Raw genomic sequence first — 72089 nt, 5'->3', positions numbered from 1 at the left:
TGCTACAACACTATGGAACTCCCTACCTCCACCCATTAGAGCAGCCCCCTCCTTCAACATCTTCAAGAAAGCCCTGAAAACTCACCTTTTCACTCTGGCCTACTACCCCTCACAAGTGCTCTAAACCCACAGCTGAACTCTGGTCCCCTACCTCTCATGTCCCTACCTCTCCCTCTAGATTGTAAGCCATTGGGCAGGGTCCTCCTCCTTTTGTGTCCTACCTGCTCATGCACCTCCATTACTGTGCACCCATGCTATGCATCTGAGTGAACCTAACTTGCCTAATCTCCATGCTCCCATCCAGTGACTAAGCATTATCTTGTACTCATACTGTGCTGCATGATCTGGTCTTTCTTGTATTCAGGTATTGTCATTTTGCTGTATGCCACCCCTAAATATTAAAGAAAGAGTGGCCCGCACATGTCCACTTATCTGGTGACTTTATTTAGGACGTATCCAGCAACATATAGCCGACATGTTTCGGACCCAACGGTCCTTACTCATGGCCCATGTAAGGACATGTGCAGACCACTCTTTCTTTAACCACCTTAGCGGTATGGACGAGCTCAGCTCGTCCATCACCGCCGGTGGCTGCCGCTCAAGCCCTGCTGGGCCGATTTGCTAGCTGTAAAAAGCAGCACACGCAGCCGGCACTTTGCCAGCCGCGTGTGCTGCCCGATCGCCGCTGCAGCGCGGCGATCCGCCGCGTGCAGCGGCGAAAGAGGGTCCCCCCAGCCGCCCGAGCCCTGCGCAGCCGGAACAAACAGTTCCGGCCAGCGCTGAGGGCTGGATCGGAGGCGGCTGATGTCAGGACGTCGGCTGACGTCCATGACGTCAATCCGCTCGTCGCCATGGCGACGAGCAAAACGAAACAAGGAAGGCCGCTCATTGCGGCCTTCCTTGTTACTGCGGATCGCCGGAGGCGATCAGAAATATGGATTAGGAGCGCCCTCTAGTGGGCTTTCATGCAGCCAACTTTCAGTTGGCTGCATGAAATCGGTTTTTTTTTATTAAAAAAAACCCCTCCCGCAGCTGCCCTGGCGATCTTAATAGAACGCCAGGGTGGTTAATTTGTCTTGTGGATTCAGGCTTCCAGGTCCTAGCACTGCCCAGCATTGGGGGTTGAGCGGTATCTACTTCTACCCCTAAATATTGTCTGTAACCTTAACTAATGTCCAGCGCTGTGTAATATGTTGGCACTTTATATATAAAATAAATAAGGGCCCTTGTCTGGAGGTAGACTTCTCATGTGGAGGTTGAATTGTCTCTTAGGGCTGGTGCACACCAAGCTTCTGAGCACTTTTAAAAATGCCAGCGCTTTAAAAAAAAATGCTTGGCTAATGTATTTGGGAGAAAATCACATCACTCTGGTGTGATCCATCTCATGCAAATGCGGGTCCTGCAGCATTTCTGCTGATTTCTGAGGCGATTCAGCCTCAATGTTAAGTATAGGAAAGTGGAAAATCTCTCTGAAAAGCGCTAGATCAGAGCGATTTTCTAATCGTTTTTGTGACAGAAGCTGTCCAGATACACCAAAATGCTCCAAAAATCACTAGGCATGATTAGAAAATCACTAGGCATGTGCCTAGAAAAATCACTTCAAAAAGCACTGAGCGTTTGCGATTAAGCTAGCACTTTTTGGTGTGCACTGGCCCTTACATAGAACATTTATGGTGCCTGGTAGATCTCACAGATTGGACAAGACAAACTCCCCACCTTGCTTTAGGAGCTGTTCCTCTTCTGGTATCCTAATCCATATATGGTGGTCATGCACATTTTAGTTTGAAGTATGTTCTTTAATTTGATAATTACTCATGACTAAATCAGTCAGATCCCAAACTTCTACTGTGAGGACAGAGGCCTACTACCTGAGCTAGTGCATTTTATTGCAGTAGCATCAAAACAACAAATCGCCGGTCAATGGCTTAAGGGTGTGTACACACATCCAATTTTGATTGGCCAATATTAACTCCTCAATGTAGTATGAGAGCTTTACCTACACTATCTAAGAGTGAACAGAGGCGCCAGCAGGTTAAAAGGTTCTCCTCAGGAGGTGGTGGTGGACTCTCCTCCCCGAAGCAGACAAGACCAAGACTACAAAACAGTGCAACACGTTTCACGTGTATGTTCCCGTTTCCTCAGGCAATAAACAGATAGGAGTACACGGTATAGTCTCAAGGTCACGAATAGCGCCTCTGTTTTGAGACTATACTGTGTTCTATCTGCTTATTGCCTGAGGAAGCGGGAACATACCCGTGAAACGCGTTGCACTGTTTGTTTTGGAGTATATTAATAAACCTGTTGTCATAAAACTGACGGTATCTTGTCTGCTTCTGGGAGGCAAGTCCACCACCACCACCTGAGGGATTTTAAGCCTTTTACAATACAATAACATTTCTATAGCGCTTTTCTCCCATAGGACTCAAAGCGCTTAGGCTCTCTCAGATTCAGTAATTGGTAGTAGGATAAAGTATTCACACAACAAAAGTTATATTTCTGCAAATGCCAAACTGAACAGGTGGGTTTTCAGTCTGGATTTAAACACGTCCAGGGATGGAGCTGTCCTGATCTGTTGAGGTAAGGAGTTCCAAAACGTAGGGGCAGCATGACAGAAGGCTCTGGGACCAAAAGTTTCCAAGTGGACTCTGGGTATGACTAGATTATTAGAACCTGTTGATCTGAGAATGCGGGGATTGCTACGTAGCTGCCACATATCTTTCATGTATCCAGGGCCTAGATTATTCAGGGATTTAAATGTCAGTAGGCCGATCTTGAATAGGACCCTCCATTCTATAGGTAGCCAGTGGGGGAGTGCAGGACTGGCGTTATGTGGCAGTGACAGGGTTGGTTGGTTAGCAGTCTGGCAGCAGTATTCTGTATCAGCTGTAGACGGTACAAGACCTTTTTTGGAAGGCCAGTGTAGAGAGCATTGCAGTAGTCCAGTCGGGATGTGATGAAGGCATGGACTAAGGTTGGCAGATCTTCTGGGGGTATGAGGTGCTTGAATTTTGCAATGTTCTTTAGGTGAAAATAGGATGATTTCACCACAGCAGAGATTTGAGTTCTGAAGTTTAAATCCCAATCAATTAGAACTCCCAGTCTACGCACATGATCAGAGCTGCGTAGATCCGTGCCTCCTATTCCCAGTGGTGAAGACTGCAAGTTAAGTTGTTTTGTTATCATGCTCTGCACTCCAATCAGAAGGACTTCAGTTTTGTCTGCATTTAGTTTCAGCCAGTTGTCATTCATCCATTTCTGTAGTTCACATAAGCAGGCGTTTATATTTAGAGTTGGGTCTGTCACACCAGGCTTGAAGGAAAGATATAGTTGGGTGTCGTCTGCATAGCAGTGGTATGTCAGGCCATGTTTTTGGATTAGTTTTCCCAGCAGTAACATGTAAATCGTGAAAAGCAGGGGAGAGAGGATTGAGCCCTGGGGCACCCCATACTTAAGTGATACAGGGGTGGACAGGAAGGGCCCCATAGACACTTTGTGGGTTCTGCCACTCAAGAAGGATTGGAATGAAGAACTATGCCATCAATGCAGCAGTATTCCTGTAGCCTGTTTATCAAGATGTCATGGTCAACTGTATCAAAGGCCGCAGAAAGGTCTAGCAGTATGAGGATCGAGCACTCTCCTCTGTCTCTTGCCTTGAGCAGGTGGTTGCATATTTGGATGAGGGCAGTTTCAGTGCTGTGGTGTTTCCTGAAGCCAGACTGGAATGGGTCATAACTGTTGTTTTGTAGGATTTTAGCTGGAGGTAAACCGCTTTTTCAATTAGCTTGCCCAGAAAGGGGAGGTTAGAGACAGGTCTGTAGCTGGTCATTGCATCTGGGTCCAGGGAGGGTTTTTTGAGGAGAGGCCTGATGATTGCTTCCTTCAGTAAAGCAGGAAATATCCCTGATTTTAAGGAACAGTTAACAATTTTTAGGAATACCGGTAAGAACAGGTCGGGGCAGTTCAACATGAACTGTGTTGGGCCAGGATCCAGGTCACAGGTGGTTAGGCGGACTGAAGGAGGATGCTTGATGTGACTTCTTCATCAATTTCTTTGAAGTTTGACCAAGGTGTTACATTGTCTCTGCTAATGGTCTTTGGCGCTATATTAGGCTCAGATGTTGGATGGCGGACCTTATAGCGGAGACCTTGTCTGTGAAGAAATGGGCAAATTGGTCACAGAGGTCCTTTGAAGACTCGATATTAAGTTTTTTGACATGCCGGGCTGCACAGTTTTTCCACTGTGCGGAACAGTTGGGCTGGTTTGTTAACTGCATTTGCAATCTCTTGTGATAGAAAGGATGATTTTTTTCCCGTGATTACCTTTTGGTAGCTCTTCAAGTGGAGGATTAAGGCATGTTTGTCTTCTGGGGACTGAGATTTGCGCCACAGTCTCTCAAGTTTTCGGCCTTGTCTTTTCAGCTCTTTTATAGCGTTATCAAACCACTGTGCATGATGGTGTGGAGTAAGATATTTGGTGCGCAGAGGAGCAATGGTCTCAAAGGTGGAGGACACACATTTGTTGTATTTAAACACCAGGTTTTAGAACCTTCTATCCTGGTGCCTTTGTTCACACTTACATTACCAATATCCACCCCTGGTGGAGGGGTTGATCACCATTTTTTCCTTATCTACAGAGAGCGACTTTTAGTCCTAAATGAGGACAGGTCTAATCTCCTCACCTGCCTATACAGTGGTTACCTAGGCGGTAACCCACGTTTGTGAGTATATACATTATATACTTTTCATTTCCAACTCCTTGTTTTGCATACTACACTATATTGGGCTCTCAGTATTTCTTTTGTCTTTACCTACACTAGCTGTTCAGAGTACTCTAAGTCTGGTGACCCTCATACTACATGAAGGTGGTAAAATTGGTCAGTGATTGTCCAACCAAAATTGTATATGTATGCACCCTAAAGCCTAGTACACACTTTCAATTATAACTGGCCAATCAATGAACAATGTTACCACCTCCATGTAGTATAAGAGCTTACCTACACAATCTGCTCATAGTATTCAATGTCTGTCGACAATCCTACTACATTGAGGTGGTAAAATTGGTCAGTGATTGGCCAACCATTATTGAAGTGTGTACTAGGTAATGTATAAGTCTGACCTGAGCTTTTTGTGATTTCTCTCTGAGGTCAATGCAATATTAGAAAAAAAAAATCTTCCACCTATAATGACACTATGCCCCACTTTGATAATATCTGGCTTCAGAAGATGGGAGGTTTAAACATCCAAACTATATTATCGCAAACCCCCATCAGCAGAATGTGACAGTATTTTACTCAAGTGTACAGATATCTGTGATTGTTCTACTTCCACTTGCTGTTATATGTATGCTGACACACACCTTGGATTAGGCTATAGTATTACCCTTTTTAATTATGATCATAAAACATTGTAAGGCCTTGTTCATGATTTTCTTTAGCGCCCCCTGGCACTTATTTGCACGTTAAGAGATTTTCACAAAGCACTTTTCTAAGCACTTTCGCAGAGCAATTAATTTTTTCACTTCCTGACGTCAGTCAGAAAAGAATAAATACAATGTATTTATTCTTAAAAGCGCTCAGGAAAACGCCATACGCTCCTAGTTTAGGTAGTGACAGGGACCCACACCCCACTCACAGTGATGTCAGACCTCGGATCAGCGCCACCCCCCTACTGTGTCCTGTCCCAATTATGGAACAGGCAGCATTACTCAGACCTCCGATCAGCCGGTGACCAAAAAGAAGCTGGTACATGGTACCCCTGAAGTGACATATGATGCTTCTCACTGGTCGCCGGCTGATCGGAGGTCTGAGCAGGGACAGGACACAGCAGGTGGACAAACAAGGAGGCAGCGGTGGTGGCACAGGATGGGTAGAGATGGCTCGAACCTCAGATTTTGGGTTCACGAACGCAAACTTGTGTGAACCATGCGAACCAAAATAGACTTCAATGGGCAGGTAAACTTTCAAAACTACAAACACTGTTTCTGGCCACAATAGTGATGGAAAAGATGTTTCAAGGGGTCTAACACCTGGATGGGGTCAGTGACTACTGACTGTGGGAAAATTAAACGCCCGCCGACTTTAGTGGTTAATAGAAAAGCCCCCCTTACACAGTATAAACACCAAATTTGCTGGGTACGTGGAGGGGGCAGTGACTACAAGAGGAATTTTTTTTTTTTTTTTAAAGACCTTATACTTTTTGAGAAAATCTATTTTAAAGATCTAGTACTAAGTGTGGAAAATGTTCTAACCGCCATCGAATTTAACAGTTAATAGCAAAGCCCCCTTAAATGCCAGAAACACCAAATTTGCATGGGAATGTTAAGAACAGTGGGAACAATAAGACAGTTTTTTTTTCAGAAAGACCTTTGAAATTTTAAAATCGATTTTCTTAAAAAGTATAAGGTCTTATTGTTCCCACTGTTCTTAACATTCCCATGCAAATTTGGTGTTTCTGGCATTTAAGGGGGCTTTGCTATTAACTGTTAAATTCAATGGCGGTTGGAACATTTTCCACACTTAGTACTAGATCTTTAAAATAGATTTTCTCAAAAAGTATAAGAAAAATAGTATACATTTAAATGTGTAAATGACAGTTCTTAAGGGAAACAATTCCTGCCGACTTTTGCAGTTAATAGCACAGGCCCCTTACATCCTAGCAACACCAAATTTGCAGGATATGTTAAAAAGATAGTGGGAAACAATATTTACAAAAAAAAAAATTAAAAATAATTTTTATTGTATTTTTATGTTCAGATAGTGGGAAATTTCCCTCCAAAAATGGCGTGGGCCCCCCCAGCTTCCGTAACCCCTAGTCTCCCATGCAGGATGGGATAGCCAGAATGCAGAGCCTCGGCCGACTGGGGCTTTGCACCCTGAGCTATACCAGGCCGCATGGTCCATGGTATGGGGGGGCCCTGGGGAGAGGGGCGGCCAAGCCTTCCCCTCTCCCCAAGCCCTTGTCCAATGGGCTCTTCCCCACCTCCGATGCCCCAGGAGGAGGTGGGGGGCAACAACTCCCTGGGGGGTTCATGGTGGCATCTGGGAGTTCCCTTTAAGAAGGGGACCCCAGATGCCCACCCCCCTCCCAGGAGAAATGAGTAAAGGGATACAAAGTACCCCTTACCCATTTATACAAAGGGTTAAATGAAATATATCTAGCTTCTTCAATTAAGTTGAAGATCTCCGACGAGCTATACTAATTAGTATAGCAGAGAAAGTGTCCGCATAGCGCCGGCTCCCGCTGTCCTCCCTGCCTCCTCACCTGTCACCCTCACCTAGCCTGGCGCCTGGTGCACCAGGTGCAAGGCTTGGCGAGGGTGACAGGTGAAGGCAGGTAGGGAGACACAGCGGGAGCAGGCAGCTATGCGTCCTCACAGGACGCATTCTCAGCTATACTAACCGGTTCATCATGATCCGGTTCTTTTTAATGGATTGAATCGAATGAATCGGTTATCATTCGGAGGGGGAAGGAAAAAAAAAAAGAGGTTGGGGGAAATTTTTATAAGTATGAAAGTGGGCTGTCTTGAGCAAGACAGCTCACCCCAAATATTGTCAGATGGATAGACCACATAGCTTGGGGCCTCTTCCCCTTACCCCATGTCTATCTGGTGTCGTTTACGTATGTTACAGGCACCCCTCTCGTACCTGGGACTCAGGAGCTGTGGTGCTTGTCCATAGGCCACAAGGTCTTCACTCAGAGGCGTGGGTCTCAGGCGTCTCAGCAGAGCTGTCAGAGTCCAGGATTGAACTCAGGTTTCTCAGCACTGCTGTCAGAGACCCTTACCTCTGAGCTATCTCCTTCTCCTGACTATATGTGCTCGTCCATCATATTTCACAAGTAGAACAGCTTGACAGCTTAATAAAAAGTAAACAAGATCAGAGTTTGAATCTCTAGCGGTGTCCACCAGGATTGAACTTGGGCATCTCAGCACTGCTGTCAGAGACCTATACCACTGAGCTATCTACTTTTCCCAACCACATGTGCTCGTCCATCATACTTTACTAGTAGAAAAAAAATTCTATCTTAACCTGCTGAGCGGTCTGGACGAGCTCAGCTCGTCCAACACCGCCAGAGGCTGCCGCTCAGGCCCTGCTGGGCCGATTTTGATGAAATAAAAAGCAGCACACGCAGCCGGCACTTTGCCAGCCACGTGTGCTGCCTGATCGCCGCCGCTCTGTGGCAATCCGCCGCGAGCAGCGGCGAAAGAGGGTCCCCCCAGCCGCCTGAGCCCAGCGTAGCCGGAACAAAAAGTTCCGGCCAGCGCTAAGGGCTGGATCGGAGGCGGCTGACGTCAGGACGTCGATGACGTCACTCCGCTCGTCGCTATGGCGACGATGTAAGCAAAACAAGGAAGGCCGCTCATTGCGGCCTTCCTTGTTTATTCTGGGCGCCGGAGGCGATCGGAAGATCGCCTCCGGAGCGCCCTCTAGTGGGCTTTCATGCAGCCAACTTTCAGTTGGCTGCATGAAATAGTTTTTTTTTTATTTAAAAAAAACCCTCCCGCAGCCACCCTGGCGATTTAATCAGAACGCCAGGGTGGTTAACATTGTGGGAAAAAAAAAAACACAAGGCTTGAAACCTGTGCTTTCAATACCTTTCAAATGTGTTTACTGGCTGATAATCAAGAGCTAAATGCTAGGAGATACATTTCTCATTGATCTTCAAATCTACGCATACCTAAGGAGTAAAACACTGCTACCACTATGATTCAAACCCAGGTCTCTAAAGCTACAGCCTGAGTATCCATATAGCACCACACTAACCCAAACCAAGAGCAGGTTCAAGTACAAGAGGAGCTGGAGTCAGTTGCTGCTCCGGCCTGCAATAGAAGAATCTTTGGTTTTAAGCCCTGTGGTTTCAAATTTACTATTGATCAAACGCGTCAAAGTAATTTCCTTGTAAAGATACATTTTTTATTTATAACTTTTGTAGTGGGCTGCCCTGAGCAAAGCAGCCAAATAAAAACATGGTCAGATGTACAAACCAAGCAATGGCCGGTTCCATACTATTCTGTGATGCAGGTGGCTTGCCCATAGCCACAAGGCCTCCACCCAGAGTATACTGCTGAAGACCTGAGTTGTAACTCCTCTGAATCATCCAGGATTTGAAGTTACCTGGCTTATTTCACTGGTAGAAGGAAGTCCTAACTCGGTAAAATCCAAGAAGGCTGTAACTCGGGTTTTCTACGCTTTGCCAGAGATTTTCCTAGCTGCTAATTCTTCTCCATTGGCCTATCCATGCTGGCATAGCGTAGGTTAAGGGTGAAGGGACGGGGACTCGTCGTCAGCCGGTGAAGTATATGAGGACGTGCTTTGCATATACAAAACTGCAATTTCAATAGAATACAAATAAAGAGAAATAAACCAGTGTAAAAGTGACAAGTGAACACGTCCTTACATTCTCGAAGATCGTGTAACACACGAAATAAAGTGCACATTGTTATATGAACCGTGCATCCTTCAGTCTGTTTATGGATAACCATGGCAACATAGCTATAGTGTCGTAGCCTCGCTCTCCCATTACATACATTTTTTTTAATTTATTTGAGTCTCAATACAACCTAATCCATCGGCTGGGGAAATTCGCTATGGATACAGATAGGAGATATGTTAAGGTATATTTACCCTATACAGCTTCACGGGTACAAACATTGTGAATCCCATATATACTCTGTTCTTGCATTCCCAATGTACAAGGGAATAATCTGGAGGTGCATATATAATCATCCAGATAAAAAACACTAAGGGGGAAGGAGAGAAACAAGGGGAAACCCAAAAAAGGAGGGGTGGAAAAGGGGCAGGTGGCATTATGTCCCCTAAACATCTCGAACTGTCACAGGTAGGGCACATAGTGCCTCCGTACAGGTGGTAATCAAGAGCTGGGGCTGGGACACAAACATCACCGGACTTAACAGAGTCAATTGATCGACACACCACTGCTCGTTGCGTGCCTGGATGTCAATGCCACCCGCCCCTTTCCCACCCCTCTCCTTTTTGGGTTTCCCCTTGTTTCTCTCCTTCCCCCGTAGCATTGTGTGTTTGTTTTGTGTGTGTGTTAGCTCAGAAGTGTGGAGACCTGGTTTATGGGGGTCTTAACATGGTTGGGTGCCTGGGAAACTTCTCTGAGAAGGTTTCTTAATGACTCTAGCCATTTGGTGTAAGAGAAACAAAGTTGTCTTTTAAAAGAAAAAAATGTCATTCTGATCGTTGCAATGAACTGCGCAATCTAACCGAGAAATGATCAGAAAACTGACTGCACAGATCTTCCCGAATCGCCAGAACTTCTCATGGCTGGCTGTGACACTCAGGTCTCCTCCATGCATTTTAACAGAAGCTCATAAAGCAGGTCTTAGTGCAGCCGATGTGGCACCATTCCCCAGCAAGAGTTGTCACGTTGGCCTGAGCGGAGTTCAAAGGACCAGCAATCTCTCCAGCTGGGAACTATAAACTCCTGGTGAACTGTTATTTATAAGATAAACCATAAACTGCGAGTTTGAAGGGCCTAGCAGCTTTGCAACACAGGAAATATGACAAATATTTATAAGATAATCCATAAACTGCTATATTTGTCATATTTCCTGTGTTGCAAAGCTGCTAGGCCCTTCAAACTCGCAGTTTATGGTTTATCTTATAAATAACAGTTCACCAGGAGTTTATAGTTCCCACCTGGAGAGATTGCTGGTCCTTTGAACTACGTGTTCCTGTGTTTCAAAGCTGCCAGGCCCTTCAAACTCGCAGTGTGTCGGACCTTACCTGGCACTGGTACTGAGAAGATTCCAGAACAATCCGACTTATGGACCGTAAGTAAGACAGGTCCACGAACCCGTTGATACTATAGAGGTCGTATATGGTATCATTGTTATGGATAAATCCTGACTGACCTGAAAATGTTATTAAATTTGCCCTGACCTGTACGGTTCTGGGACATAGAGCCCATATAGTTTAGATATGGTTTTCTGTCTCCATGAGAAGGGGGGGTGGCTCATCTCAGGTTCCAAGGGGTGTGTGGTCCCCGCCCTTACTCCTCCTTATTATGCCAGGAGTATAACCAGAACAGAGTACCTAAGATCTATGTCCTCCGCCTTGAACATCATCCAGATTACAGTACATACATTTCAGCTTGAGGATATGCTGGCATCCATCTTGTTTGGACTTTGACGCTGAGTCCCCTGATCCAGAAACGAAGGAACTTAACTTGCTTTCCCAAAATGGACATTTCCACCTGAACTCTAAGTATACCGTTTTGCTGGTTTCTTTTCTTTTTTAAAATTTTTACATTGAGCTACTCATTGTCACTTTGAACGATTTTCTGTATATATCAATTATTGTATATTGCATTTATAATAAAATACCTTAAGTCATTCGTTGCCTAGCTACACCCTGCTTCAGCCAACCAGAACGCATCCGCGCTGTCAGAAGATCCGCTACCGAGAAGTGTTATTAGCCAGAATAGCCTGTGTTAACCATTTTTATTTACATGTCTTAGAATCAGAGTGGGCTTCTCTTTCTCATTTAAAAAGAGATGGTGGCAGCCTAGTCTGTGTGCAGCCGCATTCCAGCGTGCACCGATTGCGTCCACGAGATTGGATGGTCTGTGTGCAGAAACAGATTGGAAGGCATTGTGCGATCCGGCCACCAGGGGGCTTGTGACACTGTGGATTGCTGGAGTCATGCTTTTAGGGGTGGGAGGGAGCTGCACTACATAGGTGTAACTACAGGGGAGCAGCCCCTGTGATCCCAGGGGGGCCAAACTACTACTTCACGCCCTCTGATAAATGAGTCCATCCTTGAACAGGTGCTTGTGTAGCCAGGGCCGGATTTAGGCCTAGGCCACCACAGAAGCTAGGGCACCAAAGCAGAAGGCTAAACTGGTGCAGCATTTGCAAGCTTGCAAATGCTGCAATGCAGGGAGATCAGACGAACACCTCACCACAGTACTCTGCTGCCAGCGACCTGTGCAGCAGCCACCTTGCTCTCTGTGCACGTTGGCGTTGTGGCAGGCAACTACGGACTTTGGCAGCATTGGAGACAGTGGGGAAGAGGAAGCTTCTGCACTGGAGACAAGCTGAGAAATGAGTGACACTGATGGCTGCTGCAGTGTGGAGGCAAGCTGGCTACCTATACTGAGAGGCGGAGTGGGAAAAGAAGGGATTAAGGGAGTCATCTGGCTACCTATACTGGAAGGAGCAGCTGGTGATAGTGGCCTTGGGCGGGTAAAGAGTGAGTACAAATCTGGCCCTGTTCATAGCCACACTTGTGAAGATTGATGTCCAAACTTGTTTTATGACCCTTGCAAGATGGCTGTGAGGGTCACCAGGGGTGGGAAAGGGTGTGAACCCTGGGGGAAGGGGCACATGATTTGCAGTTATGCCCCTGTACATAGGGGAGTGTGACTTGCAGGTTTAATTTGGATGACTGCAATAAAGAATGCAACATTGTTCTGCACCAGTTGACCACTGTTTTATTATGATTTTCTACTGACACCTAACATTCCTAGAGGGTGTGGTCACTGGAGAACTGTAGCAACAGCAATCGATCACCTTAGCGGAACTTCCCTATGCAGTTTCCCAGTGGGTCACATCAACTATACAAAATGGGTAAAAACACTGTGTGCAGTAAATGCACTTCCTTACACTGCATGAAGTGGCTTTAAGGGCCCATTCACACTTAAGTGTTTAGTGGCCTTTTATCGCAAATTGCCAAATCGCTAGGGCTGGTTTAATGTAAACTATATGGCAGATGGTGATCTTGCTGCCGTGATCGCTGGCACTTTGTGGTAGATGCAACCACAGTACATGCAGCTTTTTTTGCAATTTTAGAGTGATTGCAATGTATTTATATCGCGATCGCTCAAATTGTGAAAAAGTACAGTTAAAAATGTGATAATCGCATAAACCAGTGGCAAATCGTTAGCACTAACCACTTTTGCGATCAAGTGTGAATGGGCCCTAAAGGTGCCCATTAAAAGCCATCCGAGGTGAAAATAAACAATTGTATCTATCCTCCTCTTAGAAATGATTTTTTTTTTTTATCCCACAGTTTTATTTTATATTTAAATCTAGTTTTTACTCTTATTATCCCTGCTCAATGACCTGCATTGAAGTATGCCAAAGCTCAAATCTATGAACTATTGACCCTTTTTATAGCTTTACCTCAGAACACATTTACGGAGAGGAAAGTGTTTTATGGGTTATGCTATATAGTACCCAGTCCTGACCCGGACAGAAACTGTCACTTGCATACCTGATGTTTAACTCTTTCAGGCATTTGTGTTCATCTCATATTGTCACGTCACTTCGGTTGTACTTTAAAGTGATCCTAAAGTCAACCAAAAAAAAAAAAAAAAAGACTTTTACTCACCTGGGGCTTCCAAAAGCCCCCTGCAGCTGTCCGGTGCCCTCGCCGTGTCCCTCCGATCCTCCTGTTCCTGCCGGCAGCCACTTCCGGTTTCGCCGCCAGGAGCCAACAGGCTAGGAAAGCGAGTGATTCTTCGCGTTCCTAGCCACAATATCTCCCCCTATGCTGCTATAGCAAGCATATAGCAGTATAGGGGGCGCTATTGTAGCTGGGAACGTGAAGAATCACTCACATTGCCAGCCTGCTGGATCCTGACAGCGAAACCGGAAGTGGCTGCCGGCGGGGACAGGAGGATCGGAGGGACACGGCGAGGGCACCGGACAGCTGCAGGGAGCTTTTGGAAGCCCCAGGTGAGTAAAAGTTTTTTTTTTTTTTTTTTGGTTGACTTAAGGTTAACTTTACGGTACAATCGATCAAGAATGGTTAATGATGCTGATCATTCTATCGGTCGTTCAATCAATCCGAACTTCCAACCAATTCTCTTAGTTTGATGGGCTTGGTTAGATTTCCTTCTATTGGTGTGCCGAAGGATCGGTTCCAATTAATTGCCGCAATTGGAGGGTCAGTTATTCGAGAGATCGTACCGTGAATGGGCACCGTTATAGGAGTGCACAATGGTCAAACACATTATATAGAAGGGAGGGGATTGGAATATACAGTATGTGAGACAGGCAACAACGGTGCAGGAAAGTTGGATGCACCAGGCCCCACCATAGGCTGTAATGTGAATTACAGCTATAGCTGCCCTCAGACCGTAATAAGAAATGCCGTCTAATGTCTGAGCCTAAATTACTACAAAAACAGCGTAATTCGGCTGTTGGCAATAGCTGCCAGCCGACAGTCTTACCCCTGAGTCCATGGCTGCCTGGAAAGTAATTAACACCACCAGGACTTTTGCAGGGTGAGCTGTTTTTGGCTTTGCCCTGCGCCCAAATTTACCAGCGCCTTATTTACATGTATGCCACAGTATAATGGTTGCGCTTGTCAGATATTGGGGGGGGGGGGATGCTGGTCAGAAACAGTCCTGCAAAGGAAGAGGAAAATAAATCGAAAGGCAGAATTGTTTTGTAAACAAAGTGTTATTTGAAATACACCTCTGGTTATTAAAGCGCGCCTTTCTTCTCGGGACAAAGCCTTCCGCTATGTTTCACTCCGTCCACGTCTCAGAAAAAGCACCGGAACTTAACATAAGGTGTTTGTTAGATAATCACGAGTTAATAATAGCGAATGTTAAAAACATCAACTACGGCGTTCACAAATTTCTGGTAACCAAGACACGGAACAAGAACACCAGACAATACCCCCATGCAATAGAAAGATTCGATGGCCTGTGATTACTAAATGCACAATGAGACGCAGTCCACGCTCCGCCTTACGTAGTAAACAGTTCAGTTGCAGGTGGCGGTCAGGCCTGTGTAGGATCTTCACAAAACGGCCACCATGCCACACACAGTGTTTGGGTATCGCTGTAAAGATAACTGGTGCCCACGCGGAGGGGTCTCACACACACACACGTGAGCCTAGACCCATCTCTTCATGTCGGAGGTGCAGTCTTCTCAGCGCAGAGGAAGCGTCACCCTCTGCCAACGCGTTTATTTGTTTTTATGCTGCGTCACCCATCCCCCTCCCACCCCCATGCTCCGTACATTCACAAAACACTAAACCACGGAAAACATCTGCGGGTCTCCGTCCGCCCCACGCCGCCCTAGGGTGGGGGTTTCCCGTCTTTGGAAAGAGATGGTATGAGTTTGGTCCAACTTCCCACTGCCAGGGGCTCAGAAAACGGTGCATTTTTTGCCAGGCCGCTTGACAGGTGGAGGGCAGAGGACGGCGCGGATAGCCTCATCGAAGACTGTCTTCAGGCCACGTTGGGTGAGAGCCGAGCATTCTAGGTATTTGACAGAGCCTTGTGAACAGAGAACACAGATTAGTGGTCTACATCGGCATGAGGCAAAACTGACATTTTTATCATGTCAATTAAAAGGAATCTGAAGTAAAAATAAACTTAAAGGACTATTGTAGGGTGTGTGTGTGTGTGGGGGGGGGGGGAGCTGAACTTACCCGGGAATTCTAATGGTCCCCGCAGATGTGCTGTGCCCGTGCAGCCAGTCACCAATGCTCCAGTCCCCGCCTCCAGTTCACTTCTGGAATTTCCAACTTTAAAGTCAGAAAACCACTGTGCCTGCGCGGCCATGTCCTCGCTCCCGCTGACATCACCAGGAGCGTACTGTGCAGACCGTACTGGGCCTGCGCAATACACTCTTGGTGACATCAGTGGGAGCGAGTATATGGTAGAGGAAGAAAGCCCTTAAAAAAAAAATAGCACCTCTCACAGCAAAATTTGAAAAAGTATAACAAAAATCTTTATTCAACATTGGGTATATTAATAATCACAGTACTGATGATTCAATTAAGAATAAAACCATTTAAAAACCAAGAAAATATTCCAACATGATCCCTGCTGCATATGAAACAATCACTCTAAATGCAATATATTGTAAAATGACACAATGCTGCTGTCAGATATAAAACCCCACAGTAGGCTCAATATTGAGCCCAACAGGGGGAGAACCCGGGTTCAGTATACAACCTAATGTGATGCAGGACCAATAAACAACACCTGTGCAATGAAAACAAACAAAAAAAAAACCACGAATAAATATCGCATATATAAGATTATGAAATAAAGTGCACAATTGCTATCCAAGTATACAGTATTACTAGTGATCAGATGCCTAGTAAAAGATTAAGGCAAAGGAGCAGCCCATAGGAAAAAGAGCATAAAGTGGAGTAGTGCAAAAATAGGAGATACTTAGCCCAGAAATGGTGAAGTCAATCTCAGCAGCACAGCAGGGAACAAGGAATCAGATGACAAGATCCCACTAGTTCCGCGAGAGTCACCTCGCTTTATTTCATTGCACAGGTGGTGTTTATTGGTCTTGCATCACACTAGGTTGTATACTGAACCCGGGTTCTCCCCCTGCTGGGCTCAATGCTAAGCCTACTGTGGGGTTTTATATCTGACAGCAGCATTGTGTCATTATACAATATATTGCATTTAGAGTGATTGTTTCATATGCAGCAGGGATCATGTTGGAATATTTGCTTGGTTTTTAAATGGTTTTATTCTTTATTGAATCATCAGTACTGTGATTATTAATATACCCAATGTTGAATAAAGATTTTTATTATACTTTTTCAAATTTTGCTGTGGGAGGTGCTATTTTTTTTTAAGGGCTTTCTTCCTCTACCATATAATTGCTCTTGTTTTGAGCCCTAGCATATACACAGTTTCTAGGGAGTGTCTGCAACACCTCAACCAAATAACTATCTATTAGCGGGAGCGAGGACGCGGCCGTGCAGGCGCAGTGATTTTCCAACTTTAAAGTTTGAAGTTCCAGAAGTAAACCGGAGTTGGGGACCGGAGCATCGTTGAGTGGCTGCGCAGGCACAGGACGTCTGCAGGGAACCATGAGAAGCCCCAGGTAGGTTCAACTCCCCCCCCCCCCCCCCCCTACAGTACTCCTTTAAGAGATAAGTACAGGAAGAGTTAAACTTATCTATGCAAAAGATCTTCTCTGAGCTCTCTGATCAACTTGAACAGCTACAGTGCTGTTTTCTGAAGCACTTATACATCAAAGAACCAGTGAAAGACAACTTCAGATAAGGTTTTATTGCAGCAAAGTTCAAAGGGTCATTAGCTCTGCTCTATTTCATAGTTTAAAATACAGAATAGATTGTAGAGCAGAGCTAATGACCCTTTGAACTTTGCTGGTTTAACGTTGCATCATTCTTTAATATTTGCAGTTTACAATCTATTCTGTATTTTAAAGAATGATGCAACGTTGAACCAGCAAAGTTCAAAGGTTCATTAGCTCTGCTCTACAATCTAGTCTGTATTTTAAACTATGAAATAAACTGCAAATATTAAAGAATGATGTAACGTTATTAGAAAACAAGCTATATAACTAAAAATAAGACTTTTCTTTGCTACTAATGTTCTAATAATTATCCATACTACACATACAGTTCATCATAAGATTTTTTTTGCTTCAATGTCACTTTAATGCTGAATTTTAGTTATGGCTCCTGGCTTCTTATGGTGCGCACACATCCATTTTTGATTGGCTAATCACTGACCAATTTGACCACCAACATGTATTATGAAGGCCTACAGATTTTGAATACTAGCTACCAGTTTGTTAGTACATGAAAGTGGTACAACTGGCCAATCAAAATTGGATGTGTGTAGGCACCCTTAAGCCTGTAACACAGCTTCAAATTTGCAAGAAGTTTTGAATGGGGATGAGAACAATTATTGGCCAACTTAAAAGAATGAGAGTAAGCTTTCCGATGTGCAGCCTTCTTCAGACTCAATCCTATTATTCTACTTGAAATTTGGTTAGCCAATCACTGACCAATTTTACCACCTCCATATAGCATGAGAAGAGTTTACCTACACAATCGGTTCATAGCATAGTTGAAACTCATACTATATGGAGGCAATAAAATAAGCCAATCAAAATAGGTGTGTGCCAAGCTTTGTACTTTTGATTGATCTAATGCCAAGCTACCGACAATTTGCATTAACTCTGAATAGCATCACAGTGACCATTCCTAGCAATCAGGTGATTAACTGCAAGCTTTATGCAGCTTGAAAAGGAACCAATCAAATCCTGCTGAGGTAAAATTTGATTGGTCCATTTTCAAGCTGCATACATTTGCATACATCAATTGAATAATCCTGCATCAACTCAAAATTATTTGCATCTCATTAACCATCCCTAGTGCTCGGTACTGGCACTAGACAGGCAGACCCCCCCATTGAGTCACATCTATGCGTGACACAACATGTCGCAGTCTGCCGCCCTGTGACAGCACTGCGTGCCAGAGCTTGACACGCGTGGTGCTACTACCATTGCAATTTGACTGCATTCAAATTGCACCCAAAGTGGGTGGAAGACGGCACACTGAACTGTTTGGCAAGCATGCAATTCAGCCTCTCGTCTGAAAGAGACCTCACAGTGTCAGTGATCACAGCAAACAGGAAGTACAGGGAGCCTGAAGTCAGGGGAATATACTGTAGAGGCTGATCTCTTTTATATTGTCTGGCAACTTCATTTTAAAAAAAGTTCCTGGAAATGGACTATAAAATGGAATGGGGACCCCATTACAAGTACTGCAGGAAGATCAAGGCACCCATGGCTAATGGAACAAGGTCTGTTATCTTACCAATTTCCCGTGCCATGGCCAGCCCCTGAGGATAGGTGATCGGTGACAATCGCTTGTCCCTCAGCCGCTCTATGGTGTCCTTGTCGTCTCTCAAGTCCAGCTTGGTGCCCACTAAGATGATGGGGGTGTTGGGGCAATGGTGCCGTACCTCTGGGTACCACTGTGGACAATGCATTGCATTTGTAAGAATGAATAGTTCTAATTCTCCATCTAACAAATATATGCATTGCAGACTTCAAGTTCCCGATCAATCGAATACTGATCACACATACAGCAATCTGATGATCTGATATCTAAAGAAAAAAGGGACCCGGACCAGTATAGGTAGTTAATGTGCCTCTACCCATCCCCAGTACGGGAAACCAAATGCACTTCTAATCTTAGTTTGGCCCCCAATTGAGGTAGCAGATGAGCCTACCCCAGTATATGTAGCCAGGTATGCACCCAGTATTAGGCAGCCCCTCCCCAGTATATGTAGCCAGGTGTGCTTCCAGTATTAGGCAGCCCCTCCCCAGTATATGTAGCCAGGTATGCACCCAGTATTAGGCAGCCCCTCCCCAGTATATGTAGCCAGGTGTGCCCCCAGTATTAGGCAGCACCTCCCCAGTATATGTAGCCAGGTGTGCCCCCAGTATTAGGCAGCCCCTCCCCAGTATATGTAGCCAGGTGTGCCCCCAGTATTGGGCAGCCCCTCCCCAGTATATGTAGCCAGGTGTGCCCCCAGTATTGGGCAGCCCCTCCCCAGTATATGTAGCCAGGTGTGCCCCCAGTATTAGGCAGCCCCTCCCCAGTATATGTAGCCAGGTGTGCCCCCAGTATTAGGCAGCCCCTCCCCAGTATATGTAGCCAGGTGTGCCCCCAGTATTAGGCAGCACCTCCCCAGTATATGTAGCCAGGTATGCACCCAGTATTGGGCAGCCCCTCCCCAGTATATGTAGCCAGGTGTGCACCCAGTATTAGGCAGCCCCTCCCCAGTATATGTAGCCAGGTGTGCTTCCAGTATTAGGCAGCCCCCTTTCCAGTATATGTAGCCAGGTGTGCCCCCAGTATTATCAAATAAGAAGAAAAAGAAGCAGAACCTCCGGGCACCTTCCATCCAGATTCTTTATTGCAGTATTTTCAATTCAGGTGATATGTCTGCGATACATCCATATTGTGGATCATCCAGTGATGGTGTGATGGAGGTGGAGCGCAGCGTGACCAAGCGTCTAGTGAGACGCGAAACGGCCGTCGCAAGTCCCATTTGGTGCCTGGCACCCCCCACCTCCATCACAACATCACTGGATGATCCACAATATGGATGTATCGCAGCCATATCACCTGAATTAAAAATACTGCAATAAAGAATCGGGACGGAAGGTGCCCGGAGGTTCTGCTTCTTTTTCTTCTTATTTGAGGTTACTGACGGCTTCTCTTCACACAGTCCGATGTGCACAAGTCCCAGCAGCAGATTCAGGACACGTCGGTGATTTGGTGAGAACTATCTTCGCCCATACACTCACACTGCTCCATGATAGTGTAGGGGGGCCACTCAAATCTTTTTCTTTTTGGCTGAATTAGTGCCCCCAGTATTAGGCAGCCCCTCCCCAGTATATGTAATAGCCAGGTGTTCCCCCAGTATTAGGCAGCCCCCTCCCCGGTATTTGTAGCCAGGTGTGCCATGGAAGCCCCCTTACCAGCTTAGGTAACCAGGTGTACCTCCACCAGTATATGTAATAGCCAGGTGTGTCCCCAGTATTAGGTAGCCACCTCCCCAGTATAGGTAGTCAGGTGTGCCCCCAGTATAAGTCAGCCCCCTCTCCCAGTATAGGAAACTAGGTGTGCCCCCAATATAAGGCAGACTCCTCCCTATGTATAGGTAGCCAAGTTTGCCACCAGTTTAGGTGGCTAGGTGTGCCCCAAGTATTAGGCAGCCCCCACCCCAGTATAAGTAGCCAGATGTCCCCCCCAGTATTAGGCACCACCTCCCCCCTCCTCCCCAGTCTAAGGAGCAGATGTGCTTCTCTCTCCATATTGCGAGTGGAGCATACATGAAGTAACTCACTTCAGTGTGTTCTCCACGCAGCCGCACAATGAGAACTCTCTCTATGGTTACAGCACATCGCTCCTCATGTGACTAGCTGACATGTACAGGCAGCAGCAGTGCCGGATTTAGGCCATGGCCTAGGGCACCAAAGCAGCAGGCTAAACTGGTGCAGCATTTGCAAGCTTGCGAATGCTGCCATGCTGGGAAATCAAGCGAGCGCCTGAAAGGGGTACTCTTCTGCTAGCTGCCTGTGCAACAGCCACCTTGCTCTCTGTGCACATTTGCATTGTAGCTGGTGGATATAGACTTGTAAAAATAAAAATGTTATGTCGCCGCGCTGTAATTCAATGTGAAACAGTTCCAATTAATTGGCAGCAAGGTAATTCATTGGGGTTTTACACTCTCATCCCCTTCGAGCCATATATGAGAAAAATATATATAATACCTGCGCCTTTACATATCAATTATGCAATTTGGAGTTAATAAAATGTAAATTTATTCAAAATACACCAGTAGTCTTAAAAGTTAATCTCAATAAATCCCACACATAAATTCATACCTATTCAATAAATGCACTAATCAATACTGGCCAGTATCAAAGAACTTGCTGTGCACTGCAGTGCTAAAATATGAAAAAATGACTAAAAATGCCTAAAAAATGCCTAGAAAATGACTGAAGTCTCTTCCCTTGCTGACATACAGCTTCTTCTGAGAGTAATCAGTTTGGTATTATATAGTTCGCTGACATGCAACTTCTTCTAAAAATGATCAGTTGTTCCAATGGTAGGGTTAAGGCTTTTGATAGCCCACACACTCACGGTTCCGTTGCTTAGTTTGGATACTTTCTTTAGTGTTCGTCCACTCAAGTCTGTAGCAGTTTTCTAGACTGGGGAGGAGTGGGTCAGGCTGCGTTCCCAGTGACTAACGATCGTTGTTACACAGGTCCCGGCCGGAGACCCGCTGCTTGAGGTTCGTGCAGCACACGGGGAGAGCTCCGATATGCGTGTTTGGAGTTGTGGGTGACGTCACCACTCTGCTTCCAATTGCCGACCGGTTTCAGTAGGCACGCCTACCTTCGTCAGGGCTTGCTCTATTGGATACTCCCCCGCTATTTAATAGCCACTGGGACATGCCTCCTCCTTCAACTCCTCACATAGGTACCGCCTTGTTTGCTAAAATGCAAACAATTCTATATCCAAGTTTAACCCTTTCGGCGCTAGACTGTCTAGTGTGAATATCCATTGTGATTCGGCTCGGGACATTTTTTTAATATAATCTCCTCCTCGCCAGTCCTTCTCTACTTTTTGAAGCGCATAAAACTTCAAGGTATTTAGTGTACCCAAAGGGCAATCTTTAAAATGTTTGCTTAGCGGATGTTTACTTTTACCACCTTTAATGTGGCTAACGTGTTCTCCAATTCTTTCCAATAATTTCCTCTTAGTCCTCCCCACATACTGTTTTTTGCATCCACATTCTATAACGTAAATTACACCAGATGTTTCACAGTTCAAATTTCCGCTTATCTTAAACTCCTCCCCAGTAACATTGGATGTAAAACCACTGATTGGTGCTGCTTTTCTCGTGTTCCTGCACGGAAAACAAAAGCCACATCTCTTAAATGTCCCATCCTTTTTCACCACTGTTGGTTGTATTTCAGTCACCGTTGGGGCAATCATATTCTTTAAATTAGAGGCCCTCTTAAAAATCAACTTTGGTCTCTCTGTCAGTATGCCATTTAAAGTTTTGTCCTGCTGCAATATATGCCAATGGGTTTCTATTACCTTCCTAATGTCCCTCGATTGATCACTATACTGCAGTAAAATCCCCAATGGGGGTGTGGATTCAATTTTACTTTTTTCTTTCAATAAATCGTTTCTATTCAGAGTTCTTACATTTCTTATATCATCCTGCAGCCTTTGCTCATCATACTTCTTTTCAGCAAATCTTTGTTTCAATACATCAGCCTGTTCGTCAAAAATGGATACATCAGTACAGTTCCTTCTTATTCTAGTGAACTGATTCCTCGGAACATTGCTCAACCATTTAAATAAATGGCAACTGTCTCTCAAAATATAACTATTTGTGTCAACCCTTTTAAAATAAGTCTTTGTTTTCACCTCATTACGTTCAATATAAATCTCTAGATCCAAATAGTTAACCCTCTCCTCACTATATTCACAAACAAAATTCAAATTGAAATCATTTTTCACATTCAACCATTCCACAAACACCTTCAGTTTCTCCTCCCCCCCCTTCCATACAAAAAGCGTGTCATCTATGAACCGCTTCCAAAGGACGAGGTCCGCACCGGGGCCCCCCGGCCCCCCCAAAATAGTCTCCTCCCAGTAGGCCATAAATAAGTTAGCGAACCCCGGCGCGAACCTCGTCCCCATCGCGGTCCCCACCCTCTGCAGGTAATATTTGGAATCATGCATAAAATAATTATGAGTTAGTATAAACAATATAGCTTCTTCTATGAATTCAATTTGTTCTTTTTGCATCGTTGTCATTTTTTCCAGGAAGTGTGACACTGCCATAGTTCCCAACTTATGATCAATAACTGTGTATAATGAACTTATATCGGCTACACACAGGATGTACCCTGGTTTCCATTCGATATCCCCCAAAATCCGTAAAATATGTCCGGTATCTTTGACATATGAGTCAGTCTTAATTACTACTTTCTGCAAGTATTCATCAATATATTCTGATAAATTTGAGGTCAGTGACCCAATCCCTGAGATGATAGGTCTCCTAGCAAGGGAAGAGACTTCAGTCATTTTCTAGGCATTTTTTAGTCATTTTCTAGGCATTTTTTAGTCATTTTTTCATCTTTCACCTTAACCCTACCATTGGAACAACTGATCATTTTTAGAAGAAGTTGCATGTCAGCGAACTATATAATACCAAACTGATTACTCTCAGAAGAAGCTGTATGTCAGCAAGGGAAGAGACTTCAGTCATTTTCTAGGCATTTTTTAGGCATTTTTTAGTCATTTTTTCATATTTTAGCACTGCAGTGCACAGCAAGTTCTTTGATACTGGCCAGTATTGATTAGTGCATTTATTGAATAGGTATGAATTTATGTGTGGGATTTATTGAGATTAACTTTTAAGACTACTGGTGTATTTTGAATAAATTTACATTTTATTAACTCCAAATTGCATAATTGATATGTAAAGGCGCAGGTATTATATATATTTTTCTCATATATGGCTCGAAGGGGATGAGAGTGTAAAACCCCAATTAATTACCTTGCTGCCAATTAATTGGAACTGTTTCACATTGAATTACAGCGCGGCGACATAACATTTTTATTTTTACATTTTTTGCTCTCATACTGTTGCCAGCAGCTGGTATGATGGAGGACAATTCCAATAATATTTTTGACTATAGCTCAGACCTGTGGAAATACAGGGAAGATAGATTGAATAGGATTGAATCGTTTTTCCATTCAGGGAATGAAAGACCAATTAACAATCATGATGATGATGTAATTAAGTACAATTGCCGCAAACTTGAGAAATTACTAACCCAAGAAACTAAGAATCTTTGGGAAATTTATACACTTGATAGATACAGGGAGCAGGGGAAGTGTCCACCTGGTTTAGAAATTTATAAAAATTTAGCTTATGATTTACACACAGAAGAAATTCAGGAAAGTTGGGACAGGATGTTTAAATCATTTTCTATGCAAGTACTGGAGTTTGTTAAAGAAGTGCGGGAGATGCAGGTAATGGCGAGAAGTGAGGAAGTTAGGAGTCTCTATGGGAAATTAGAATCGTTTGCAGATAACGAGACCTTTAAGAATTTAGATTGGAGTATACAGGGGAGGTTAATTAGAATGGAGGAAGAGATTATGCAGAGGAAATTAAAGAAATTCACAAGAGATTCAGTACATTGTGAAGATTTGCAACCATTTAGGTGCAGGGGAGGTGAGCAGGAAGTGGACAGTCAGGAAATACAAGACACTAGTGAAACACAGTTAGTGGTCTTAGATGAGTATGTAGCGACACCAGACCAGACACCAATTGGGGAGAAGAATTTGAAAACAGGGAGCACAAGCAAGGAAGATCCAGAAATTAATGGGGAGAAAGCCATCTCAGAACAGTACGAATTGGAGACCAATCAGGGGGAGGGGAGGGGGGAGGGGGTTAGAGTACAGACACCAAAGAAGGTTGTTAGAACAGTGGAGGAAAAGAAGAATAAGACGAGTAGCAAAAAGACAAAGGGTAGAATTAGCTTTGGCAGTAAAGACCATTTAGTGGATATAACGGCTATAGGGTTGGACAAACCACCAATACCTTTGGAAACCAATGTAATTGTACAGATTCCAACACACAATAAATTTCAACCTCTAACTAATACTCAGGAGGCCCCGAGGAGATCCTTAAACTTTATAGATTATAGAACAGTGCTAGACCAGAGAGGCAAAGCCCCAGAAAAAAGAAAAATGGAATTAAGATCTAACATGAAAACGCCACATCATAGTCAGAGTGGGGTGCAAAGTAATAGAATTACGAACCATTTTTTACACAGGGGAAGGGCAGAGGAGCCAAAGCTAGAGGCAGTAGGGGGAGGGGCCGTGGTAAAAAAGAAAAAATAAATGAAAAGGATGAAGTAAACATGGGACCAAAAGAAATAAGAAATGGGATATTTAATCTCAGCAATCGAGGTTTGAACAAATCGGAAGTAACACTGCTAAAGAAGGGACTGAATTTTGCCCCAACTAATAAACTGAACAAGTTTGACACTTTTGTCGGCATTAAGAAATACATGCGACAATTGTGCCTAAAAAAATATTTTTTAAAGAAAGAACCAATAATGAATTTAAATAGAGACGTTTATATGCACACCAATTTGAAAGAAAGATCGAAATTTAACCCCACTTATGAAATGAGTGACTCTATGATCACTTTTGAAAATATGGTTTTGAGAGATATGAGGAAAATTAAATTAAAAAAGAACTCTAATTTGACAGCCGAGGAAAAGAAGGCAATTAAAACTTTGAGAGAGGATCCATCCATAGTGGTAAGACCTGCAGATAAGGGGGGGGGGGGGGGGGTTGTTATTCAAGACACCACTGAATACATGAAAGAAGCGAATAGACAACTGCAGGACAAAAAAACATATGAGATTCTTAACAATAACCCCAGTCAGAAATTCCAGGGGGAAATGGAAACCCTATTAAGAAAAGGTAAAGAACAAGGTATATTAATGGAAAAGGAATTTGATTATTTAATCCAACAACATCCGCGATTACCGGTATATTATCATTTGCCGAAAATACACAAGAGGGTCAGTGACCCACCCGGGAGACCTATCATCTCAGGGATTGGGTCACTGACCTCAAATTTATCAGAATATATTGATGAATACTTGCAGAAAGTAGTAATTAAGACTGACTCATATGTCAAAGATACCGGACATATTTTACGGATTTTGGGGGATATCGAATGGAAACCAGGGTACATCCTGTGTGTAGCCGATATAAGTTCATTATACACAGTTATTGATCATAAGTTGGGAGGAACTATGGCAGTGTCACACTTCCTGGAAAAAATGACAACGATGCAAAAAGAACAAATTGAATTCATAGAAGAAGCTATATTGTTTATACTAACTCATAATTATTTTATGCATGATTCCAAATATTACCTGCAGAGGGTGGGGACCGCGATGGGGACGAGGTTCGCGCCGGGGTTCGCTAACTTATTTATGGCCTACTGGGAGGAGACTATTTTGGGGGGGCCGGGGGGCCCCGGTGCGGACCTCGTCCTTTGGAAGCGGTTCATAGATGACACGCTTTTTGTATGGAAGGGGGGGGAGGAGAAACTGAAGGTGTTTGTGGAATGGTTGAATGTGAAAAATGATTTCAATTTGAATTTTGTTTGTGAATATAGTGAGGAGAGGGTTAACTATTTGGATCTAGAGATTTATATTGAACGTAATGAGGTGAAAACAAAGACTTATTTTAAAAGGGTTGACACAAATAGTTATATTTTGAGAGACAGTTGCCATTTATTTAAATGGTTGAGCAATGTTCCGAGGAATCAGTTCACTAGAATAAGAAGGAACTGTACTGATGTATCCATTTTTGACGAACAGGCTGATGTATTGAAACAAAGATTTGCTGAAAAGAAGTATGATGAGCAAAGGCTGCAGGATGATATAAGAAATGTAAGAACTCTGAATAGAAACGATTTATTGAAAGAAAAAAGTAAAATTGAATCCACACCCCCATTGGGGATTTTACTGCAGTATAGTGATCAATCGAGGGACATTAGGAAGGTAATAGAAACCCATTGGCATATATTGCAGCAGGACAAAACTTTAAATGGCATACTGACAGAGAGACCAAAGTTGATTTTTAAGAGGGCCTCTAATTTAAAGAATATGATTGCCCCAACGGTGACTGAAATACAACCAACAGTGGTGAAAAAGGATGGGACATTTAAGAGATGTGGCTTTTGTTTTCCGTGCAGGAACACGAGAAAAGCAGCACCAATCAGTGGTTTTACATCCAATGTTACTGGGGAGGAGTTTAAGATAAGCGGAAATTTGAACTGTGAAACATCTGGTGTAATTTACGTTATAGAATGTGGATGCAAAAAACAGTATGTGGGGAGGACTAAGAGGAAATTATTGGAAAGAATTGGAGAACACGTTAGCCACATTAAAGGTGGTAAAAGTAAACATCCGCTAAGCAAACATTTTAAAGATTGCCCTTTGGGTACACTAAATACCTTGAAGTTTTATGCGCTTCAAAAAGTAGAGAAGGACTGGCGAGGAGGAGATTATATTAAAAAAATGTCCCGAGCCGAATCACAATGGATATTCACACTAGACAGTCTAGCGCCGAAAGGGTTAAACTTGGATATAGAATTGTTTGCATTTTAGCAAACAAGGCGGTACCTATGTGAGGAGTTGAAGGAGGAGGCATGTCCCAGTGGCTATTAAATAGCGGGGGAGTATCCAATAGAGCAAGCCCTGACGAAGGTAGGCGTGCCTACTGAAACCGGTCGGCAATTGGAAGCAGAGTGGTGACGTCACCCACAACTCCAAACACGCATATCGGAGCTCTCCCCGTGTGCTGCACGAACCTCAAGCAGCGGGTCTCCGGCCGGGACCTGTGTAACAACGATCGTTAGTCACTGGGAACGCAGCCTGACCCACTCCTCCCCAGTCTAGAAAACTGCTACAGACTTGAGTGGACGAACACTAAAGAAAGTATCCAAACTAAGCAACGGAACCGTGAGTGTGTGGGCTATCAAAAGCCTTAACCCTACCATTGGAACAACTGATCATTTTTAGAAGAAGTTGCATGTCAGCGAACTATATAATACCAAACTGATTACTCTCAGAAGAAGCTGTATGTCAGCAAGGGAAGAGACTTCAGTCATTTTCTAGGCATTTTTTAGTCATTTTTTCATATTTTAGCACTGCAGTGCACAGCAAGTTCTTTGACACTGGCCAGTATTGATTAGTGCATTTATTGAATAGGTATGAATTTATGTGTGGGATTTATTGAGATTAACTTTTAAGACTACTGGTGTATTTTGAATAAATTTACATTTTATTAACTCCAAATTGCATAATTGATACGGATATGGACTTGGGCAGCATTGGGGACGGAAAAGAAGAGAAAGATTCTGCTCTGGAGACGAGTGGAGAAATGAGTGACACTGATAGCTGCTGCGATGTGAAGGCGAGCTGGCTACCTATACTGAAAGGGGAGGGGGCAGAGGGATTAAGGCTAGTCATCTGGCTACCTATACTGGGGGAGGGGGTCAACAGGCTACCTATACTAGAGGGAAGGGGAGTAGGGGTCATCTGGCTAACTATACTGGAGGGAATGGGTCATCTCGCTACCTATACTAAAGAGGCAGGCTGGTGACAGTGGCCTTGGGCAGTAAAGAGTACAAATCCGGCCCTGGGCAGCAGGTCACATGAGGCTGCTGTAACCATAGAGATGGGAAGTACAGCTGCAGAGAGATTGGTTATGCTCCGCATGCAACTCAGCTGAGAGAGGCTGACTCTGGCCCAACATCGGCGGGCTGGATTAAACGGGCGGGGGGATGGGGGGTGTTGCCCGTAGGCCGCACTTTAACCATAGCTGTGCTATAACTTATGTAGGATGGGGCTGTAATCTACCCTTGACTTGGAACAAGTACTCTGAATCTATCGGCCGGAGAAGTGGTTACCTTTGCCCTGACATTCTCAAACGAGGCCGGACTGACGAGGGAGAAACAGATCAGGAAGACATCCTGCAGAAAGCACAAATAGTAAAATTATAAATAAATTAAACAGAACAAATACATATAAAAATTATCAGAGCGCCACACGATGTCCTTCAATAAGGTATCTGGATTGATATTCCACACAAAGTGCAGCTGAAAACGCTTTAGTGGTCTCCGGGCCGGACAGATATATAAATACAGATAGCTTTCATAAACCATCGCTTTGGGAAACATTTATCTCACATGTGTATGTACCTTTGTCTTTCACTAAAGCTATCCATAGACACATGAAGGAGGTACCAGACTGACCGCGTACAGGACGGGCTAACCCTGGGATACCCTGGCATGCGCATGCTCCCTCAGCTAGCTTAGAATTGGTTGTCAGGGATAAGCCAAGAGAGGTATGTTCACTGGCTCCTTCCCTATCTGACCTCAGACCAGGAGCGTAACTAGAAATTACTGAGCCACCCTGCAAAACTTTGGATGGGGCCGACTCCAGCCAACCCCCCAAACCTTCTGCTTTCTGCTCAGGTAAATTGAGAACCAAAGTTAATCAAATGGCTATTGCACACTTGAATGTGTTTGCCCCGTACAGATAAAAATAGATGGCAGTGAAGCACCGAGTCCATGTTCTCTATCAATTACATTAGCTTCTGTCATAAAGTGTGCATGTTTTCACACATACATACACACATGGTGCGCAAAAAACGCATACAGAAAACCCACAGAGGAGTGTGCTCCCAGCCTCAGCTTATTACACTCACTCTGCAGCCTTCTCCGGCACCACTACTGTATAGAGAACTTGAGGAGGGGAAGAGAGGTTGGGGGCTGGACACTGTACACAAGAGCCTGCTGCACACTGAATAGGGACTGTCAACCAATCTTTGTCTACAAAACTTTGTATCATTCCTTATCAGTGGCTGAACAGATGCAGTCATTAGAACAATTGTGCAAAGAGCAGAAAGTTTCTTTCTCCTTGCTCTTAGTTGTCAGTCTCTCATGGCAAGGCCCCCCTGTGGCTTCTGGGCCCCCCTGCGGCTACATCCCTTGTAGGGTCTATTGTTACGCCCCTGCCTTAGACTATGGCCAGGGCCCGTGCTACAATGGGGCGATTGCCCCAGGGTCTTTAGGGGCCCTCCCAAGTGTCCGACCTTTTAAAAATGTACAGTGGCTTGCAAAAGTATTCGGCCCCCTTAAAGTTTTCCACATTTTGTCACATTACTGCCACAAACACCAGGGCTGTGGAGTCGGAGCAATTTTGGGTGCCTGGAGTCGGAGTCGGGAAAAAATGCACCGACTCCGACTTCTAATGAATTTGTAACTGTAATTAAAATAGAAAATATGATAAAATGTTCTATTTCTCAGATAATAGTCATTAAAAATAATGTATATATACAGTATATATAAAGTAATAGCTGTGTTCAGTCCACAAAAATGAAATAAACCAATCAAAATGAGTTACTTGTGCTGCTTCAATAAAGCAGTCCCCGTATTTTTAAAGTCAGATATACATATCTGATTGTGACTGTACTGTATATATGATGTGTACACAGGAATCTCTTATATATACTAAATAACATCTATGCTGTAAGAATAAAGCCTGATGTATGGCCGTGTCACTAATAGAGATGGTCAATGAGATGGAAATAATTCTGCATTGATGCTGGTTTATGCAAATGTACGCACTCTCTTTGCTCATCAAATCAGATCAATTGATAGGTTGTTAAAATTTGGTTTGGTGGGTACCTGAGGCGAATTAAAAGAAAAGCTTTATACATACCTGGGGCTTCCTACAGCCCCCTTCAGGCCATTTGGTCCTTCGCGGTCCTCCTCTGCCACCTGGTTCTGCTATGAGTCCAGGTAATTTAGCCAGTCAGAGCAGTCTGGCTACGTGCCGCTTCCACAGCCAGGAGCATTCTGCACCTGCGCAATAGTGCTGCACAGGTGTAGTATGCTCCCGGCAGCGACGTGTGTGCATGCGCACTACACCAGACTGGCTCAAGTACCTGGACTCATAGCAGAAGATCCAGGTGGCGGAGGAGGACAGCGAGGGACTGATTAGCCTAAAGGGGGCTGGAGGAAGCCCCAGGTATAAAACTTTAATTTCATCTCTCTCTGGTTTACTTTGTTACACAGTAGTACTATACTCTACATATGCTCTCCCCACAGAGCTGCAGGAAATCCACTGAGAATGTTGTGCACATTGAACACAGAGGTGTTGTCTGTCACCCATAAACCTTGTTCAGATTGTGCATGAAGAATGTGTAATAGAAGAAGAATCTCCTCATTCCCCTGCAGAGTACCTGCACATCATTCTTACATGTACCCACAGTTACATTGCCTAGGGCCTGATAGATGTTCTTTGTTCCGGTCTGTACCTTTTACAAGTACTCTTACCAAGGACTAGTTTTAGCCTAAAGGGAATAAATTTAGTAGTCTACATATCCTTCTCACTTCAGTTGTCTTGTAAAATTCCTAAGTGTTGGCAGTTAAGAGACGAATTTCACGTTACATACTGTTAATCAACAAAATTGTAATATGCAAATTAGAGGAGTCGGAGTTGAGGAGTCGGTGGAATCCTAAACTGAGGAGTCGGAGTCGGTGGATTTTTGGACTGACTCCACAGCCCTGACAAACACGAATCAATTTTATTGGAATTCCACGTGAAGACCAATACAAAGTGGTGTACACGTGAGAAGTGGACCGAAAATCATACATGATTCCAAACATTTTTTACAAATGAACAACTGCAAAGTGGGGTGTCCGTAATTATTCAGCCTCCCTGAGTCAGTACTTTGTAGAACCACCTTTTGCTGCAATTACAGCTGCCAGTCTTTTAGGGTATGTCTCTACCAGCTTTGCACATCTAGAGACTGAAATCCTTGCCCATTCCTCTTTGCAAAACAGCTCCAGCTCAGTCAGATTAGATGGACATAGTTTGTGAACAGCAGTTTTCAGATCTTGCCACAGTTTTTCGATTGGATTTAGATCTGGACTTTGACTGGGCCATTCTAACACATGGATATGTTTTGCTTTAAACCATTTCATTGTTGCCCTGGCTTTATGTTTAGGGCCATTGTCCTGCTGGAAGCTGAACCTCCGCCCCAGTCTCAAGTCTTTTGCACTTTCCAAGAGGTTTTCTTCCAAGATTGCCCTGTATTTGGCTCCATCCATCTTCCCATCAACTCTGACTAGCTTCCCTGTCCCTGCTGAAGAGAAGCACCCCCAGAACATGATACTGCCACCACCATATTTGACAGTGGGGATGGTGTGTTCAGAGTGATGTGCAGTGTTAGTTTTCCGCCACACATTTTGTCCAAAAAGTTCAGTTTTGGTCTCATCTGACCAGAACACCTTCTTCCACATGTTTGCTGTGTCCCCCACATGGCTTGGGGCAAACTGCAAACAGGACTACTTATGCTTTTCTGTTAACAATGTTTTTCTTCTTGCCACTCTTCCATAAAGGCCAATTTTGTGCAGTGCATGACTAATAGTTGTCCTATGGACAGATTCCCCCACCTGAGCTGTAGATCTTTGCAGTTCGTCCAGAGTCACCATGGGCCTCTTGACTGCATTTCTGATCAGCGCTCACCTTGTTCGGCCTGTGAGTTTAGATGGACGGCCTTGTCTTGGTAGGTTTACAGTTGTGCCATACTCCTTCCATTTCTAAATGATCGTTTGAACAGTGCTCCGTGGGATGTTCAAGGCTTTGGAAATCTTTTTGTAGCCTAAGCCTGCTTTAAATTTCTCAATAACTTTATCCCTGACCTGTCTGGTGTGTTCTTTGGACTTCATGGCGTTGTTGCTCCCAATATTATCTTAGACAACCTCTGAGGTCGTCACAGAGCAGCTGTATTTGTACTGACAATAGATTACACACAGGTGCATTCTATTTAGTCATTAGCACTCATCAGGCAATGTCTATGGGCAACTGACTGCACTCAGACCAAAGGGGGCTGAATAATTACGCACAACCCACTTTGCAGTTATTTATTTGTAAAAAATGTTTGGAATCATGTATAATTTTCATTCCACTTCTCACGTGTACACCACTTTGTGTTGGTCCTTCATGTGGAATTCCAATAAAATGGATTCATGTTTGTGCCAGTAATATGACAAGATGTGGAAAACTTCAAGGGGGCCAAATACTTTTGCAAGCCACTGTATTTGTGTTTGACTACAGTGGAGGGGGCAAGGATAATACATTACCTGATCTGCAACCATTGTCATTATTGGTCCCCATTATGGTGGTGTGTCATATGGCCGGTCGCATTGGCGCTCTCCCGAGAAGTGACGCACTGAGGCATGTGACGTCACGTCAGTGTGTATGTGCCTGTGGTGAATTCACCGCCTGTCAGTTGCCCCTGTGAAAGGGGATTAAGGGCCCTTTTAAACTGGCTGAGATCCGCTTCAAAAAGTGGATCACAGCCGTCTTGCCAATTGCTAAAGCACTGCGATGATATGTAAATTACGGTGCTCATTTTCCACTTCTGCAAATCACAATCGCTGGCCGGAGCAATTTTCGTCGTGATCGTGCTACGTTCCCGACAGCTACATGCGCAATCATGGCTAGTGGAACAGCTTGTGCAATCACAGGTGATTTGCACGTGGGATCACGCTTGCAAGTGGAAAAGGGCCCTAAGGCTGCTGGCATTAGAAGAGTAGGTTTAAAACAAAATGAGGCCCAAGGCAAGGAAGTAGCTTTGGCCCTCTACCACCTTAGCCTATCAAAGATTATAATAAAGGAGTCAAAGAAGGTGACAGTGGAACCCCTTGAAATCCACTAGACCCCAGGCACCTGCCTAGATTGCCTAGTGGATGATCCTGCTGTATGTGTAACATATATACGTACTGTACAAGGAAGGCACAATTGATATTGTATACCCCCTCTACCCGCACCCCACACACGTGCAGACTGGCTCACCCACCGTCTGGGGATAAGAAAGCGGCCTCAGCCTGTCGTAGTCTTCTTGTCCCGCTGTATCCCACAGACCCAGGTTCACCGGCTTCCCGTCCACCATCACATTGGCCGAATAGTTGTCAAATCTGTTTGAGTGAAATTGATAATAAACAGGTGTCAAGACACTACAAGTACCAGCATGCCTTGTCTGCAGCCTTGCATTCTGGGATTTGCTTTCTCATGACCAGTGATCATGCAAATAATTCCACCTTGCATGCAAATTTTATGCCAAATAGAACTGGGCCAATCAAATGCATTTCCTGACAAATCTGATCGACCCGATTCCAATCTGCATACAATATGCAGAAAATTTGCATGCAAGCCGAAACTATTAGCCTATCATTGAGCACCTCTGTCCCATGTAGGGATGATAAATGAGATGCAAATATTTCCGAGTTCATGCAGGATTATGTAAATTTGTATGCAAATATATGCAGCTTGAAAATGGACCAATCAAGTCTTACCCAGGCTCAATTTGATTGGTTCCTTTTTTAAGCTGCATATATTTGCATAACAATTTACATAAATCTGCATGAACTTGGAAATATTTGCATCTGACTGATCATTCCTAGTCTCATGATGTGTTGAGAGGTTGCGGAATAAATGGGCTACTGTAAGAAAACTGGAGTAAATATGTGACCAATCACATTTCAGGCGATAAATGAAATGAGGATTTTCATTGGCTGCTCGGGGTGACTGCGTAACTGATTTTCAGCAGGATGAAATCTATTGGGTGGTGATCGAACCTCAGCACTGCGTCGTTCAAAGCAGTGCAATTCTATGGGCCATCCCCCCAACCACTGAGATTTTTCATCCTGTCCAATCATTTAACATTTTATCAAAAAGACTATCACTCAAACATGCTCTGCAATAGATTCCTTGCAGATATGATCAACGTTATCAAATCTGCCTGAAATTGAACAGGAAAATGTGTGTATTGCCAGTGTTATAAGCTGGCTATGCTAAGTGTCAGTGCGGTTGATTCATTAAAGTATACCTGAGGTGGTGCCATAGGAAAAAAAATATACATACCTGGGGCTTCCTTCAGCCCCCTCCAGGCTAATCGAACCCTCGCATCCTCTGCTGCTGCCTGGATCCTCCGCAACTGGCCAAGGAAAATCCTCCAATGGAAGCAGGTGCAGTCCGGCCGCACACTCTTTCCATCTCGCTACTGTGGGCGGGAGCATTCTGCGCCTGCGCAGGGGACACAGTACACCCCGTACCGGAAGACTTTCTGGGGCAAACTGCAGAGGATCAAGGCAGTGCAGAAGGACAGCGAGGGACATTTCAGGCTGGAGAAAGCCCCAGGTATGTATATTTTTTATCTTTGGCCCCATTTCAGGTTTACTTTAAACGGCCCCTCACGCAGTACACAAATATATTTATGTACGCATGTTTTTGCACAGGTCCTTGTGAATGTACTATTTTTTACACTAAGACACTTTAATAGTTACAGGTGTTTATTGTTGTTATTTGGGCATTGGCCCTAATTTTGTGAGTATCTTCTTCTTTATAATCACAATCATGCCTGTGTATGTATGTGGACACTGGTAACTGTTCTCTTTGAGCTGAGCTCACACATGAACCTTTTTTGCACAATTATTTTTTTCACAAATCTGTCAGCCTGCTGTGGATGTATTGTTATAATTGACATAACTGGCATTTAGTATTTGCATATATTGGGGCAGGGTTACTAATTACTATTAGTTTCAATTGGGAGATTTTAACCATGTTTTAATTGTATTTTATTGGAATTTTTGACCATAATAAAAATGTATTTGTGAATTTTGCACTATTGGTCTGTGAAGTTTCCATTATCTGTATATTTCTGAACCTGTTTTAGCCTGGATTGGCTACTTTGTGTCAGGTTGTGTCGGTAATGTTACCATGCATGCACAATGCATGCCAATATTTCTGTTACTTCAATGCGTAAGTGCCGCGAGATACGTTAGTAGCATGACCCTCTGTACTCTAATAGCGCGCATGCTACTATGGTAATGTGCACGTTACCATAGTAGCGGTCGCACTACTAGAGTACACCTGGTCACGCTACTAGCATATCATGGTACGTATACCTGGAAGTAACAAGAATATCATCATGCGCTGTGAATGCATAGTCGGTAACATTACCGATTTTTGATGAATCAACCCGTTTGTCCCACAATCAGGGAAAAAACATCCTGATCATGTATTTAAAGAACAAGCGACACCCATGCTAACCTAGAAATAAAAAACACCTATATAAGTAGATAAATACTACTTCTACATACATAACAGATGTATTGTGCTATCCACGTAATGATTCCTGTGAATTTTATAAAAGAAAAGCAGAAAATCCTATTCTAGGCAGTGGCCATTTTGCCAAGGTAATGCTAAGATTATATCCTCCCTGAGGCCTGGAACCCACTGATTTTGTGAGCGTTTAGGGAGCGATTCAAACCGCTAGCGATTTCCCTAAACGCTCAGCTAATGTTAATGGATGGACCAAATTCCACTGGAGCGATTGCATTTACCGAAATGCAAGACATGCTGCATTTTTAGCGTTCCTGCAATGTAAAGTATATAAAAGCTGGCCTAATCGCTGGTCAAAACCTACACAGAGCGATTTAGTTAACGTTTTGCTTGTCTGAAACGCTACCCAGAAGCCTTGTGCTTCCCAGAAGTCTCCTACTTCCTGGTAACGTCTGCTGGATGGTCGGAAGTGCTACAGAGCTGCAGGCTCTGTACACAGAATACATCACTCCAAAAATACTGTGGGTTATGTGTGCTTCATACAGATACAAAGTTGTATTTGCGGTTGTTTTTCTCAAAAAAAAAAAAAATTAAAGAAAAGAGTGCCAAACATTAAAAAAAGCAAAAAGAAAATAAAAGTGAAGTAAACTACCACTATTGTTTCTGTGTGAGTACTTATTATTACTACAGTGGCTGGATAGTGTAATGGTTAAAGGAATACTATCGATACCCAAGTGTTCTAAAATGAAAGTGTGCAAATAATGTCTAAGTAGCTGTGTAAACATTTTCCTACTTTTCATGTTAAATATCAGAGGCAAAAGCTGTAATTTATTGAGGGTAGGATTTAGCTATATTGGGACAAATCAATTGCAGAAGGGGTGTCTGCTTCAATGCACAGCCAGAGTTGCATAGCCATATCCGACTACAGAAAGCAAATATCAAACATATCAAACTCTGAAAGCAAAAACAGTATGAAAAAGCTGTGACAATTAGTTACATTTCCTCTGCTCTCTTCAGACAGGTCAGTCAGAAACACAGGAGCTGCAGCTGTTGGGAGCTCTCTTCTCTGTCACACAAAGAGTTACAAATAGAGTTAACTGATCAACTGTGAGGGGAATTTCCCCTCTCCTCATGGCTTAGTCAGTCAGTTTTGGCATCAGTAAAGTTTGAATGTATTTTGCTAACAGTATACAAAGAAGTTGCTACTAAAATGTATACACCAGTACTTAGCAGCACTTCCCAAACAATTCCTGTGTTAATTGAAAAAAATATATGTGAATAGATAGTATTCCTTTAACCACTTGAGGACCCACCCTTTACCCCCCCTTAAGGACCAGCGCAGTATTCTGTGATCTGTGCTGGGTGGGCTCTGCAGCCCCCAGCACAGATCAGGCAGCACGCAGAGCGATCAGATCGCCCCCCTTTTTTCCCCCCTATGGGGATGGTGTGCAGGGGGGGTCTGATCGCTCCTCTTGGCTGGCATGTTGCGGGGAGGGGGGGGGGCACCTCAAAGCCCCCCTCCGCGGCGAAATTCCCCCCCTCCCTCTCCTACCTGTCATCCCCGGTGATCGGGGCTGCACAGGACGCTATCCGTCCTGTGCAGCCAGTGACAGGACGTCCCCTGTCACATGGCGGCGATCCCCGGCCGCTGATTGGCCGGGGATCGCCGATCTGCCTTACGGCGCTGCTGCGCAGCAGCGCCGTACAATGTAAACAAAGCGGATTATTTCCGCTTGTGTTTACATTTAGCCTGCGAGCCGCCATCGGCGGCCCGCAGGCTATTCACGGAGCCCCCCGCCGTGAATTGACAGGAAGCAGCCGCTCGCGCGAGCGGCTGCTTCCTGATTAATTAGCCTGCAGCTGGCGACGCAATACTGCGTCGCTGGTCCTGCAGCTACCACTTTGCCGACGCGCGTTATGAGTGCGCGGTCGGCAAGTGGTTAAGGGCTCTGCCTCTGACACAGGAGACCAGGGTTCGAATCTCGGCTCTGCCTGTTCAGTAAGCCAGCACCTATTCAGTAGGAGACCTTGGGCAAGTCTCCCTAACACTGCTGCTGCCTGTAGAGCGCGTCCTAGTGGCTGCAGCTCTGGCGCTTTGAGTCCGCCAGGAGAAAAGCACGATATAAATGTTCTGAGTTTGTTTGTTTGTTATTCTTATTATTATCATCATTATGAATTTATTGTTTGAAGTATGTGATGCTGCCACTCATACAGGTGTGCAGTCCCCTTTAAAAGCTCAAAAAATCCAACACATCGGCTAAATTTGGTTAAAAAAAAATTTTTGAATTAACCAATCATATTGCTAAACGCTAATCGCTCACAAAATGCTATGCACTTTTTGCAAAACGCTCACCAAAACGCCAGAAAACGCTGATGAAATCGTTAACAAACCACTCACAGAAAACGCTAGCAATTGCGATTAGCGATTGCGTTTTGTAGTGGGTTCCAGGCCTGAATCTCGTTTTTCCCCCTCCCTTCTCTTGCTAATTGCTTATTCATTAGCTGCCCTCCTCCCAGAGTCTTCAGACACTCCCACTGAGGTGTATACTAGGAACTGCACTGTCCTTTTTTTATTTACTCCTCCAATCGCTGAGTCCCATCAGCCTTGCTTGTAAACACAAGTGATCACAGGGTGTTTCTGATAAGCAGCTAGACAGGAAAATCAAGGGAAGAGGAGGAATATATTATAGATAAAAAGAACTCAGCATTCAACTGTTCAACGACTACTAAAGGGCCAGTGCTCCTAAAGTATGTGATAACTCCAAACCATAACAGCAGAAACAGTTCTGCAAGTTTTGAATGCAGGATTAGCATCTTTATCACTTAATACACTCAGACCAGTTGCTGTTGAAATTTGATTTTTATGGTGACAATCCTGCTTTAAAGTGGACCTACTGTGTAAAACATATATAACCAGGCTGTTTTGATTTTTTTTATTGTGCTGCCTGAAAGAGTTAAATTTCAGACATGCAAAGTGACAGCTTTCTGTCTTGTTGGTACTTTGTCAGGAATATAGTAAACCTCACTGTTAAGAATACAGAATACAGCTTCTGAGGGCAGGGGAGAGATAGAAAAAGGTTAATAGTTTAACTGTGGGACACTTCATGGACTGCCACTGAGCAAAGACAATAAAACATTCAATCTACTTTGTAAATGGTTAAACATAAAATGAGACCATGGGATATCTAAAAAAGTCATTTTTAGGAGTAAGGGGGATAAATACAATTTTTTATCTCATCAGTTTATTTTTACCTCGGGTTCACTTTAAGAAATAAAAGTGCCACCACTAAAGAACTAGCTCCAGGCGATGGTGACAGTGATCACTACAAAATAGCATTGCCTCTATAGTTGACGTCAGGGAAATGTCTATAAAACACCCACACAAGGTCAAATGCACTAGAATGCAGCAGACACACAACAAGCAAGTAGATCGCCAGACAAGTATGAGACACATATCTACCCTGACCTCCGTCCAACCAGCTACATGATTGTGGGTAGAGTTCTCCCTTGAATGAGGTGAGGAAAAAAATTCTAAAAAAAATAGAACCCTGATTATTAATGCAATATACATGCAATATTGATTTTAGCCATCATTATAAAATGATGGCATTTTACCCCAGTATGTCAAGTATAATCTGCTACTGAATGCCTATAGTATTAGTAAGCTAGTTTCAATGTGTGATCATTTCTGCTTCCACCAGTATGTAGAGTATAAGCTGCTATTCTGTCTGTACTGATAGTAAAATAGCTGCAATGTGTGCTGACATCGTATGTACAGTATAAGCTGTTAAAGGGGAACTGAAGAGAGAGGTATATGGAGGCTGCCATGTTTATTTCCTTTTAAGCAATACCAGTTGCCTGGCAGCCCTGCTGATCCTCTGCCTCTAATACTATTAGCCATAGCCCCTGAACAAGCATGCAGCAGATCAGGTGTTTCAGACTTTAAAGTCAGATCTGACAAGACTAGCTGCATGCTTATTTCTGGTGTTATTCAGATACTACTGCAGAGAAATAGACCAGCAGGGCTGCCAGGCAACTGGTATTGATTAAAAGGAAATAAATATGGCAGCCTCCGTATACCTCTTACTTCAGTTCCCCTTTAAACCCCACTCACACCTTCAACCAAAATATCTCAACACAAACAACTAGAGAAAATTGAACAATTTTGAGCTGCGGGAAAATACGTCTTGACGTGCATACGACTGTTATACACACTGCACAATTTAACGAGCAACTAGATACAAGACGCATAATCTGCATACCGCTAGCTACAAGGAGTAATCTGCACATCTCTTTCAACAACTGTACACCCCTATTGTAGTTCTGTAATTACGCACCAAACACTTCCGGACATGTTCAGCGACCTTTGTTGAAGTGTGATCGTAGTAAACTTTTATACACATGGTTATCTTACATAGGAATCTTCCTGTCGTTTCCAAAATCAAACCGTTCTGCGGAATGATGCAACGTTTTCTTATCAGTCATTTTACGCTGCTTATCTAGTTTTCCATTTTGTCATTTGCACGTCCACATGCACGTTTTGTCGTGCAACTTTTCCAAATCGCTTGCTAATCGCTAGATACAAGATACCGCTGTTGAGCATCTGTATGGGGCTTTACTCTGGCTATACTGATAGTAATTTAGCTGCAGTGTGTGCTAATCTCTGCTACCCCCACTATGCACAGTATAAGCTGTTTGTGTTTTTACTTATATTAAACTAGCTGCAGTGTGTGCTATTCCCTTCTACCCCCAATATGTACAGCATAAGCTGTTACTATGTGCCTATACTGATAGTAAACTATTGCAATGCATGCTGGTCTCTGCTACTACCGTTAGTATATACAGTATAAGCGGTTACTCTGTACATATATTGATAGAAACCTAGCAGCAATGTGTGCTTATCTCTGCTACAACTAATAGCTGTTACTGTGTGTCTATACTGATAGTAAACTTGCTACGAGTGCAGATCACCGCTACCCGGAGTATATAATAATAATAATTGCAGTATTTGTATAGCGCCTTTCTCCTGTCAGACTCAAAGCGCTTGCGAGGCAGCAGCAGTGTTAAGGAGACTTGCCCAAGTTATTGTGCTGTTGCTTATCTTTTAGAGCAGAGAGGAAGTTCTGAATTCAGGTCCACTTTAAGCACCATTTGGCCACCCTTACACATACATTTCTGATGTTTTCAGTAGTAATTATCTACTCACACGGTGGGGATGTATTCGCCAGGGAAGGCATTGGTCGTGTAGCTGATAAGAAGGCAGGTCTTACCGACAGCTCTGCAAAGAAATAAAACATGTTACGCTCATTTCACAGAAAATATACAAATTCCCGTAAAATCGGATCATTTTATTGTATCATGTGTTGCCACTTTTAGATAGATACTTGCTGGAACATAGGTTAGAAGCCCCGTTGAGCCTCAAGTACCAGCCCCAAACCTCTCCCGTATCGTGGTGAACACCCGCTTCCTCAGAGGCTCAACAAGGAAATCACAATTTCCTATTCTGTATATCCAGGTGATATATATGTTACGGCCAGAACCCGAAGTGTGGCCACTTCTAGTTCTGGCTGGCCACTTCGGGTTCTGGCTGGCCAATGTGCGAAGTGGCCGCAGCGCAGCGGCCAATGTTAGAAATGTAATGTTTACGCCGTCTCGCTGCGGCCAAATTGATGACAACTTGCTTAATTTAGTGAAATATAGCCGGCGGCAATGTAATAGATGAAGCCGCCGACTTTCGCACTGCCTCTCTCCTCTCCCCCCCCCCCCCCCCCTTCTCTCTCCTCTCCCTGCCTCCCATACAATATACGTAGCAGCAGGGGACATGCAACCGGAAAGTCGTTCGTCGCAGCAGGGGCAGCAGAGCGGGGAGGCTGCAGACATTGCTTCTGCCAGCACCCACTCTGCAGGAACGGCAGGATTCCCCTGCCGCGACGAACGACTCTCGGGACACGCGTGTCCCCGCCGGCTGCTACTTATTGTATGGGAGGCGGGGGGATCGGGGAGAGGAGAGAGGCAGTGCGAAAGCCGGCGGCTTCATCTATTACATTGTCGCCGGCTATATTTAATTAAATTAAGCAAGTTGTCATCAATTTGGCCGCAGCGAGACGGCGTAAACAAAACATTTCTCACATTGGCCGCTGCGCTGCGGCCACTTCGCACATTGGCCGGCCAGAACCCGAAGTGGCCGGCCAGAACTAGAAGTGGCCACAAAGCGGGTTCTGGCCGTAACATATATAAAAAAGATAAAGAAACATTATTAATCGCTGGGTAACTTAATAGGATCACAACACGTCCTACAAGACGTGGTGCATTAATACTTTGTGGGCAACGGCTCTCACTTGTTCCAAATTCCTTTGCTGAAGTTTCTAATGAACCATTATCCAAGAAGTCTTGCCAACGTTTGCTTGGAACGTTACGTAATGAACCATCGCTAATTACCAGACACATATGATTCACTCCTCCTCCTTCAAATAACTGGAAAGGCAAAATGTATTTCTCGCTCAGCTATTACTGCAATCTATGATGCATGATATAGAAGGACATCAGTCTGGGGGTAATGTAGAGGTGAATCGATATTATTTACAACTAATCCCATCATTTGGATTAAAGAGAAACCGTGACCAAGAATTGATCTTGATCCCAATCAGTAGCTGATACCCCCTTTCCCATGAGAAATCTATTCCTTTTCCCAAACGGATCATCGGGGGCGCTGTGTGGCTGATATTGTGGTGAAAGCCCTCCCACAGTGTGATGTCAGGACCATGGTTCTAATGCTGGGTACACACTATGAGATTTTCTGGTCGATTTAACATGTTCGGATAATGCTCGGAAATCGATCGGAAAGCAGATCGATCGATTTCCTATTGAAGTGAACAAAAACGATCGGAAAATGCCTGCAAATCGATCAGAAAGGAGATCGGACATGTTGGAAATAATCGATCTGACAGTTAGGGCCCTTTTCCACTAGCAGTCGCTAGCGTTCGCGCTGAACGCTAGCGATTGCTGAATCGCAATTCCGCCGTTTTCGGCCGCGATTTTGCTATGCTATGCACTGCATAGCAAAATCGCGTCAAAAGTCGCTCCGCGGCGCAATCGCGATCAAGTAAAAAACGAATCGCGGTAGTGGAAATGACCTACCGCGATTCCTATGTTAAAAAGCAAACCGTAGCGATTGTAAAATCGCTAGCGGTTTGCGGTTTTGCGATTCAGCTAGCGCACACGCGCTAGTGGAAAAGGGCCCTAAATCAGCCAGAAAATCTCATAGTGTGTACCTAGCATAGGAATCAAAAAGGGAATCCACACACAGACAAATAAGTTTATTGTCCCAATGCACACATATACAATTATGATTTGTATAATCCGACGAACGTTTCGGGGCCAGATAGGTCCCCTATGTCAAGGCACAAACAAACAAAGCATAAGGTACCTAAACTGAGAGGGATATGGAGGTTTCCTTTTAAACAATACGGCCTGGTGCACACCAAAACCCGCTAGCAGATCCGCAAAATGCTAGCAGATTTTGAAACGCTTTTTCTATAGCGTTTCAGCTAGCATTTTGCGGTTTTGTGAAGCGTTTTTGGTGTAGTAGATTTCATGTATTGTTACAGTAAAGCTGTTACTGAACAGCTACTGTAACAAAAAACGCCTGGCAAACCGCTCTGAAGTGCTGTTTTTCAGAGCGGTTTGCGTTTTTCCTATACTTAACATTGAGGCAGAAACGCATCCGCAATCCAAAATCTGCTGCAGCCCGGGAATATGCGTTTCTGCAAAACGCCTCCCGCTCTGGTGTGCACCAGCCCATTGAAATACATTACCCTAGCGGATCCGCACCCGCAAGCGGATCGCAAACCGCAGTAGAACCGCTCTGGTGTGCACTAGGCCTACCAGTTGCTTGTCAGTCCTGCTGATCTCTTTGATTGCAGTAGTGGCTGAATCACACACCTGAATCAAGAATGCAGCTAATCCAGTCTGACATCAGTCAGAGCACCTGATCTGCATGCTTGTTGAGGGGCTGTGGCTAAAAGTATTAGGGCTCGTTGCAACTAGTGCGGCGTGCGTCTCGCAGATGCACGCCGCACTGAGCGGGTGGGCGGGATCGCAGGCGAATCCAATGAGCTATGGGATTCGCAGCCTCCGTTGCGAATTCTGCGGGGGGGGGGGTTCCGGCCGAATCGCAAGCGATTCCAACGCGGCCCTGTCATCCCCTATGGCAGAGTTTCCCCATGCGAATCATGTGCGGGGAAACTCTGCAGAATCGCCGCCGGAACCGCCCTAGTGGAAACGGGCCCTTAGACACAGGATAAGCAGGAGAGTCAGGCAACTGGTATTATTTTAAATGGAAAAATCCATATCCTTCTCAGTTTAGGTTCCCTTTAAGAAGTCTGTGTGCGGATCCCCTTTTTGATTCTTGGATTTCTACGGGATACACAGCACCAGCATTACTCCACTTCTTGGTGTGCGGGTTTTTTTTATTGGCGGACCATGGTTCTGACATCACACTGTAGGAGACTTGTTGCATTGTGGGAAATAACAGCTGTTTACAGCTGTTTCCAACTGCCAAAAGCAAGCAGCATCTCCTTCCACTGACATCACCTGCCAGCAGTAAAAAGGTCACCATGTGATAAAGGTCAGAATGTAAATCAGGGAGATGAAAGATTTTACAATGGGCAAACATTGACTAAATCATTTATACATAAGTATTGTAAAAATGAAGCATTTTTTTTTTATTACATTATTTTCACTGGAGTTCCTCTTTAAATCCACCAATGAGTATGCAAGAGAGAGAGTACTGGGTAGCGCTGCTATTTGTAATGATGAAGCAAACCAGAACATTAAACTTATATAAAAGCATAAAAACATTGAGGCCAGTTTTATACCTGGCCAGAGCATTGCAGTACGATGCTCCGCCCCCTCACATCAAACCACAAAAATAAGATTTATATGACCATGCAGCAGAGTTCGCCGACAGGGTCATATGCATAGCGTCGCCCCCTGCACGCCCTTTCGGCGCCCTTCGCCCAGTGATGTACTTCCTGGATGGGCAATGCTAGGGATAAACAAAAAATTCTTCCCGTATGCAAATTTAAATGGAACGGGGATTACCGGTACTCAGAATGTGGAAATACCAGTTAATAAACCTGTAAGTGAAAAATTCACACAGCAGTTATTTCAAAGCATGCTGCTAAGAGGAAATGCAGCACAGTGACACAATACTGCTGGGAGAGGAACCCAATGAAGTCGACCTAGTGATTGTCAGACAGGTACCATGTTTACCCCTGGCAAGGATGGGCTCACGAGTAATTACGAGTAGCTAGCTACTCAAATGCGTGATTCTAATGAGGCTTAATAGCCTCAGGTGTGTGCATGGGAGACAGGGGGTTACCCAGGTGCCCACCGATTCTATGCGTATCACAGCCTCGCACGCGTCCAATGGGACGCATTCCACGACTCAGTACCGCGCACTTCCTCTTTTGGCCGGAAGGAGGAAGTACATGGTATTGAGTCTTGGAGTGCATCCCATTGGACGCGTGCGAGGCTGTGATACGCATAGAATCGGCGATCAGTTGGGTAATTAACCCCCTGTCTCTCATGCACACACCTGAGGCTATTAAGCCTCATTAGAATGACAATTTAGAGTAGCTAGCTACTCGTAATTACTCATAAGCACATCCCTGACCCCTGGTACAAACATCCAATTTTGATTGGTCAATGATTGGCCAATTTTACCAATTCCATGAAGGATGAGAGTTTATCTACACAGTCTGTTCATAGTATTCAAAATCTGTTGGCCCTCATACTGCGTGGAGGCGGTAAAATTGGCCAAACATAATTGGATATGTGTACTAGGTTTTACCCTCACTCACCTCCACCACCCATGCTATCTAATGGTGGTGGGTGAAGTCCTCTTTGTGGACACAACGGTGATAAATTTAGGGCTGGTTCACATTGGGCGCTTTACCGCGATCGTGTTTGTGTCCTCGATTCGGCAGCCCAAATTCGCGCTTGTGATTGCCATTCAATACGAGAATCCACGCGCAATCGCCCCCGAAATGCTGCATGCATCACGATTGCGATTAATTGAATTCGTAAATGTCCCCCCCCCCGGGGCCTGTTGAGTGGAAATCTCACCTGTCCAGTTTCCGGGACTCACGCTCTCCTCCGCTGTCTCCCCCAAAACATCACACATGTGCCACCAAGTGGTGGTGTTCAGTGTAATGGTTCGCTCACAGGAGACAGTGGAGGAGTCTGGGAGTCCGTGCAGCTGGACAGGTGAGCTACAATGCATGGGGAGGAGAGGGGGGGGGGGGGGGGACATTAACATTTGGGAAGCGGCCAGAATCAGCAGCGTTGCAAGGCCGATTCCAAAGAGACTTTGGTGCATGGGCAGCCAACAGATCTCTCGCCAATCAGACAGATCTGTGTCTTGGTTGATCTACAGAGTATACAGAGTAACCAAGCAGCTCGGGGTGACCCAAAACCATAAAGGAAAGTATAGGGGACTAAAAGAGACCGAAAATATCTACATTGCTACATGTATTGGCACGTTGAATAGAGCTTAGGTCACTCGCAGTCTCAGTTTGGTAACGCTAGACTGATTTTTAAACAAAACAGCTCTAATTTCCCTTTAATGTACTTTTTTTTTTTTATACACTTAAACTCGTTCTAAAATTGTGTGTGTGTGTGTGTATATATATATATATATATATATATATATTTATTTTTTTATTTTATTTTTGAACCAAGGAACCATGTTAAACAAGGGTATTAAAAACTACATTTAAAAGATGTCTAAATGCTTTCACTGATTGCTCTGGTCACTGGTGGGGGCATATCGCCATCACTGAAGTCCCCAATATACAGAGCAGTCCAGACCAGTAGTATGGATCCACAGCCAGCATGAGTTATGGGTGGAGTGCCCTGTACCAGGGTAGGTGACCTGCTGGATTTTATGCTGTGTGGAGCTGGCAGCAGACAGGATGGGTGTTGTACTATGCATGTAGCATGCCTGTGAGGGGGTCTGTAGGGTGTGATGTATGAGCAGTGTGTGTGTGTGTTCAGATGATGTCATGGATATAATACACCTGCAGGAGCAGCTCTCCATAGCCTGATGCCTGATCAATGCCCACAATGAGGGCACATCACATACCTATACCCGCCTGGGGTGGGCATCTTGTATGAGGATGCTCCAGGCAGCCAGGATGATACAGGCTAATTACACCCGGGCTCCGCCTCTGCATCACCACACACCCGGCGGGTCACCGCACACACCCGCCCCCCGGCATCAGCAACAGCAGGCACTCACCCATCTCCCACCACCACGCATTTGATGGCCTGCATGGCACAGACGAGACACCGCGGGGCTGCACGAGAGACTGGACCGAACCGGGAGCAGCCAAGGAGCCGAAACCTGCCGGAGAGATGATAGCTGGCAGCCGAGCGCTGACGGAAACAGCCGAGGGCCAGCCAGGGGAACTGCCGAGTGCTGACGGAAATAGCCGAGCGCCAACCAAGAGATTAGCCGAGTGCTGACGGAAATAGCCGAAAGCCAACCAGGGGACTGCCGAGTGCTGACGGAAATAGCCGAGCGCCGGCCAGGAGAACTGCTGAGCAAGGGAGCGAGGACATCCAATAGCTGACGGAAATTGCCGACATGAGCTGCGGGATATAGCCGAACGGAAAGAGCCGAAGAAAAAGAACAGGGAAATACAGTTATGAGCTTCACGTAAACTCAGAACGTCCTCTCTGCACTAAAAGATACACAACTACATAGTAACCTGGCTTTAACAAATAACATAGCTGATACAAATCCTACAATTAATCTGCAGTGTTTTTACTTCCTGCTTTCATGCAAGCAGACCTATTGTTAAAGCCAATGGGTACCACTTTAATAATAAAAAAGTCAGATACTCGCCAAAGGAGAGAGAAGGCTCGGTCCTAATGAGCCTTTCCTCTCCTCTCCCGGTGCCCTTGGTGCTGCACTGGCTCCCCCATTCGCGTCCACCGCCGCAGGGACTTCGGAGGTCTTCTGGAGCACTCAGGCTTCCGCAGACGGGCCGCTCCATACTACGCACGCACGAGTGCGTCATAGAGGGTGCTCACGCATGCGTAGTATGGAGCGGCCCGTCTTCGGGAGCCCGAGTGCTCCCGAAACCTCCCCTCGGTGGCGGAAGTGGCAGTATTTGACCGAACTGGTCGAATACTGCTATGGGGGATCCTGCGCAGGACCGGGGAGGGAGCAGGACCGAGCCTTCCCTCTCCTTAGCAGGCATGGGCTTCCGAATTCCGCGGAAGCTAAAATTCCGAAATTCCCGCCGGAATTGGGGTTTACGCATGGTTCCGCGGAATTCGGAATTTGCAATCCGGAATTCGGAATTTGCAATCCGGAATTCGGAATTCCGGCAAAATCGGAATCGGAATGAATTGACCAATCAGGAGATGCGGAATGAGTTGACCAATCATAATCAGCGGAGAGTTACTGCGCTAAAATAACGGTTTCAACATTTTTTTTATCTAAATTTACAAAATACAAATCAACTTTATTAACAATAGATATTTCAAATGAGCGATTAAGTGTTTCCTCCTAAATTTACGGAAATCCGTTTAAAAATTACGGAAGTCCGTTTAAAAATACGGAAAGTGCACATGGCGGAATACCGTGGAATTCCGCGGAATGTAGCGGAATTCCACCGGAATGTAGCGGAAGCAGAATTTCGGTAGTGGCGGTATGCGGAATTACCGCGGAATCGGAAATTGGCTCTTCCGACCATGCCTGCTCCTTAGGCGAGTATCTGACTTTTTTATTTTTAAAGTGGTAAACATTCACTTTAAAGAACACCTGCCAGGACAAAAACTTCCAGTCCCCCACCGCAGATCACTATCAATACTACCGACTTACAAGTCGATGGCCACTAAGCTGCGCGGCCCTGGCCACGCACGTCTTCGCTCCTGCTCACATCACTGGGAGTGTCCTGTGCAGGCCCAGTACGGGAAAACCTCATACTTCGCCTGCGCAGGAGACTTTATGGCAGCGTGAGCGGAAGCGAGGACGTGCACGGCCAGGGCTGCGCATGCGCAGTGGCCTGCCACCTGAGAAAATGAAAGTGAGCTGAGGACAGGAAGATCGTTTCATTTCGGCACAGGCCAAGGACGTCTGCAGGGGGCCAGTAGAAGCCCCAGGTAAGTTAAACTTTTTTTTAAAGACCTTAAAGGTGTCCTTTAACATTTTGTGCTTTTAAATGAGCTTATCTGCCTTGGCAGTCAGCTGACACAGGTAGGAGATCAAATTACAACTTGTGATTAGACATAGGTGAGGGGGAATTGGACAGATTCGATTCTCTAAATACATACAGGGTGCATTTCTCTGTTTTCCTTCTGTCCTGTGCAAGAGTTCAGGTCCACTTTAAAATTGGACCTGAACTCTTGTACAGGGCAGAAGGAAAACAGAGAGAAATGCACCCTGTTTGTATTTCGCATGTTTAGCCTGTTTAATTCCCCATCATTTGTGTCTAATCACAATTTGAAATTTGATCTCTCCCCTGTGTCACATGACTGCCATGGCAGAGATGGCAGATAAGCTCATTTTTAAAGCACATATGTCTGCTTCCATGAATCAGGAAGTAGACAAACTGCAGATTTATTTTATTATTGGTTTCAGCTGTAACAAAGAAATGTTTTTCTTTAAAAGGTGGTTATGCTGTTGCTTAGCTTTTAGAGCAGAGGAGACATTCTGAGTTCAGGTTTGCTTTAAATTAACAACCGTTTTTGTGTTGTTTTTTAAAACTAATCTAGAAAATAATGTTCACATTGGAACCATTTTTCATAGAATATGAACAGCACAAAAAAGTTTCCTTTGACAATAAATGGCTTTAGACAACCATGAGTGAAACAATTGTTTACTCTTTTTAAATCCTAATCACTACACAAATTACCCAGATGACCTGATCAAGAAATGGTATGTACAGTACAGGCCTTCATTACCTCCCAACTGGACTACTGCAATGCTCTCTACACTGGCCTTCCAAAAAAGGTCTTGTACCGCCTACAGCTGATACAGAATACTGCTGCCAGACTGATAACCAACCAACCCCGTCACTGCCACATAACACCAGTCCTGCACTCCCTTCACTGGCTACAAAACTCCATGTAAGTATACTTATGGCTAGCTGCATCCATGCGCATCAATTTGCATTCAAATTATAGATTAGGACTAGTACATGATTTGCATCTGATTTGCATTCAAGGTATGTATTTAGCCCAGTGGGGCTCTGCATTAGAGATGTGGCGAACGGTTCCAGGCGAACTTTGGGGGTTCGCGTTCGCCTGGACCGAGCGAACTTTTTCAGAAGTTCGACTCGCCCCATAATGCACTATGAGGGTCAACTTTGACCCTCTGCATCACAGTCAGCAGGCACATTGTAGCCATTCAGGTACACTAAGCCCTGGAGCTCCCCCCCCCCCCCTATATAAGGCAGGTTTGCTGGCCATTACACCCACTCGTGTGCCTGCTAGAGACAGACTAGGGATAGCTGCTGCAGACTTGTTCTCCTAGGGAAAGATTAGTTAGGCTCTTGGCTTGCTCCTGGCTGATTGTTATTGCTAAAATAGCACCCCTCAACAGCTCTTTTGAGAGATAATGTTTTCCAGATGTGTTTTTTTTTGTGTGTTGCTCACTAACACTGACATTATACAGCCCTATCTGTTGCAGCTGGACCTTGGTAATTGTTATTACTGGTTCAGCCAGGCCCTGCCTAACTATCTATACTGGGACACCTACCTAACTACTGGGGCACCTACTTTCCTATACAGGGACACCTACCTACCTACACTAGGGGACCTACCTATGCCTACCTACCTATACTGGGTCTCCTACCTATGCCTAGCTAACTAATGGGTCTCCTACCTATGTCTAGCTAACTACTGAGGCACCAACCTACGTCTACCTACCTATACTGGGACTCCTACCTATGCCTAGCTAACTATTGGGACACCTACCTATACCCATCTACCTGTACTGGGACTCCTACCTATCTATACTGGGACTCCTACCTATGCCTACCTACATACAAGAAGATAATAAGGTCGTTGCTTCATTGTGGACAGACCAAATTTGATCAGCTGGACAGTCACTGTTGTTCTATCATTGAGCTACCACAGCCCGGCGACCATATGGGCTTGAAAACCGCCACGGCCTACACTCTCGCCATGGTGCGCACCAGTCCAGCACGGCCGTCACTACACAAACAGCTGTTTGCGGTGCGTTACACAGTGAGTTTGGTGCATCAGTGTGAAGCAGAACTCTAATTACACTCCCTGATTGATGTATACACATGCAAGAATGCAAGATGTTTTTAAGCACTTTAGGCCTGCAATTTAGCATTCAATGTCATTTCTGCCCTTAAAACGCTGCTTTGCGTCACATCCAGATTTTTCCCCGGGACTTTGGGCATGTATCCCACTCCGCCATGCCCCCCTCCAGGTGTTAGACCCCTTGCAACATCTTTTCCATCACTTTTGTGGCCAGCATAAATTTTTCTATTTTTCAAAGCATCCCCATTGAAGTCTATTGAGGTTCGCAAACTTTTCCGCGAACCAAACCTTCCGCGAAGGTTCGCGAACCGAAAATCGGAGGTTCGCGACATCTCTACTCTGCATGCCTCTGTTGGTCTACAATTCAGTTGCAGCCTATGAGTGCTGTCATTTGTTTGATGTCTGTTTGAGAGAGTTTTTATCGTTAGACTAGCGGTAGGTCTTCCCCGAGAGGACCCGTCACCGCCGTGGGGAAGTCTAGTAGGGAATAATTTGTGCACATATTATTTATACTGAAGCTAATGTCCTCCTTTGTTGTACCTGTTTTGAATGTATGTTTGTGTATTTTAGTCCACAATTGTGGAGCTCTGCACATCTATTGCAGGTAGTCAATTCGGGTGCAGCCTCTGTTTGGAAGCGCTGCCTAAGTCCCCTGCTGATTTGCAGAAATATAACTTTTGTTGTGTGAATACTTCATCCTACGACCAACTAATGAATATGAGAGAGCCTAAGCACTTTGAGTCCTATGGGAGAAAAGCGCTATAGAAATGTTATTGTATAGTAAACTTCTGAAGTAAATGTAAAGGCATAAAAAAAATGTCAGATACTCACCTAACGAGAGGGAAGGCTCTGGGGTCCTATAGAGCTTTCACGTTCCTCTCTTGTAACCCTTGTTCCAGGACCGTCACCAGGGGTGTAACTAGACTTAATAGGGCTCCCCTGAAAAAATAATAGCATGGGGCCCTGTTTGTCCCCGAGCGCCACGTTATTGGGAGCTGGCAAATGGCACCAGAGAGTGTTCTGCTGTGAAGCAGGAAAAAATTACACCTGCTTCTGCACATGTTTTTTTGTGAGTGAATAGTGAGGTTTCTTTGATAATTGGCTGCACTTGCATTTGGGGAGAGGAAGGTTGAGGGGCCCCCAAAGCCTCTGGCCCCCCCTGCGATGGCATGGGTCGAAGGGGTGATTGCTATGCCCATGGCTGTCTCGCCCTTTGGGTGTACTCAGCCAATTGGTCGATTACAGGTCTGTGGGTCAGATTTATCAACCATTACCGAAATTTTATTCTTCTTAAAGAGACTCCGTAACAAAAATTGCATCCTGTTTTTTATCATCCTACAAGTTCAAAAAGCTATTCTAAGGTGTTCTGGCTTACTGCAGCACTTTATACTATCACAGTCTCTGTAATAAATCAATGTATCTTTCCCCTGTCAGACTTGTCGGCCTGTGTCTGGAAGGCTGCCAAGTTCTTCAGTGTTGTGGTTCTGCTATGAACTCCCCCTTCCAGGCCCCTCTATGCACACTGCCTGTGTGTTATTTAGGATTAGAGCAGCTTCTCTCTTCTCTCTTATCTTTTACAAGCTGGATAAATCGTTCTCTGAGTTGGCTGGGCTTTCACATACTGAAGAATTACAGACAAGGGCAAAGCTGTTTGCAGGAAGAAACAAGCAGCCTGAAACTTCAGTGCATGAGAACAGGGTGAAAGAAACACACAAATGATCTCTTGAGATTCAAAAGGAAGGCTGTATACAGCCTGCTTGTGTATGGATGTATTTTCTATGTGTGGACATACTGTACATCAACCTACTTCCTGTTTTGGTGGCCATTTTGTTTGTTTATAAACAAACGCACTGGTATGTTTACTTTTGTGCGATTTTAACAATACAGATTCTCTTTAAACAGTTCTAACCAGCTGGGGAACTGTTCTGCATGATAATAAGAAAATTCTGAAATCCTACTTAAAGGGACTCTGAGCAGTGCAAAAACTATGGAAAGATGCATATCATTTTAAAGCTCTCTTTCTCCTCTTTCCAATGATATATAAACCGCCACCCTAGGCCTTTTAGTTTTCGCTATTTTCGCGATTGAAATTGCAGCGGCCGCGATTTCAATCACGAAAGAGAGCTTTAAAATGATATCCATCTTTCCATAGTTACTTGTATTACACAGGGCGACTTTTTCTCAAAGTCAGCAGCTCCATTCAGCAGAAAAAGTCACCCTGTGTAATACAATGTAACTATGGAAAGATGGATATCATTTTAAAGCTCTCTTTCTCCTCTTTCTGACGACCCCTAAATCGTCGCCCTACGCCTTTTAGTTTTCTCTATTTTCGCGATGGAAATCGCAGCCGCAGCAATTTCAATCGCGAAAATAGCGAAAACTAAAAGGCGTAGGGCGGCGATTTATATATCATTGGAAAGAGGAGAAAGAGAGCTTTAAAGGGAAGGTCCAAGCAAAAAAAAAAAAATGAGATTCACTTACCTGGGGCTTCTACCAGCCCCATGCAGCCATTCTGTGCCCTCGTAGTCACTCACTGCTGCTCCAGTCCCCCGCTGGCAGCTTTCTGACCTCGGAGGTCAGGGCCAAATTGCGTACATTTTTACACATTCCCGCTAGTGCAGGAACATTAACACATACATTTTTACGCGTTAGTGGTGAAACGCGTAAATTTTTGTTCCTGCACTAGCTGGAATGCGTAAAAATGTATGCAATGTGGCCCTGACCTCCGAGGTCAGAAAGCTGCCAGCGGGGGACTGGAGCAGCAGTGAGTGACTACAAGGGCACAGGATGGCTACATGGGGCTGGTAGAAGCCCCAGGTAAGTGAATCTCATTTTTTTTTTTTTGCTTGAACCTTCCCTTTAAAATGATATGCATCTTTCCATAGTTTCTGCACTGCTCGGAGTCCCTTTAATAGTGGCAGTTTAGTATGAATTTCTAGAGCAGCACTAGGGTTAAGAAAAGTGCAAATTCATTCCTAATCTGTCGCAGATTAAGAAGTGTTTCATAGCAGTTTTACAGATAGTGCAGCAGTGCAGGCTAGGCATGATTTGTGAGGTGCTCCTCCCCCTTGCGGAATTCCTCACATAGCCTGCCTTCATCAATGCAACAGAGAGACCTTTTAGAAGGAAACTGCACTATCTAGTTATTTATTAAGATGTCTGAGAGAGCTCTGCATGGATTTCCAAAAACCTACCAGTATTTTGTCTAAGACACTCTTGATAAATGTCCACCTGTGAGCCCTCGTGTTCCTGAATGCGTATGAAGACTGGCAGCTCCGTGCTGGGCATGCGTGAGTGAGCTTACCCGTGCACTCATGCATATGCACTAGGGTACACGAGTGCTTCCAAAGCCGCCCCAAGGTGGCAAGGGGATGCCACTGAAACGAGGGTTACAAGAGAAGACAGGGAAGGCTCGGATCCAGAGCCTTCCCTGTCCAGGTAAGTATCTGAATTTTTTTTTAATTTTGCCTTATCATTCACTTTAACCGGTTCAGCACCGCAGTGCCGAAAACCTCATGCATCCGAGCAACGTTCACCTCCCATTCATTCGCCAATAACTTTATTGCTACTTATCACAATGAATTGATCTATATCTTGTTTTTTCCGCCACTAATTAGGCTTTCTTTGGGTAGTACATTTTGCTAAGAATTTTTTTCTAAATCCATTTTAACAGGAAGATTTAGAAAGAAATGAAAAAAATTCATTTCTCAGTTTTGGGCCATTATAGTTTGAAATTAATATACGCTACCGTAATTAAAACTCATGTATTTTATTTGCCCATCTGTCCCGGTTATTACACAGTTTAAATTATGTCCCTATCATAATTTATGGCGCCGATATTTTATTTAGAAAAAGGTGCATTTTTTTTAATTTGCGTGCAGCACTACTTATAAGCTTATAATTTAAAATAATATAATAACATACTCTCTTGACATGCATATTTAAAAAGTTCAGACCCTTGGGTAACTATTTATGTTCTTGTTTTTTTTTATTGTTTTTTTTTTCTTAGTAAAAAATGTATGTGGGTAATTTTTGGTGTGGGAGGGAAACAGCCAATTTTAAATGTAAAATAAGATAATTGTTTATTGAAAAATGTATGTGGGTGCAGTTTACTATTTGGCCACAAGATGACCACAGTCAAAAAAGTCCTGGCATAAATACCACGCTCTCTCAATAGAAAGCGTTGTTTTTTCTGCTGGAAGTTAGATCGGTGAATGGGAATTATATTCCCATTCACTGATCGGGGGGCTATCGGCAGGCGGCGGGAGCGCGCTCGATCGCGTGCACCACACGGCGGCGGCAGCAGAGCCTATCTGGACGAACTTACTCGTCCAGATAGGCCGAACTGGTTAAGAGCCTGTACACACTGCTGCGCTTGCGATTTTTAAATCCCAAAGCCTTCATGAAAATAGAAAAAATGCATTGCACCAGTGTGTACATCTCTTTACGATTTTCATGATTTTTCAAAAGACCTTGCGATTAATAAAATGCATGTGATTTTAAAAGCGTTGCGCAAGCACAGCAGTGTGTACAGGCCCTTATACTGTGTATTGCCCCTTTAACAACGACAGCTGGAAGTATTTTTGGGTAGTTGTGGATGAGGCTGTTTATCTTCTCAGATGATAAACCTGCACATTCTTCCCGGCAAAAAGCCTCCAGCCAGTTGCGTTGTAAAGGGAGTACAAAGGGGGCGGACACACCCAGGTGACATGATGGAAGGAGCGACACTCGGAGAGGAGCCATTAGAGGCTCCAGCCACTGACATCATCACGCTGCAATTCCGTTTGATCCTTGGGGGGGCGGAGCCAGCTGTTCCTCCTCAACTTCTTTGAATCCCACCCAGATGCTGGACTATGCTCTGCCCCAGCTGTGTGAATGAGCATACAGTGTCTCTAGGGCTCAGGAAGAGGAGACAGTGGGGCACATTGATCAAGAGTGTCTGAGACAAATTATTAGTAGGTTTTTAGAAATTCGTGCAGAACTGTCTCAGACATCTTAAGAAATTGCTAAATAGTGCAGATTATTTCTTAAACTGTTAGGGCTTGTTCTCACTGCAGGCGTTTTCAGGTTTTTTTTCGGCCACTGCGGTTTTTAAAAAACGCCCCCGACTGCCTGGCCAATGAATTTCTATGAGAAGGTTCATAGCGCAGGTCATTCGCAGTGTGGCTAGGAAAGCGGTGCATGTTCCATTTTCGGGGCGATTCCGTGTCAATGGAAGGTATGGGAAAATGGGTGAAACGTACAAAAACGCGCTTTAAGGCGATTGAGCTCGCGTTTTTAAGAATACATTGTATTTATTCTTATTCTTTTCCGGGTCAAAGAGTTCACTTCCTGATTTGCGTCAGGGAGTGAATTACAAAAGCGCTCAGAAAAAACGTTTAGAAAACCGCCAAGCACAAAAACGAATCGCACACCCAAGCGGCAGGAATCAGAAAAAAAAGACACCAAAAAAAAAAAAAACCGCGGATGGACACGCAAACAGAACGCAATGTGAACAAGGCCTTAGGAATAGGAGGAGGAGTTAGGAAGGTTTCTCAGACAGTGCAGTGTGTGAAATTGCTGTTGCTGTGGTAACCAATACATCTGCTGTATTGCATCAATGGCCAGCACAGGAAGGGTTAACACAGAACAGCTTCACAGGACACCTGGCCTGCCTAGCCTGCACTGCATCTGTAGAACTGCTATTAAGCACTTTTTAATCTGCCAAAGTTTAGGAATGGATTTGCACTTTTCTTAACTGTAGTGCAGTTCTAGAAATTCACGTTAAACTTAACATGAATGCCCCAGCTGAAACACCGCATCCCTGTAGCTGAAATCTCAATTAACCTCTGGCCGACCGCGTCACGGAGATGGGCGTGGCCCGGCAGCAGCCCCAGGACCGCCTAACGCCGATCCTGGGGCTCTGTTTTGCAGGAGATCGCGCGCAGGCTGCGCACGCATCTCCTGCTCGGTGGGCGGAGCGGAGCTTTTTCTCCCCATTTTTGTGGGAGAAAAGTGTGTCTTATACAGCTGAAAATACGGTAATTCACTGGGTTCAAACTTAGATCTACAAATGAGAAACACAGAATCCGATTTACACCTCAGCACACTTAGGCCTCGATTCATAAAGCATTACCGCATGTGGTAATGCTGAAAACAGCTGACATTACCAAGCACTTAGGAAAGTGTCAGTTCATAAAAGCTGTTACCGCATGAAAAGCTACAGTTACCGAGCAGTGAGGTAAATTACCGCCTTGTGCGGGAAATACCTCCAAAAATGTCAGTAAATGTGATAACAAGCCGAAAAATTACTGGCTGCCCTGGGCTGGCGATAGGAGAGTGATAGGAGAGCAGTAACACTGTGAAAGCCACAAGCATGTGACTTACAGGAGCAGAGCCAATAGAAACAGCTCCTGTCTGCTTCAGGTCCTGCTCAGGGATTCTGATAGGAAGCGCAGGCTTCGGGGGTGGAACTAAAGTTTCTACCACCCAGTAGTGAAAAAGAGGAACAAAAACAGTTTCCCTTGCAGCCCTTCGGCAGTGTTTAACCTCTTCCATTCCTGTTAGATGCTTTCCTTATACTAGCTACTTATCTTCAAAGCAGGGCATGTGTGACGTTCATTTAAGCTGTGGCAATTAAATAAAATGTTAAGAGAGACTAATAGACAGATTCAGAGCCAAGCAGAGGCAGTATAACAAACAGTATAGCACAGAATGCACATCTAAAGGGATGTCGGGATGCATTGTAATGCCCTCACTGCACAGAGATTTCTCTATTGAAGCTGTAAATTACCGAACTTCAATCACACCTCTGAACATTTTTATGAATCTGCATACCAAAGTCTAAAATACTGAATGTGGGGTTTTAACGAGCATTTTACATTTAGCGCACACAGCTCTATGAATTGAGGCTTTAGTCTCGAGTTCCTGGTCCTGATCGTAACACGACCCCTTGCATGACACATCAAAGAACATCACGTAATTAACAGATGAGCTCTGGAGTGATGCTTTACAAGCCATCCCTTATTTATCGGTTAATGCTTCACAAAAATTCTCCCAAACTAAAATTATTCATAGAGCCTTTTTTACTCCTAAACGACTTTACAGAATGGGTCTAAGAGAAGATCCTTTATGTCCTCGATGTCAAAGGGATCATGGAGATTTGGTACATATGTTGTGGAGATGTCCCAAACTGCACAGGTATTGGGGATTGATTATTAATACTTTATCAGGGATTTTTCAAACCGAAATAGTGAATGATGTCAATACATGTATTCTTAGTGCGACTGATCTTTCTGACCTCAAGCAAGTATCCCTTATTGCAATTCATAGGAGTCTCTTTCAGGCGAGGCTATTAATTCTTAAGCATTGGATAGATGAAACTCCCCCTACTTACACACAATGGGTTAAACAACTCAATGAGTATCTTAAAGAGACACTGAAGCGAGAATAAATCTCGCTTCAGTGCTTATATTCAGCAGGGGCATGTGTAAATGGGGGTCCCTTACCTCCCAAATCCCCTCCGTGCAGCGGGGGATCACTTCCGCATTGAGGCATGGCTAATGGCCGCAGCCCTGCCTCACGCGCGTCTGTCAGCGCGTATCTCCGCCTCTCCCCCGCCCCTCTCAGTCTTCCTTCGCTGGGGAGAGGCGGGGATGCGCCGCTGATAGACGGCACTGAGAGGCAGGGCTGCAGTAGTGTTGGGCGAACACCTGGATGTTCGGGTTCGCGAACGTTCTCCGAACATGGCCGCGATGTTCGGGTGTTCGCGTCGAACTCCGAACATAATGGAAGTCAATGGGGACCCGAACTTTCGTGCTTTGTAAAGCCTCCTTACATGCTACATATTCCAAATTTACAGGGTATGTGCACCTTGGGAGTGGGTACAAGAGGAAAAAAAATAGCAAAAAGAGCTTATAGTTTTTGAGAAAATCGATTTTAAAGTTTCAAAGGGAAAACTGTCTTTTAAATGCGGGAAATGTCTGTTTTCTTTGCACAGGTAACATGCTTTTTGTCGGCATGCAGTCATAAATGTAATACAGATAAGAGGTTCCAGGAAAAGGGACCGGTAACGCTAACCCAGCAGCAGCACACGTGATGGAACAGGAGGAGGGCGGCGCAGGAGGAGAAGGCCACGCTTTCAGACACAACAACCCAGGCCTTGCATGAGGACAAGAAGCGTGCGGATAGCATGCATTTTGCCGCCATGCAGTCATAAATGTAATAAAGATAAGAGGTTCCATAAACAGGGACCGGCACCGCTAACCCAGCAGCAGCACACGTGATGGAACAGGAGGAGGCGCAGGAGGAGAAGGCCACGCTTTCAGACACAACAACCCAGGCCTTGCATGAGGACAAGAAGCGTGCGGATAGCATGCATTTTGCCGCCATGCAGTCATAAATGTAATAAAGATAAGGAGGTTCCATAAACAGGGACCGGCACCGCTAACCCAGCAGCAGCACATGTGATGGAACAGGAGGAGGCGCAGGAGGAGAAGGCCACGCTTTCAGACACAACAACCCAGGCCCTGCATGAAGACAAGAAGCGTGCGGATAGCATGCAATTTGCCGCCATGCAGTCATAAATGTAATAAAGATAAGAGGTTCCATAAACAGGGACTGGCAACGCTAACCCAGCAGCAGCACACGTGATGGAACAGGAGGAGGCGCACGAGGAGAAGGCCACGTTTTCAGACACAACAACCCAGGCCTTGCATGAGGACAAGAAGCGTGTGGATAGCATGCTTTTTACCGCCATGCAGTCATAAATGTAATACAGATAAGAGGTTCAAAAAACAGGGACCGGAAACGCTAACCCATCACAGATGGTCATTGTTCATGTTACTTGGTTGGGGTCCAGGAGTGTTGCATAGTCGTTTCCAATCCAGGATTGATTCATTTTAATTTGAGTCAGACGGTCTGCATTTTCTGTGTAGAGGCGGATACGCCGATCTGTGACGATGTCTCCGGCAGCACTGAAACAGCGTTCCGACATAACGCTGGCTGCCGGGCAAGCCAGCACCTCTATTGCGTACATTGCCAGTTCGTGCCAGGTGTCTAGCTTCGATACCCAATAGTTGAAGGGTGCAGATGGATTGTTAAACACAGCTACGCCATCTGACATGTAGTCCTTGACCATCTTCTCCAGGCGATCGGTGTTGGAGGCGGATCTGCACGCTTGCTGTTCTGTGGGCTGCTGCATGGGTGTCAGAAGATTTTCCCACTCCAAGCACACTGCCGATACCATTCCCTTTTGGGCACTAGCTGCGGCTTGTGTTGTTTGCTGCCCTCCTGGTCGTCCTGGGTTTGCGGAAGTCAGTCTGTCGGCGTACAACTGGCTAGAGGAGGGGGAGGATGTCAATCTCCTCTCTAAAGTCTCCACAAGGGCCTGCTGGTATTCTTCCATTTTGACCTGTCTGACTCTTTCTTCAAGCAGTTTTGGAACATTGTGTTTGTACCGTGGATCCAGAAGGGTATAAACCCAGTAATTGGTGTTGTCCAGAATGCGCACAATGCGTGGGTCGCAATCAATGCAGTCTAGCATGAATTGAGCCATGTGTGCCAGAGTCCTGCCAGAATCCTCATCATCCTCTTGTGAGCGTTGTGATAGTTGTTGTGATGCATCATAGTCGTCACCTTCTTCCTGGTCTGCTTCTGCTGACCATTCGCGCTGAATTGTGGAAGTCCAACGTGCACCGCTCTGGCCCTCGTCAGTGGTGGCATGAAATTCCTGCTCCAACTCCAGCTGTTCCTCCTCCTCCTCTTCGTCATAGCTGCTGGGGCCAGCGTTTCCTGAGGCGGATGGCCTGATGTTGGTACCATCACGCTGATCGTTTTCTCCTTCAGATTCCCCCAGTTGCATCATGACAGCTGTTTCCTTGATTTTCAACATTGACTTCTTCAGTAAACACAGCAGTGGTATGGTAATGCTGACTGAAGAGTTGTCACTGCTCACAAGCAACGTGGATTGCTCAAAATTTTGGAGGACTTGGCTGAGGTCCAACATGTTGGCCAAATCGGATCCACAGAAGCTTGGCAGCTGTCCGGATGTGCCTCGGTACTGCGCTGTCATGTACTGGACCACTGCACTCTTCTGCTCGCAAAAGCGGGCTAGCATGTGCAGCGTAGAATTCCAGCGCGTAGGGACATCACACAGCAAGCGATGGTAGGGGAGATTGAAGCGCTCCTGCATCTTGGCGAGTGCCCCCGAAGCAGTACTGGAATTTCTACAATGTTTGGCCACTCGTCGCACCTTCAACAGAAGATCAGCCACGCCTGGGTATGTCCTCAGGAACCGCTGAACTACTAGGTTCATCACGTGCGCCAGGCAAGGGATGTGTGTCAGCTTAGCCAACCTTAAAGCGTGAATGAGATTACTCCCATTATCACACACAACCATGCCCGGTTTCAGGTCCAGCGGTGCCAGCCACAAATCCGTCTGTTCCTTTATTCCCCTCCAAATTTCCTCCCGTGTGCTGCTTATCCCCAAGGCAGATCAGCTTCAGCAACGCTTGCTGACGCATGCCAACAGCTGTGCTGCACTGCTTCCAGGATCCTACTGCTGCTGGGTTAGCGTTTCCGGATGAGGTACAGCTTTGAGATGCGTTGGAGGAGGAGGAGTCAGAGAGGTAGGTGCTGCTGTTGTTATCCAGTGGGAGGGACGGCGGTGCAGCTGTTTGCGGCGTGGGCAACACCCGCGCAGTAGCAGGTGAGGAATCGCTGCCAGGCTCCACAAGGTTCACCCAGTGCGCGGTAAGGGAGATGTATCGACCCTGGCCGAACGCACTCGTCCAGGTGTCAGTGGTGAGGTGAACCTTGCAGGCAACGGCATTCTTCAAGCTTCGGGTTATTTTGCTGACCACGTGCTCATGCAACTCAGGCACTGCAGAGCGCGCAAAGTGGTAGCGGCTGGGAACCACGTAACGTTGGATGGCCACTGACATCATGCCCTTGAAGCGGTTTGTCTTCACCACTCGATATGGCAGCATTTCGCAGGCCAGAAGCTTGGCTATGCTGGCTGTTAGTGCCACGGCCCGGGGGTCATTTGCTGGCAATTTCCTCTTGCGCTCAAGCATCTTCGAGACAGACAACTGAACCGTAGGGCTGCACACTGAACGGCTGTTGGTTGTTGTGTTTGATGACTGGGAGACCTCAAGAGCACTATTCCGGAAAGTGACAGTGTCAGCGTCGTCTGATGTTTGTGAGTGTTGTTGTGAACCACGCAATGGCTGGGCTACTGCTGCTGCTGAGGAGGGTCTGGTGGTGAGTCTGGTGACCCCAAGGGAGGCAGTGTTGCTGGTACCCTGTCCTGGCGGCCACAGAGTGGGATGTTTGGATACCATGTGACGGGTCATGCTGGTGGTGGAGAGGTTGTTAATATGTTTCCCCCTGCTCAGGCGGGTCTTGCACACCTTGCAAATCACCATGGTACCATCCTCACTGCAGTCTTCAAAGAAAGGCCAGACTTTGGAGCACCTGCCTTGCTGGCGATTTCTGTTTGCGCCTCTTTTGCGTCTCACTTGAACTTCCACGCTTGTGGTGCCTGAAATTTCGCGCCGCCTACCTTGTGGCACAAGGCGAACTCGTGCAGCAGTGGGTTCTTCAACAGACTCATCTGTGCTGCTACGACGGCGATGTTCTCCTTCACATACAAAATCTGGGTCTCTGTCAACATTGTCCATACCCTCCTCCTCTTCCATCTCCTCAAACTCGTCATATGTGATTGTGGGCCGCCGCCGTGGAGTAGAGCTCCCCACAACAACCTCTGCGCAGCACACTCCAACGTTGTCTTCAAGATCTTCTCGGCCGACCTCCTGCAATTGAAACCCCTCCTGCCCAACTTGCTCTGGGATTTGGGTTTCAAAGTCCTCCTCGGACTCGCCTTGCATTTCAGTGCGCGGTGCATTTCCCACAGTCAATGGTTGTGAATCCGGGCACAAAATTTCTGGCTGTTCCATTGACCTTTGAAAGGTGGAAGTTTGTTGGGCTGGGAATAGCTCCTGTGAATACCCCATTGTGTCCTGAGGAAATTCTTCGGACTGGTTATTTGGCAGTTGTGTGCGTGGTGTCGCTGCCGGTTGTGTCAGCTTTGTGCCAACTGGCTCCTTGTAACTGGCTGAGGACTCGGACCTCGTGCGTGATGTGCTAGTGCTGCTTAACCCACTGCTGGACGCTTGAGAGGTCATCCAATTAATTATCTGGTCCTGTTCTTTTGGATTTGTAAGGGTTGATTTCCTGGACAACATGGGCGGTATTGAGTGGGTTTTCTTCGGTGCTCCACTGTGGCCTGTACGTGAACCGTCAGGGGGAACACCTCTTCCCTTGCCCCTCCCTCTTTCACAGGATTTCTTCTTCATTTCGCTTATCCTTAAAGTACACGCTGACTGGCAGCAGTACAGTGGCAGTACAGAAATGCTATACAGTGGCGGGTGAGCGGTGTACTACTGTTCCCAGCAGAGACACAGAGTGGCAGTAAACACAATGCTATATAGTGTGGGTGAGCGGTGTACTACTGTTCCCAGCAGCGACACAGAGCACAATGCTATACAGGGTGAGCGGTGTACTACTGTTCCCAGCAGACACACAGAGTGGCAGTAAACACAATGCTATATAGTGTGGGTGAGCGGTGTACTACTGTTCCCAGCAGAGACACAGAGTGGCAGTAAACACAATGCTATATAGTGTGGGTGAGCGGTGTACTACTGTTCCCAGCAGAGACACAGAGTGGCAGTAAACACAATGCTATATAGTGTGGGTGAGCGGTGTACTACTGTTCCCAGCAGCGACACAGAGCACAATGCTATACAGGGTGAGCGGTGTACTACTGTTCCCAGCAGACACACACAGTGGCAGTAAACACAATGCTATATAGTGTGGGTGAGCGGTGTACTACTGTTCCCAGCAGAGACACAGAGTGGCAGTAAACACAATGCTATATAGTGTGGGTGAGCGGTGTACTACTGTTCCCAGCAGAGACACAGAGTGGCAGTAAACACAATTCTATATAGTGTGGGTGAGCGGTGTACTACTGTTCCCAGCAGCGACACAGAGCACAATGCTATACAGGGTGAGCGGTGTACTACTGTTCCCAGCAGACACACACAGTGGCAGTAAACACAATGCTATATAGTGTGGGTGAGCGGTGTACTACTGTTCCCAGCAGCGACACAGAGCACAATGCTATACAGGGTGAGCGGTGTACTACTGTTCCCAGCAGACACACAGAGTGGCAGTAAACACAATTCTATATAGTGTGGGTGAGCGGTGTACTACTGTTCCCAGCAGACACATAGAGTGGCAGTAAACACAATGCTATATAGTGTGGGTGAGCGGTGTACTACTGTTCCCAGCAGAGACACAGAGTGGCAGTAAACACAATGCTATATAGTGTGGGTGAGCGGTGTACTACTGTTCCCAGCAGCGACACAGAGCAAAATGCTATACAGGGTGAGCGGTGTACTACTGTTCCCAGCAGACACACAGAGTGGCAGTAAACACAATTCTATATAGTGTGGGTGAGCGGTGTACTACTGTTCCCAGCAGACACACAGAGCACAATGCTATACAGGGTGAGCGGTGTACTACTGTTCCCAGCAGAGACACAGAGTGGCAGTAAACACAATGCTATATAGTGTGGGTGAGCGGTGTACTACTGTTCCCAGCAGCGACACAGAGCAAAATGCTATACAGGGTGAGCGGTGTACTACTGTTCCCAGCAGACACACAGAGTGGCAGTAAACACAATGCTATATAGTGTGGGTGAGCGGTGTACTACTGTTCCCAGCAGAGACACAGAGTGGCAGTAAACACAATGCTATATAGTGTGGGTGAGCGGTGTACTACTGTTCCCAGCAGAGACACAGAGTGGCAGTAAACACAATGCTATATAGTGTGGGTGAGCAGTGTACTACTGTTCCCAGCAGCGACACAGAGCAAAATGCTATACAGGGTGAGCGGTGTACTACTGTTCCCAGCAGACACACAGAGTGGCAGTAAACACAATTCTATATAGTGTGGGTGAGCGGTGTACTACTGTTCCCAGCAGACACATAGAGTGGCAGTAAACACAATTCTATATAGTGTGGGTGAGCGGTGTACTACTGTTCCCAGCAGACACATACAGTGGCAGTAAACACAATGCTATATAGTGTGGGTGAGCGGTGTACTACTGTTCCCAGCAGCGACACAGAGCAAAATGCTATACAGGGTGAGCGGTGTACTACTGTTCCCAGCAGACACACAGAGCACAATGCTATACAGGGTGAGCGGTGTACTACTGTTCCCAGCAGACATACAGAGTGGCAGTAAACACAATGCTATATAGTGTGGGTGAGCGGTGTACTACTGTTCCCAGCAGAGACACAGAGTGGCAGTAAACACAATGCTATATAGTGTGGGTGAGCGGTGTACTACTGTTCCCAGCAGCGACACAGAGCAAAATGCTATACAGGGTGAGCGGTGTACTACTGTTCCCAGCAGACACACAGAGTGGCAGTAAACACAATTCTATATAGTGTGGGTGAGCGGTGTACTACTGTTCCCAGCAGACACACAGAGCACAATGCTATACAGGGTGAGCGGTGTACTACTGTTCCCCGCAGAGACACAGAGTGGCAGTAAACACAATGCTATATAGTGTGGGTGAGCGGTGTACTACTGTTCCCAGCAGCGACACAGAGCAAAATGCTATACAGGGTGAGCGGTGTACTACTGTTCCCAGCAGACACACAGAGTGGCAGTAAACACAATGCTATATAGTGTGGGTGAGCGGTGTACTACTGTTCCCAGCAGAGACACAGAGTGGCAGTAAACACAATGCTATATAGTGTGGGTGAGCGGTGTACTACTGTTCCCAGCAGAGACACAGAGTGGCAGTAAACACAATGCTATATAGTGTGGGTGAGCAGTGTACTACTGTTCCCAGCAGCGACACAGAGCAAAATGCTATACAGGGTGAGCGGTGTACTACTGTTCCCAGCAGACACACAGAGTGGCAGTAAACACAATTCTATATAGTGTGGGTGAGCGGTGTACTACTGTTCCCAGCAGACACATAGAGTGGCAGTAAACACAATTCTATATAGTGTGGGTGAGCGGTGTACTACTGTTCCCAGCAGACACATAGAGTGGCAGTAAACACAATGCTATATAGTGTGGGTGAGCGGTGTACTACTGTTCCCAGCAGCGACACAGAGCAAAATGCTATACAGGGTGAGCGGTGTACTACTGTTCCCAGCAGACACACAGAGCACAATGCTATACAGGGTGAGCGGTGTACTACTGTTCCCAGCAGACATACAGAGTGGCAGTAAACACAATGCTATATAGTGTGGGTGAGCGGTGTACTACTGTTCCCAGCAGAGACACAGAGTGGCAGTAAACACAATGCTATATAGTGTGGGTGAGCGGTGTACTACTGTTCCCAGCAGCGACACAGAGCAAAATGCTATACAGGGTGAGCGGTGTACTACTGTTCCCAGCAGACACACAGAGTGGCAGTAAACACAATTCTATATAGTGTGGGTGAGCGGTGTACTACTGTTCCCAGCAGACACACAGAGCACAATGCTATACAGGGTGAGCGGTGTACTACTGTTCCCAGCAGAGACACAGAGTGGCAGTAAACACAATGCTATATAGTGTGGGTGAGCGGTGTACTACTGTTCCCAGCAGCGACACAGAGCAAAATGCTATACAGGGTGAGCGGTGTACTACTGTTCCCAGCAGACACACAGAGTGGCAGTAAACACAATGCTATATAGTGTGGGTGAGCGGTGTACTACTGTTCCCAGCAGAGACACAGAGTGGCAGTAAACACAATGCTATATAGTGTGGGTGAGCGGTGTACTACTGTTCCCAGCAGCGACACAGAGCAAAATGCTATACAGGGTGAGCGGTGTACTACTGTTCCCAGCAGACACACAGAGTGGCAGTAAACACAATTCTATATAGTGTGGGTGAGCGGTGTACTACTGTTCCCAGCAGAGACACAGAGTGGCAGTAAACACAATGCTATATAGTGTGGGTGAGCGGTGTACTACTGTTCCCAGCAGCGACACAGAGCAAAATGCTATACAGGGTGAGCGGTGTACTACTGTTCCCAGCAGACACACAGAGTGGCAGTAAACACAATGCTATATAGTGTGGGTGAGCGGTGTACTACTGTTCCCAGCAGAGACACAGAGTGGCAGTAAACACAATGCTATATAGTGTGGGTGAGCGGTGTACTACTGTTCCCAGCAGCGACACAGAGCAAAATGCTATACAGGGTGAGCGGTGTACTACTGTTCCCAGCAGACACACAGAGCACAATGCTATACAGGGTGAGCGGTGTACTACTGTTCCCAGCAGACATACAGAGTGGCAGTAAACACAATGCTATATAGTGTGGGTGAGCGGTGTACTACTGTTCCCAGCAGTGACACAGAGCAAAATGCTATACAGGGTGAGCGGTGTACTACTGTTCCCAGCAGACACACAGAGTGGCAGTAAACACAATGCTATATAGTGTGGGTGAGCGGTGTACTACTATTCCCAGCAGCGACACAATGACCGGGGGACCCTGGCTAGCCTGGCTGGAGAGAGAACTACCCTGCCTGCCTACCCAAAGCTAAACCCACAGACAAATGGCGGAGAAATGACGTGGATCGGGTATTTATTTACCCGAACCACGTGACCCGTTCGGCCAATCAGAGCGCGTTCGGGTCCGAACCACGTGACCCGTTCGGCCAATCACAGCGCTAGCCGAACGTTCGGGTAACGTTCGGCCATGCGCTCTTAGTTCGGCCATATGGCCGAACAGTTTGGCCGAACACCATTAGGTGTTCGGCCGAACTCGAACATCACCCGAACAGGGTGATGTTCTGCAGAACCCGAACAGTGGCGAACACTGTTCGCCCAACACTAGGCTGCAGCCGTTAGCCCTGCCTCAACAGCAGCAAAATCTACGACCAAGTTGGTAGTAGATTTTGCAGGGGGGTATTTGGGGGGTAAGGGACCCCCGTTTAGCCGCGGGATAGCGGCGTTTTAGCAGGGGCACACATGCCCCTGCTGAATATAAGCACTGAAGCGAGATTTATTCTCGCTTCAGTGTCTCTTTAAAGCGGTATCGTCAACATAAAAATCAAATTTCACCAGCAACTGGTCTGAGTGTATTAAGTGATAAAGATGCTAATCCTACATTCAAAACTTTTTCTGCTGTTATGATTTGGAGTTATCACATACTTAACCACTTCACCACTGAGGGGTTTTACCCCCTGACCACCAGAGCAATTTTCACCTTTCAGCGCTCCTTCCATTCATTTGTCTATAACTTTATCATTACTTATCACAATGAAATGAACTATATCTTGTTTTTTCCGCCACCAATTAGGCTTTCTTTAGATGGGACATTATGCCAAGAATTATTTTATTCTAAATGTGTTTTAATGGGAAAATAGGAAAAATGTGGGAAAAAATTAATTATTTTTCAGTTTTTGGCCATTATAGTTTTTAAATAATGCATGCTACTGTAATTAAAACCCATGAAATTTATTTGCCCTTTTGTCCCGGTTATAAAGCCGTTTAAATTATGTCCCTAGCACAATGTTTGGCGCCAATATTTTATTTGGAAATAAAGGTGCATTTTTTTCAGTTTTGCGTCCATCCCTAATTACAAGCCCATAGTTTATAAAGTAACAGTGTTGTACCCTCCTGACATAAATATTTAAAAAGTTCAGTCCCTAAGGTAACTATTTATTTATTTTTTTAATTGTAAATTTATTTATTTTTTTTATTACAAAAAAAAAAAAATGGGGAGTGTGGGAGGTAATTAGTTAATTTTTTGTGTACAACTAATACATTTGTATGTGAAAAATGTTTAGGGTGTAGTTTTACTATTTGGCCACAAGATGGCACCAGTAACTTTTTGTTTAATGCAACCTCCTCCGGACGCTTGGAGGAAGTAGTAGGAGGCTGGGTAAGCTTTTTTTTTTTTTCACAATGATCGCGCTGCTTAGCGGAAAAGCAGCGGATCATTGCGGGGCTTAGATCAATGAACGGGAATGGATTTTCCTGTTCATTGATCTGCGGGCGAGCGGCCGGTGGCGTGTTTCCCCGCGGGAATGCGCGCTAGAGCGAGCGGGAGCGCGGGCAGCGGCGGGAACGCGGAAAGTACGGAATTCTCCGTCCCTGGGGGTTAAAGGATGGAAAAAGGGACGGAGAAATTCGTACGGGCGGGGGTAAAGTGGTTAAGGAACACTGGCCCTTTAGTAGTCGTGCCAAAGAATTGCATGCTGGGGGTTCTTTTTATCTATAATCTATTCCTCCTCTTCCCTTTATTTCCCTTCCAGCTTCCTATCTGAAACCTAATCCCCTACTCACTTGTGTTTACAAGCAAGGCTGAGGCGACAAGAAAAAAACTAAAAGGCAGAAATGACATCACGAGTTAGCCTTAAAGCGGACCCAAACCAAACATTTTTTTTAATTAAGAATATTTAGTTGCACCACTCTGACACATACAAAGATAAATAAACACTCCTTCAAACCTATGATCATTTCAGTGCATGCTTTTCACCCTGCTCTTTTCATAGCTAGGGTTATACTGGGGGCAGCCATTAGCAATTCCTCCATTGCTGGACACCATCTACTCCACCAGTTTGCCGGAAAAATCCCGGATATTTGAAAGGAAGGGAGGGGTTCCTCCAATAAATGTAAAATATTTTATATTTGTCAATATGCAGCTGAAAAAGGCTGCTATCTATTATTATAATTTAGAAAATAGATTTTATTTCTGAAATCTTGTATTTTTAATTTGGGTCCACTTTAACTGTGGGCAAAAGACATGGCCCCCGCCAGGAACAGAATTCTCGTAATTTACTATATAACATACACTGAAATCAAAACGTGGACAGTATAATACATGTGTTATGTAAGTAGGTCAAGTATTTATCTACTTATACATGTGTTTTTATGGGTTTTTTTTCCCTGGCATAGTATGGCTGATCCTACTGCTTTAAGCTGGAAAAAAATAGTACATATGCATAGAGGTAATGGGGCTCGGTTTGAGAATATTTCTGATCGCGGCTCGCAGACTAAATGTAAACGCAGGAGCCGTATGTCTCCTTTGTTTACATTGAACGGCGCTGCTGCAGATCGGCGGTCCCTGGCCAATCACTGCTTCATTAATCTTCAAACGTTCATCTCCATTACAATGCGCACTCTTGTATAAGCCTCGCTGTATGAGTAGGGGCAAAAACATCAAGGGCAACACTCACCCAAGAAACACTTGTTTGAGGTTCTTCCATCAGGTAGACATTTTAGGTCAATCCGCATACAAATAGACTGAAAATTAGCTTTTTCCCATCTTCCATAAACTTGTTACGCTCTAAATCCTCTGTGAAATAAAGAACCCTGTGTGCCAATTGTTTAAAAATCTGACATACCTGGCATACGTGTGTAATTCTTCTATTCCCACCTTTGTTACTATCACTATGTTCTTTATATGCACCATGGAGCGTCCTGAAAAATAATTTCATTTTGTTACACAATGACAATAAAGTGCTTGAAGGAGGCACCCTAAATATCTAATTACAAGTATGTATATCTAGGAGTGTATAGACCTTACTTCCATTAGGCTGCTTTCACAGTGAGATGTTACAGGCGCATGTTAGTGCAGCCTGTAACGCAGCCCACCGCACAGTAATGAAAAATCAATTACACAGTGCCCACGTTGCGTTACATTGTAACACAAGACAACGTACTGCATGCAGTACTTTATTTGCGGCTAAGCTGCGTTAGACAGCTTGCACATGCTCAGTAATGTTGGGGAGGAGGGGAGAGCGGCCAGGCACATGGCTAATTAATATTCACTGCACTTTGTGATGTGTGCAGTGTTTACTTCCTGGAGTGGCCGCTCTGTGCGGCGATTGGCTGGCAGGACCACGTGATGCCGCGTGCGTCCAAGAGTACGCATCACGGACGCCAGGGTGAGCTGCACAACGCAGCTCGCTCTGACGTCCACATCCAACACCACCAGGCGTTGCGTTAGGGGCACGTTATGCGACCATAACGTCCACTAAAACGCAACGTCCTGGTGGGAAAGTAGCCTAAAGGATACCCGAAGTGACAGGATGAGATAGACATGTGTATGTACAGTGCCTAGCACACAAATAACTATGCTGTGTTCCTTTTTTTCTTTCTCTGCCTGAAAGAGTTAAATATCAGGTATGTAAGTGGCTGACTCAGACAGGAAGTGACTACAGTTTGACCCTCACTGATAAGAAATTCCTCTTTGTACCTCTTCTTGCTCTCAGAAGCCATTTTCTGCTAGAAAAGTGTTTTATAGTTTGAATTTCTTATCAGTAAGGGTCATACTGTAGTCACTTCCCGTCTGAGTCAGCCACTTACATACCTGATATTTAACTCTTTCAGGCAGAGAAAGAAAAAAGGGAACAGCATAGTTATTTGTGTGCTAGGCACTGTGCATACCTATGTCTATCTCATCATGTCACATGTCACTTCGGGTATCCTTTAAGCTTGTTCAATTCTCCATTTGTGTCTAATCACAAGTTGAAATTTGATCTCTCCCCTGTGTCACATGACTGCCACGGCAGATAAGCTCATTTAAAGGCACAGGCTGTTAACAATATGTCTGCTTCCATTAATCAGGACGTAGACACACTGCAGATTTATTGCAGGATTTGTATCAGCTGTAACAAAGATGTTTTTGTTTCTGGGTTCACATATAACATAGTGTGAAAGACTGCGTTTTATGTTAATG

The 72089-nt window shown here is 45.2% G+C and overlaps 1 protein-coding gene across 4 annotated transcripts; it reads right to left on the bottom strand.

Annotated features, from left to right (window-relative positions):
- Window positions 1–14415: 14415 nt before the first annotated feature.
- Window positions 14416–70825, bottom strand: RAC3 (Rac family small GTPase 3). 4 transcript variants are annotated; one of them, XM_068263261.1, is made up of 6 exons: window positions 70753–70825; window positions 41253–41324; window positions 33783–33900; window positions 28819–28881; window positions 18588–18747; window positions 14416–15261 (listed from the first exon to the last, which is right to left on the bottom strand). In XM_068263261.1, the coding sequence occupies exons 1-6, from the start codon at window positions 70818–70820 to the stop codon at window positions 15131–15133; spliced, it is 612 nt and encodes a 203-aa protein (XP_068119362.1). In that variant the 5' UTR covers window positions 70821–70825; the 3' UTR covers window positions 14416–15130. The 4 variants fall into 4 exon arrangements, with proteins under 4 accessions (XP_068119362.1, XP_068119365.1, XP_068119363.1 ...); XM_068263264.1 differs by lacking the exon at window positions 70753–70825 and adding an exon at window positions 47349–47513 and having other exon boundaries at window positions 14416–15264; window positions 18587–18747; XM_068263262.1 differs by lacking the exon at window positions 70753–70825 and adding an exon at window positions 47349–47509.
- Window positions 70826–72089: the final 1264 nt, after the last annotated feature.

This window comes from Hyperolius riggenbachi, chromosome 12, assembly GCF_040937935.1.
Source record: "Hyperolius riggenbachi isolate aHypRig1 chromosome 12, aHypRig1.pri, whole genome shotgun sequence".
In the NCBI taxonomy this organism is placed as follows: domain Eukaryota; kingdom Metazoa; phylum Chordata; class Amphibia; order Anura; family Hyperoliidae; genus Hyperolius; species Hyperolius riggenbachi.
Note: the sequence above shows the minus strand (reverse complement) of the source record. Positions and strands in the feature narration are given on the sequence as shown.

What these genes read in the sequence shown, in the direction of transcription:
- RAC3 (XM_068263261.1), bottom strand. Translation starts at nt 70,820, where the DNA reads ATGGTGCATATAAAGAACATAGTGATAGTAACAAAGGTGGGAATAGAA. An exon ending in GAATTACACACGTATGCCAG is followed by an intron (nt 41,325 to 70,752) that starts GTATGTCAGATT and finishes ATTTCTTTGCAG; the next exon opens with AGCTGTCGGTAAGACCTGCC. An exon ending in GGCGAATACATCCCCACCGT is followed by an intron (nt 33,901 to 41,252) that starts GTGAGTAGATAA and finishes TCACTCAAACAG; the next exon opens with ATTTGACAACTATTCGGCCA.